The following is a 72,089-nucleotide window of genomic DNA, read 5'->3' as shown; positions in this document are numbered from 1 at the left end:
TTAAATAATTTTCTCAGTGTGTAACTCTTAAACAAATGTCTTATTATGGTAGCTCTTGCTGACCCAAGCCAACCCTACCCATACCAACATGGAGAACCAGGATTGAACCCCTAAATGTATTGTCCTATAGGGACCTATGTGATAGCCAGAGCACCATTGCCATCTGTGTGGAATAAAGGTATTTCATACTGATGACATTCACATGAAAACAGATGACAGACACAAAATTCACATTATGTGATTTGTACTATGTAATTCCTGAGTGCAGAGTCCGGGGTAGAAGTGGGGTTAAAAAAAAGAAATTAACAAAATGATGGTAGACAGACAAGGAATGCAAACAAACCATACCACTCAATAGGATAGAGTGTGCAGTGTCATGGTTGGCTAAAAAGGAAATAGATCCCTAGGCTCTGCAGAACATGGCAAGGCTCACCCACGGGCGCGGAGTCTAACGGGATAGTGGTTTTCACCTGGAACCCCCGCAAGGAGGTATGGTCTTAGCAGCACCGAACCTGCAGGTCGTGGTCCCGTGAGTGAGTGAACAGCAGAACGATGTGGAGGAGCCAGGTGATGCAGGAAGTAACACGGGTACCAGCAGGAAAGTGGTAGAGACACAGGAACAGTGGTAATATAGACTGATGGTCACTGAGGACAGAACAACATAGGAGAATAGTGGACAACAGCTGATTAGTCTCAGGAGTAGTAGCTGCTCTGCCAGAAAGCGGTGAGAGAACCGAAGCTGTCACAATGGTGTACTCAGGAGTTGGTAATAGAGATACTGGAGCAGTGATAGTTCAACACAGGCCACGAGCTGGAAGCAGACTGAAATAGCGGAGGTAACTCGGGGCAACAGCTGATGAGTCACGGTAGTAGTAGCGGCTCTGAGAGGTAGCGATGAGAGAACCGAGGCTGTCACGATGAAGTACTCTGGAGATGGTAATAGAAGTACTGGAGCAGCGATAGTTCAATACAGGCTACGAGCTGAGAGCAGACTGAAGTAGCGGAGGTAACTCAGGACAACAGATAATGAGTCACGGTAGTAGTAGCGGCTCTGAGAGGTAGCGGTGAGAGAACCGAGGCTGTCACGATGAAGTACTCTGGAGATGGTAATAGAGGTACTGGAGCAGCAATAGTTCAACACAGACCACGAGCTGAGAGCAGACTGAAGTGCACGCAATCCACAAGGAGAACAGGAACCAGAACCACAGGCTGCAGGAAGTGAGCTTGAAGAACAGGCACCAGACAGGTGAATCCAGGAGGTTTAAATAGTGCTCCAATAACACTTAGCCAATGAGAAAGAGGGAGGGGGTACTGAAGTGCAATAGACCTTGCACCTGCGCAGATCTGACAGTAGATTAATGAATGGAATGAGCTTGATGCTAGAACATGCCAGTTTCCAGATTAATGAGATGCAGGTAATGAGACAGGTACCCGTTTGCCGTACCAGAGCGTGACATGCAGACTGCCACGATAAGAAGGGACATGGTCCTACTACACAAAGGGCATTCCACCAGGTGTTTCCTTCAATTAAATTATCATTAATTAAATTAATTAAATTGCCATTTTAAATATGACCAGCAAATTCACAGGAAATCGCTGATTTATTGAAACTGGACTTTCACAGATTTTATCCTTCATATTATTGGTCTGATTTTATAGTGTGATTGCCCACATTTTTGTAAAGGTAATTTGTAGCTGCATTGTGAGACCACTTGAGAAAAATGTAATGCTGCTCACCTCTGGTCTATAGACGTGTCCTGGTGGGCTTGTGTTCTTGTTTTCTTCTTTCCACATACAGTGCTTTATTTGTATTATTTTAGTTTAATAATCCAATTTCTGATATACCTGATAGATTAATGCATCTGTTTTTATCTGCATTTTATTGATGTTTCAAGCACATCAATCAGTGTAGGACCTCAATACAATTAGGTACCCATGATGTTGAGATGCAGGCTTAAATATTTTGATCAAATAATGAACCAATACCTCATGTTTTCATTTTGCACTGTTAAGGACAAGCACTGACCACAACTTTCTTTTTATTTTCAAAACATATAAACATCTTAAAAAAAATCTGCAGTACATTATATGCACTGCAGAATGTTAGTATATATGAATCCACACAATAAATTTCCAGTAATCCTCTTAGGACAGACACTCCACTCCAGAAAACTGGTTTCCTACAATAATTTCACTTTTTTATATATACTTATGTCCTTCTTGCATGAGGATTCCTAATTTTGTGTAAAATATCCTACAGCTGTCTCACTAATTTAAATAGCTTTTGCTAACCAAATCAATAATGATCTTATTTCTGGATTTGCTGATGGATGTCATACTATTACTAATGTTGTTATTGGAAACTAATTCATATTTTGCTTATTGTATTGTTGCTAGCTTGAAGGTTGAAGATATATTGATCAAATTAACAAGGCATGTTTTCTGCTTACACAATATATTTATTTAATAGAAGGGTTTTGTGCAGGAGCAAACAAGTGTGTTGGTTGTCAAATTTTAGCCTGGAGGGTGAGCATACAGCACTGGCCCATAATGCATGAGCAACAGCCCATCTTTATGATGACAGTTTCCCTTTAAGTGCATTATGTACCTAGTAGTATTTATATGTTATATCAGGGTTACATGCATATTAGTGAAATACACGGAACGGGTTGAAGGAATAACATCATGAGTGGTATCATAATGAACCTTGTTACATATCCTACTGTTTTGTTCACTTTGCGAGGGAATCGCAGAGTGCATACACAAGTTATGAATGATAGGGAATTATGAACTACTCAAGACTAAGGAATCTTGGCGGGAAGAGCAAAGCATACCCCCTGCAGAGATGACCCCCTCCTTTGGATTCCTTAGGATGAACCAGCCAATGAGTGACAACCCCTTGGACATTCCTGAGACCTGGACCAATAGATGCAAGCTATACCATCTTCATTGTATTACTGTATTTGATTGTGTATATAAGCAGCAGCTTGTGATCCAGAGTGCAGACATCTTGTCCCCAGACTTCAGGATTGAATGACTGCACTGGATCCAGAGCGCCTGCGATAAGTAACGGCTGTATTTACTATTACTTCGCTTGAGCATATTTATTCTACTATTTGCGAATAAATCTTTGTGCTTTGGAAACACAACTCGAGGTTCGACAATCGTTATTGGTTAGCGACAATACGCACATAACATGCTTAAAACATGTTGTTCAGTTTTGGAACAATGTCTGTCCAATTCTGCAGTGTGTATGCAGAATTGGACCGACATTGCTTGAAGCAGCACTTACCTGTCACTGGAGATCATCATCATTATCATTTATTTATATAGCGCCACTAATTCCGCAGCGCTGTACAGAGAACTCACTCATATCTGTCCCTGCCCCATTGGAGCTTACAGTCTAAATTACCTAATATAGACACACACACACAGACAGATGGAGAGGTAGAGACTAGGGTCAATTTAGATGGCAGCCAATTAACCTACCAGTATGTTTTTGGAGTGTGGGAGGAAACCAGAGCACCCCGAGGAAACCCACGCAAACACAGGGAGAACATACAAACTCCACACAGATAAGGCCATGGTCGGGAATCGAACTCATGACCCCAGTGCTGTGAGGCAGAAGTGCTAACCACTAGGCCAGAGCTGTAACTAGGGCTGTGCAACTGGGGCGACCGCCCAGGGCGCAACACTGAAGGGGGGCGCAATTTAGGAATATTTTAGCTTAATTTGGCTAAAATTGAGGGCTAGGAGGGCGGCATTTGTCTTTCTCGCTCCAGGCGCTAGAATTCTAAGTTACAGGCCTGCACTAGGCCACTGTCCTGCCAGAGATGGGCGGGGCTCCACTGTCATCACTCTCTGTATCCTCCATCTTCCAGGCTGCTGCTGTTTCTGGCTTTCACTTTCAGTGAGTGAGGGCACACAGGGTTAAGGACGCAGAGGCTGCATGTAGGGGATGTGTACTGAGGGGGGTCAGTGACCTTTGTGCTGAGGGTGATCTTTGTGCAGAGTGTCCAGAAGTGCAGTGAAAGTGACAGGCCAAATGTTATGACAGATGAACAGCAGACATTTGGGGGTAAATGTATCATGCTGAGAGTTTTCCGGCGGGTTTGAAAAGTGGAGATGTTGCCTATAGCAACCAATCAGATTCTACCTATCATTTTGTAGAATGTACTAAATAAATGATAGCTAGAATCTGATTGGTTTTTCAAACCCACCAAAAAACTCTCAGCTTGATACATTTACCCACTGAAGGTAATCGCTATAGTCTGTATGCTTATATCGTATGCTGATGGGTCTTTTTTTTTTTTTTTCTGTTGTTGGTGAATCACTAATTGTTGCCTTTTCCTGCCTAACATATAGTTCTCTGGTATTTTGGAGGAACAAGGTCCAGCTTTCCCTCTGAAACGGTATTCAGTGCTTTGTAGTTCCACAATACTTAAAAGCCAGAGGGACTAATAAAATTAAAGTACCATTGATTAAATGCCCACCTGCTTGCTTTGTATCCTGGCTGCCTGCTTCTCTGGAGTGGTACAGGGGAACAGAGTTCATTTACGTGGGTAGCTTGCATTGCTATACAAAGGAAAAATGCTATTTAATCACATATCTGTTCATTTGAGGTCTCTCTTTATATCAAGAAATATCTGTTACAAGAAGTACATTTTAAAAAACTGATTTATTATTTGTTTTTTTATTAATTTTTTATTTTTATTTTGATAACACTTGCCTAAACTAGCATAATCAATATGGACAGGGAGCTTGATGAATTTTAGAGATCCAGTTCAATTATATAGGGGCTTATTTATCATTTACAGTCCCCTCACGGTGATATTTAAGATCTTTATCGCTACAATAAAAACAAATCTTTCATCACCACACTATTTATAAAATAAAGTGGAAAAAATATTTTTAAAAGAGAAAAATTTATTTAAAGAAAATGGAATGAATATTCAAAGAATAAAGCATTTTTTTTCCATGATTCTAATACATTATTGCCATCCAGAACAGGCATTTTGTTGGTACAAGTTAAGCTATAGGTCGATGTATAGGGCGAAATTAAAGAAGCTCCATCGCTGGCAAAAACTCCCATTTTCTCCGGTAATCGTGCCCTTTGATAAATCTGTCTCAGTGCATGCATCATCAATGAGGAATCCCCGACCAGCAGCTTCTCTAAAAGCTAATGGGTTTTGGAATTTGATCAATAGAACCCATAATGTATCAATAGTTTCCTATTCAGTCGCTCAGCAACAAATACTAAAATCAGAAGATTGTGCTTATCTGCCATCCTCCAGTTCATCCACGGTTTATCCACATCTCTTCTGATCAGAGCCACCAGGACAACATCGACTTTAGCAGAAGTGGAGGAGGAAGGTAGGGGGTGAAGAGGGGAGAAGTGGGAGAAGGTGATGGGTAAGAGCAAAAGTGGGATGTGACAGCAAATTGTAAAAGACGGTGGGAAGATAGATATGATAAGGGAGACAGACAGCAGACAGACGCACAAATGTGGGGGGGGGGGGGGGGAGTCATCCATCGACTATTGCAATTCTCTCCTTACTGGTCTTCCCCAAAACAGACTCAAACCCCTACAATCTATTTTGCACGCAGCTGCAAAATTGATTTTCCTTGCAAATCGTTATTCCTCTGCTGAATCACTCTGTATGTCTCTACATCGGTTGCCTGTTTTCTACAGAATCCAATATAAAATACTTTTACTAACCTACCAGGCCATCAACAAAGCTGCACCGACATACATCTCCTCTCTTGTCTCTAAATATCTCCCAACTCTGCAACTCCGTTCTGCACAAGATCTGCGTCTCTCATCCACACTCATTACATCCTCCCATTCCCGGTTACAGGACATTTTTTTGCTGCACCCACTCTATCGAATTCCCTCCCTTGCACAATAAGACTTTCCTCTGGTCTACAAACTTTCAAGCGTTCTCTGAAAACCCACCTCTTCAGACAAGCATATAATATTCTTCAACCACTCTCTTAACCTCACTACACGAAATGCAAAATGTAGATTTAACCTCGTGTATCAAACTCCCATTGTCCCATAGATTGTAAGTAAGCTTGTGAGCAGAGCTTTCTCACCTCTTTGTCTGTTTTACACAGTTTGTTTATTAGTTTACCGTTTACTGTTTACAAACTGTTTACAGTTTACTGTCCCCAATTGTAAAGCGCTATGGAATATGTTGGCGCAATATAAAAAAATTATGATGATGATGATGATGATAAGACAGAGATAGACAAACACAAACGGGGCAATGAAAGGCAGATGAAGAGAAAGAGGCACACATACAAAATTAGAGACAGAGAAACACTCACAAAGACGGGCGATAGAGATTCACTCATGGGGAGACAGAATTACACAAACAAAATTAGACACAGATTCTCTTCCAACCAGCACTAGGCTTAGCCAGCTGAGGCTTGTGGCACCATAGTAGGAGAACCCGCAGCAGGGGGGGTTCCCGCCATGATGTCAACCAACCTCTGGCTGGTCAGAACGGGACGGGATTCCCTAGAGAGTGGGGTAAGCAAAAAATGTGTGAGCCACCCCTCTAGGAATACCCAGAGGATTTTCCCACACCCTGGTCAGTGGGTGTCGAGTAACAAAGTCTGTAAAATAAGAAAAAATGTGAAAAACACTATTTTAGTTTGTGGAACTAGAAGTTGCAGTCAACCCAGGCTGCCATTAACAGCCTGGGCATGCTGGTTCTTGTAATACTACAAGCACCATCATACCCATGGTAGCCAGGGCATGCTGGCACTTGGAGAACTACAAGTGTCACCATACCCTGACATCCAGGGCCCGCTGAAATTTAAATAAACCAGACCCCTCTTTAAAACCACAAAAGTGTATTAGAAATAAAAAAAAAAATCCTACACCTGTTCTTCTTTCTTCTTAATGGTCTATTCTTGTAAGCTTTTAAACCACAGTGATAGCCGAAAAATATTCGCTCGCATTGCCACTTTAATGCCGGCAGTGTGACTGCTGGCATTTATACTGTCAGCAGTCACACTCTCTGTATTTTATCAGTGCCCGGTTTTCTTCCATTTAGGTATTTAGCATGTTGGCATTTCTTTCATGTCAGTATTTATAGGGGGAGAGTCATTGCTGTTAGTGTGGTATCATGGATTTCTGCCCGGGGAGCCGCAATCATATATCAGCATTGAAATTACCGTACTAACGGTAATAATGCGCATCAATTACCATAGTAACAGTAATGATGCACACCCCTCGTTTTTCTAAAGAATAATGCGGGAAATCGAATCTCCCAATAATGTAATGTATTTGCTTCTTGTCAGTATTTTGATTGTCTGCCTTTTCATGTCAGTCATATTTCCATTTGTATTTTCACCATCTGAAATATGACACCCACCATTGGTTCCTGGTGGGCAACAGCTTGGGATAGGTTTTACGTCCACCCAATTGGCCCACCTTGTTTTTTTGGTTCTGCTGCCTCATCATTTATGGGCCTAGGCTTGCTGCCTGGCTATAGAGTGTTGCTGGCTTCCGATTTGTCTCCTGTGGTCTTCAGTTTGGTTTTGGGTGTGTCTGCTGCTGAGCCTTACCCACCCCAATTTTGTCATCAGATCTCAGCCTCTGTTGCCCTATGTGCTCTTGATGTGACGGCTTCCCTGTTGCTGTAGCCCATTGTGCTTTGAAGTGAGGCTCCCAGTACGGTGAGCGGTTGTTCCACTTCTCCTTTTGCCGGATCCGACAGACAATTTGCATCTCAAGCTGAGGGTGATAAGCTGTGTGGGTCTGGATCGGCAGCTACGTCCAGGTCTCAGTTGCCTTAGTGGGCTGATCGACTGGATCGGGATTATCATCCTGCTTTGGGTGAGCCTTTCTTGAAGTCTGGGCAGGAGAAGAAGCTCAGTTGTCTCCACAGTGGTACTGGGAGTAAGAGTTTGAGTCCGCAGGTTACTGGGGTTGAAGATTGCGTGTGATGTACAAGGATGTTGAGGTGTGGTTGAAATCCTGGCACACCCTTGCATCCAGACGTAAGGACTCTGACTGTTGCTTTAGAAATGAATGCTTCTTCCTGGTATGGAGGGGGTCACTCAAGGAGGGATTGTACTAGATGTCTGGATCAGCCACCCACTGTGCGCTCCAGGTCTGGGGCCCTCCTCGCTAAATCATTTTCTTCTGTGGTTTTGGGAGGCTTATCTAAGTGGTTGGGCTAGTATCTTGGTACCAGAAGTGTTGCTCTGTTTAAGTATGAGGGGTTTTTGAATGGCTTCTGGCTGCCTCAGCTCGGGAGATGTCTGGGTTTGTGAAGGACAAACTTGTCCGAGAAGCCATTTGGCTAGAATGTGTGGCCCGTTCCCATCCCTTCCCATACCAGGTTTTACTATGTCACCAATCAGGGTGGTACCCAAAAAAGATGAGGAAAGTTCTGTTTAATTCAACATTTGTCCCACCCTCCTGTTCAAATGTTGAATGACGTGATTCATGGGGATGCCTGCAAGGTGGTGTATCAGTCATTTGACGATGCTTTGGTTCAAGAGTATGATTGCATTGATGGCCAAGCTGTATGTGGAATCAGCTTTCTGTCTCCTCCTCTTGCACTCGATTCATTTCAATACTTAGCCTGTGTGTTGTGCAGTGTCATGTGCATTTTTGAGTGTTTTAGTTCCTTCATTCACTGGTGAATAGTGACTGGGACAGGCTACCATGGATGATTTTTTTGTTGGTAGGTTCAGGATAGTCCAATAGTTGTCAGGTGGTTTGGTTTTCGGTGCAGGCCTTGTGTCACAGAGCCTGAGTTTGGAGTAGACCTCGAAGCCCCGCTCTAGATAGATTTACCCCCAGAGAGGTGCGGAGTCTAACTGTAGAGAGGTATTCACCAGGGATCCCCGCAAGGGAATATGGACTTAGCTGCTCTCTAGCCGCAGGTCGCAGTCCTCTAAGGAAGTTTAGAGCAGGGTAAGCTGTGGAGTGGAGCAAGACTGCTGTACAATAAATGCAGAAGTTCAGGTGAACAGCAGTGAACTGAAGCAATGAGTTCTTTAGAAAGCGAATAGTTGAGAACAGGACTGGTTATGAGGCACGAGGTACCTGCAACAATACTGCAGGTCTTGATCGTGGAACAGGTAACACAGGATACCAACTGAGAAGTTGTGAACTGCAGAGAACTGATGCACTGAGATCCATGGAAAGCGAATAGCTTGAGAACGGGACTGATGATAAGGCACGAGGCTCTTGCAATAATACCACAGGTCTTGATCGTGGAACAGGTAACACAGGATCAGGGGCGTCGAGAGGGGGGGGGGGCGGGTACTGATTAATGGGGCCCAGATATGCCAGAGGGCCTGGACCCACACTGCAAACTAGCAAGATTTTTTTTTTTTCTATTACTAATTTTATTTTTTTTCTGTCTTTTCTGTTTCCTGGGGAGGGGTGCAGGGGTGTCGGGCACGCAGTCTATGCAATCCCTGCATAGGCTGTCAAGTCACATACTATGCAGTGTGACAGTCTATGCAGGGACCGCACAGGCTGCATCCATCTCCATTAGGCAGTGGTTAGATCTCGGTCACTGTGACATCAGAAAGTCATGCAACTGCTGCAGTCACATGACACATAGTGCAAGCGGGTTTGCTGGATATCTTCATGCTCCTGTGTGCTGTGCAGTGGATAAAAAGGTAAGGGAAAGGGGTGATGTGTTGGGGAGTGGGCATGTGTTACTAAAGCTGCTGGGCAGAGGGGGAGATGTGTGATTAAAGCTGCTGGGCATAGAGGGGCATGTGTGATTAAGGCTGCTGGCATAGAGGGGCATGTGTGATTAAAGCTGCTGGGCATTTCTGTAATGACAGTGCTACAGGGCCCCGTCCCTAGACTACGGGAGTCCTGTAGCACCAAATGATTATATCCTCTATTGAGGATATATTAAATTATTCCTTGCCTTTTTACCTCCTAGGCACGCCCCCAATTAAGCACAGCCACACCTCCAATGGTATGGCCACACCCCTTTGGTGCCGCGCCGCTGCTGTGCAGCGGCACATGGGTTTCCCTTCTAGTCGACTATAGGGGGGCCCCATGAAGTTGCTGTACCGGGGCCCAGAATTTCTCTTGTAAGCCCTGCACAGGAGACCGATGTGCAGACGGGAGCCAGAGAGAACTGTGAACAGGTAAGGAGACCTGAAGAACTGGCACCTTAGTAGAGAAACAGGTGCTTTAAATAGACAGAGCTGACAGGCAATTAGCCAATCAAGAGAATGCAGGAAGTTTTGAAAAGACCAGGTGTGTGCATGCTGACTTCAGACCACCAAGTGAATGCAGGGAGTGAGAAACAAGGGAAACAGGTAAGAACAGTGACCGGAATGAAAGGTAGCTGGTGCAATGTGTAACGCCTTGTTTATGGTGCTGGGTGTGTCGGTTGCGGTAGCAAAAACTGAGGGCCAAAGGTCAAATTGTCATATTTGGGGATTGAGATTCACACATAGGTGGGTTATTTCAGGTTATAATAATACCAAAAATACTATTAATGCGCTGTCTCCTGAGTTTGGTATTGCCTGTATGGCGCTGCCTCTCTAGTTCATAAGTAAAAAAGAGAAAATGACCCCAAGACCTTCAAATGGTAGTAGTGTGAAATGTGTAGGTGAAGAATAAGTATGTTATCTGCTGCAATCTGATATTTTATTAACTGTTTCTCAGAATGCCAATGTAAAAACAATACAATCATGCACACTAATATTGCTTGGACAGCTCTAAAAAATGAGACAAAAGTTATATACAACTACTAATACCAATTCAGTTAATGTGGATCCACAATCTAGTATTGTTGCATTTAAAAATTGAGATAAACGATGTGGTCAGCTATCCAATCCTATGCCAAGTACCTGGTCTTTAATTAACTAAATAAAGGTAATTCTACTTTCCAAATAAAGAGACTGATAGGCTAGCTGTAAACAGTGCTGTGATTGTAGTCACTTAAAAATTCCTGCTGTTGATGCATTTAATACTCCTCTTTCTGAGTTGTGATATCCACTTTATATTATAAATGTCTTTAGTGTTTGCCGTTATCCACAATAAAACAATAGTTATATGCAGTGTCGGACTGGGGCATGAAGGGCCCACTGGGGGACTGCAACACTAAGGGCCCACCACAGGGGGTGTGGTCAGCCATCATAGAGGCGGGACCTGACACTAGAGGGGGAGTGGTCAGTCCACGAAGGACAGCTAGCACCTTAGTGTAGTATATATAGCATACAGTGTATGTGTAAAGAATACACAGTCTTGACCTGCCCCTTATATTGGGCAGAACAGTCACCAAAAATCAGGATTGTCCCACGAGACCAGGCTTGGCTAACCTGTGGTACTCCAGGTGTTGTGAAACTACAAGCCCCAGCATGCTTTGCCAATATATAGCAGCTTATTGCTGTAAGGGTATGCTGGGACATGTAGTTTCACAACACCTGGAGTACCACAGGTTAGCCAAGCCTGCACTAGACTCAGAACATTTGAGAGACTGTCCTACCTGTTATTGTCACATTTACCACCTGTGGCTGCTGGTTTCTTTAGTTGCATGGATCCTGGAATGTTGAGGGCCCTATTTGGAAAAAATAATGGGTACATTTAGAAAATTCCAACCAGCCCCGGTGTTAAATCAGTAGGACCCAAAATTAATACTTAGCCACCACCTACCACACACACATTACATTGCCACAAGCCAGCTGTGCCATCACACACACTAATGTGCCCCTTAATCACCATGCTGTGCCTCCTTAAGATCACACTGCGCCCACCATGCTGCTTTTGCTCCCCCCTTCTCCTGACCCCCTTTCATCACCATGTCCCATGCTGCTTTGGCCCCCCTTCACACTCTGCCATGCTGACTTGGCCCCCCTTCACACTCTGCCATGCTGACCTGGCCCCCCTTCACACTCTGCCATGCTGACCTGGCCCCCCTTCACACTCTGCCATGCTGACCTGGCCCCCCTTCACACTCTGCCATGCTGACTTGGCCCATTCTCACTCTGCCATGCTGCCTCGGCCCCTTCTCACTCTGCCATGCTCTTTTCTGTTTAAAAAAATAACAGGCTGGCTGGCTTGGGAGCGCACTGAGTCACTTACCTGTGACTGTGAAAAGCTCCGGCATCCTGCTCCTCTGGGCATCCACGGCTAAGAAGACAGCCGCAGTAGAAATTTACAGTAGATTTACTGTACAAACAAGCAGCGTTTGATAAATGCAACCATATAGTCCATATTCGAAAATAGGATAATAGCACCAGTAAATTACCGTAATGCATAAGGTATAGCTGATAGAAATTAAACGAAAGTCCAATGGGCACCCCAATAGAGAATAGGTCACAATCCAATGTTAAACAAGAGTCCAATCCTATATCACTTGGCATCATGGGTTAAAAAGGCACAGACAATTCGTGAGTCTCACGTATAAAAATACAGTTCCATAACAGCAACTGAGCTGCAGATTCCTGTTACTATAAATGCTTCCAGAAATGATCACGCGAATTGCAGTCAGTTCAATAATTCACTCCAATATTAGAGGCAACTTCCATGAGGCATAGGAAGGGAATGAAAATCACTTACCCCGCTCCCGGGGAACTCGCTTTGCAAGTGTCTTTCCCATTAACTCCTTACGTCCGTGTTGCTTCATATCCAGCTGCCAGAGTGAAAGTAAAAAGGTCCGGAGTCCGCGCATGCACATGCGGTTATTCCTGTCCGAAATTGTTTAGGTAATGTGCAGTTTATGTTACTTGTGTCCGGGCCTCTAGGCACCAATGTAGGAAACAATGTATCATAAGTAAAATGCGCTCAATTGCCTAGAACACACTTATTATGTAAATGATGTCTATAAATTGAATCAGATATATAGCATGAATATTACAGACAACGTGGTAAAACAATAAACATTTAATTAGCCAAAGATAAAACATACAAATAATAAAATTGATAAAAAAGGAATGATGCAGCAACCAACAATAATGGGATATTGGAAATCCCAATATATGAAGTATCCAGAGAGTGTTGATGTTCAACAAAGGGGGCTATGTGACCAAACAATAATTGGGTATTAAACCAAAATGACATAAGCACCAGTCCGGATATATACAATAGTAAAAGTCCCGGTGAACGATGAATCTAGATGAACCAATTAAAATGACAATAGTCCCAGGCGGGGAAACGGATATTGTCCAGATACCTGATGAATAATGCGGTCATATGGGAGATGTCATGGTTGAAGACGGGGTGAAAAGTCAATGGCCAGTGGTGGAGCTCACAGGAAACGATGAAGACTGTGTCACTAGCGGTGCTGCAGTGTTAAGATGGAAAGCCTGGCGTGCGCGCATGGACTGGATATCCTGATGACGTCACGAAGGTGGGCGTGTCCCACCGCATTTCATCTGCAGGAGCAGATTTCTTCAGGGGATGTGGTATGTAGGAAAGCCCTGTGAAAAGAAAAAGTGGTAGATGTTGGTGTTCCACGTAAGCTCCGCCCTAACAGCGGAGAGGGCGGAGCTTCAACGCGCCGGGCCTACCGGTGGATAGTCCGGCTGCCCGGCAGGCCAGTCCGAGGCTGGTTATATGGGTTCTGATTCATAAATCGTAAAAGAGAGTATGAGTCCTTACTTTTCACTGTCTCCCTTCCGTGTCTTTGAACCTTTCACCACCCCGAGATAACAGGGGGCAGCTTTCACTTCTGGTCCTGGAATCGGAATAGATTGCCGAAGCGTACACTTGTGCACTAGTTGCTTCAAGGTTTCTCCCCTTTCGTGCTCTCGGCTGTCAAGAGCTGTAGCGTAGCTGTTTCCCGGCAAATAAACAAGTACAGAAATGGTTGCGGTGATTCAAAATCGAATAAATGTAGTTGTAAATAAGTAGAAAACAATTGTTGTGATGAGAATCCTACGCGTTTCACTTTATAGTGCTTCCTCAGGGATTTGCATGTAAATAAAGACAGTCCACTCTGCTTTCTGTCTTTATGTATAGTGGCAGTGATTGTTAAACAGGTGTAGCGAGGGGATGCTAATTGAGTTTCCTCTCATTTACTACCTTTTATCTGATATTGCAGGCTTTAAATGCACATGTGTAATTGAAAATTTGGTTTTAATAAACAAGTTTCACAATGATAGTCTTTTATAGAAACATATAGCATACATAGGAATAATAGTGTATTAACTATGTGTGATTTTGTTGGAAAAACTAGTGTTGTGTTATAAATTAATTGGCTGCAAAAATGAAATAAATTATGGGTTTAAAATCATAGCCAACATAATACATTGTATTATAGATTATAGCAACATAATAATACTACATATATAGCAATCTATGAAAAACATAGTCATAAATTCCAAAATTAACAGATAGTGGGCAGCTCCTGTGCTTTTATAGTAAAACCGGTGAATGGTACATTTGTATTAGAAACCATTAAAATGTAAAAAATACTAAAAATCACCAATAAAACAACCATAAGAAACATCCATAAAAATATAGTATAAAACAGTTGTGTATTATAAAATTTTATAGTTCTTATTAAATTAGGCTAGGGTCAGCACAGTACAATAAAAGCTATCTGATTCATTTATCTGTGCCAGGCGCTGCCTGGATCCCGGACGGGCGCCCCGCTGATCCCCGCGTAACTTCCTCCCCGCTCGGCCGCCCGGCTACTGTGCAGGAAGCGTCGCCACATCTAGGAAGCACTACGGCGCTAATAATAGGATGGCGCTGCTGCGCTGAAGCTGATTGGGCACCTGTGTTATTTAAGCCTCTCTTGACCCCACCTCCAGTGCCAGAGTTTCAGGTCTACCTGTCCTCCAGCGTTTCCTCTGTACCTGTGATAACTTGTCTCCTGACCTTTGCCTGCCTCCTGATTATCTGCCATTTGCCTGTGACCCTTGTGACCCGGATTGCCTTGACTACTCTTTTGGATCTCCCTTCTGTACCACGCTGCCAGAACGCTACCGACCCGGCTTGACTCACCACCCCTTTGGATTCTCCCCGTGTACCTGCCTTGCCCGCACCATTGCTGAACCGGCCTGTCTGACATTTCTCTCGTGCTTCGCTATCTGACTCGTGGAAGGACCGCAACCTGCGTGTTCCCTGCAGCTGAGTCCATACCTCCTTGTGGGGGTCCCTGGTGAACACCAGGGGCACGTTAGACTCCGCACCTTCCTTCGAGTAGTGCCAACGATAGCAGGTACGCTATACTTAGTCATGACAATCTGGTTAAAAATTCCCCTAAATCAAAATATATGATATATTTTGAGCAAAGAGTTCCCAAATTACATATCCAGCAGGCTTCTTCTTTTGATATAAGGGCAGTAAATTTGCCCCCTCTCCATGATTTTTCTACTTATTTTAATGCCCAAAAATTTCAAGTCTTTTGGATCACTATTATGCTCTTTTAAAAAGTTGCAGGTATACTGTATGTGTCCATGTTATTCTGAATATTTCTAATGTGTTCCAGTATTCGTATTTTTAGACTCCTGCTTGTTCTACCTACATAATGTAGCCAAGAGGGGCATTCCAACATGCATATAACCCCAACTGAATCACATGTTATCTTTTATTTTATGGTGTAATTTTTATTTTATTTTTTAAATGTGACTTGAAATGGGTAATACCTTTGGTACTTCTTTGTGTTGTAATTTTACATGCTTGATATTTCATACAACAATAGGAGCCTTTTTTATCTTCACCAATCCATGTTACCTTGGCTATGTATTTGCTTTTGTTTATGTGCTTTGTGCCTATCTGTAAACAATCTTCGGTTTCTCAGGTATTATCTCTCTTAGGTTGTCATCTTGTAGCAATATAGGCCAGTGTTTTCTCAATGCATGTTCTATAGATCTAGATTGATTGTTAAATTCGGTAATAAAAAGGACTTAATTTTTCATAGCCTCTTTTGGAGATTTACAACATAGAGGTTTCTTTCTATCTAAAGTTTTTACCATCTCATGGGCCCCATTTATGTCCTAATTTTTATACTTTCTCTCTAAGAATCGCTGTTTCAAATTAGACACTTGGATTACATAGTCATTTATCTCAGAACAGTTCCATCTAATTCTATGGAACTGTCCTCCCAGAATATTGTTCAGCCAACAAGCATGATGATTACTTGAGACAGGAATACATTTATTTGTATCCTACTTTTTTATGAATGTTATTGTTTTTTAATTCATTCTCTTTCACAAATATTTCCAAATCTAAGAATTCTACCCGTTACTTAATGTAGTGGAAAATTGAAGATTAAGATTATTTGTATTTATGTAAACTAAAAACTTGTTTAATAGATCAGAAGGGCCTGTCCATATACAAAGCACATCATCTATATAGCGTTTCCATATTAAAATGTGATGACGATAGGAGTATTTGTTTCAAATGAATTCATTTTCCGACTGTGCTACAAATAGGTTCACATACATTGGCACAAATTTTGTACCCATAGCTGTTCCACGAACCTGTTTGTAACACTCACCTTCAAACTAAAAATAGGTGCGCTGTAAAATAAATAATATTGCTTGAATTAGAAATTCTATTTGTCTGTCAGGGATGTCGGAACTTGTTTTTAAAATGGTATTAATGGGTTGGGTACGGTATCCTGATGCTTGGGATACCAACAACGAGTATACCTACAAAAAAAAAACCCGAACAGTCAAATTACGACATAATTATAATATACACATAACACCGATGGATGACATTACCAGAACAAAGTTCTATGCAACGGCTACACAATCCAAAGATGATGAATGCCGGCGGTTTGACGTCAACAACTTTTGACGTAGCCTACCCCTAACCCCTAAACCTAACGTAAACATACCTCTTTAAATGTACATGTTGCTGTCTTCGGTGACATCACAACGAAGTGCGAGCATCCAGCATCTTCGGATTTTCTAGCAGTTGCATAGCAGTTCTTTTGGTAATGTCCTCCGTTCAGTGTCAAGGTAAATGTAGATTTTAATTATGTCGTGATTTGACTGTTCGGGGTTTTTCTGTACGTATAGTCAGTGTCAGTATTCCAAGCATTGGGATACAAATTACCACCAGGTATTAATATGTCTGCAACCTTGATTATGATCTATAAGCAAATATAAAGAAGTTACGTCACTTGTCAACATGACGTAGTTTTCTCACCATGCAATCTTGTTCAAGAGGTTGATCACTTGTGTGGTATCTTTTATGTAACTTAATTGTTTGATGACTACCGGCTGTAGAAACAAATCAATGTATTCAGAAAGGTTTGAGGTAATACAATTAATACCAGATATAATGGGTCTTCCCAGTGGGTTAACAAGTTGTTTGTGTATTTTGGGCAGATGATGGAATACAGATAACTTCGGATTTGATGATGTCCGTATGTCATGCCCCGATTACGTTTGGCAGATTTTGAAGCCAGCATAGGTCTTCTTGGGAATGCGTTGGCCCTGGCAACTATGAAGAAGTATAAGGAGGTGTAGACGTCATGGGACTGATTCAGTAACATGAGTTGCCTCAGAGTTAAGACGGAGGCGAAATGTTTATAAGCTTTCATATGGGAAGGTTTTTATTCTGGGAAGTCTAATGCCTCTATGGTGTCAGCCCTGGCAGATCTTTCTTTCTATAATTGTGCCAAGGATGTCTGGTCAGCAAAGATTTAAAAGGTCCATAGATTGTAAGCTTGCGAGCAGGACCCGCTTACTCCCCTTTATGTATTACCCAGTATTGTTTTATAACTGTTTGTTCCCAATTGTAAAGTGCTACGTAATGATAAAGTAAATCTGCTGGTGCTATATTAATAAATGTTGATATTGAATTAGAATTAGGTTGGGCCAAGCTTACTCCGGTAGGAGGCAGACTATTTATGGAGATCTTTTGGTGAAGCGGATGGAGACCGTAGCGCTGCCAGCGGTTGATGCATTTTGAATTTGTTTATTTCGCTTGGCTTTTCTATGGACTTTTTCTGGGCATGTCCCCGAATGATCAACTCAGTAAAGGGCATTGGATTATGTTGTTGCTTAGAAACAAAGCTGTTGTTTGCCTAGTTTTTTTTTTCTGGTAGTTATTTGGAAATGGGGTTGGCTGCTGGACGTAAATGCTTGAGACATTTTGATGGGTTAGCCCGAGTTTAAATTTGGCCGACTACTCATTCTTTCAGGATTGGTGCTGCCACAGTTGCAGCCGAGGAAGGTTGTTCTGTTCAAACCATTATGGAGCTGGGTAAATGTAAGTCTAGTTGCTCTAAGAAATCTGTTAAGCTGCGCAATAAGTGATGATTATTTTTATATATATATATATATATATATGTATCTCAAAAAGAAAACAAGTGTGGATTGATGGCAGGTTTGAGAGCAGGGCCCTCTTACCTCTTGGTCTAGATTATCCAGTATTGTTTTAGTACAGTGTTTGTTCCCAATTATAAAATGCTACAGAATATGCTAGCGCTACTTCTGAATTCACTCCTCTACACACAGCAAGAAAAACAAACAAGAAACTGAGGCAATGTTCTTAATATGCACAATGCAGTTTACTTTTATTTACGCTCTCATTTCAACTACATAAATTATAAATGCATTTTATAAGCAAGTCAAAATACATTACAATTATATATATACACGCGCCTCAGTCTCCAGAACTAGCAGTCTGGTTTCCATACTTGTGGAATGCTCCTTTACTATAGTACCTGCTAATTAGAGTATCTGGAAATACAGTACATGAGGAAAATAAAATGGTGTATTGAGTTTCTAGTGGTCCTGTACCACACATTGCCAGGGAATAGCATTTTGTTGTATTGGTTATTCACAAATAGCAATATATCTTTCAAAAAAAATAAAATAATAATATTGCATTTTGAATGGAATATACATTGTAGTTCTATCTTTTATAGCAAAATTAAATGATACAAAGTTTACCTTAGAACCCAACTTGACTTGTGGGTTTAGAAAATATTTATAAATTACAGCATTTAAAATGTTTACAAATCTCCAAATCCAATTCACACAGACTAAAATGCATATGTTTTGCATGAGGAATGTACTTGAAGTCACCAACTACCTTTCCTGAAATGTAGGGAAGTGGTTAACTCAATTTGCTGTGATACATTCTTGACAATGAGAGATGCCTCTATTACTAAGGGACCTTCTCTCTCTGCTAATGAGTAGATTATTTCCACATCCCATTGTTTTACAAAGAAAGAATATAGTTTACCTATATACTGCAGTTTGCATAATAATTGATAGAAAATGCAATCAGACAATGGTTACAATCTGCCAGTGTAAGAAGTTATTGGCTGTGTGCACTAACTAAGCCCCATAGGACTTGACAGTTCAGACTAAGGCTAGGTACACACTACAGAATTTTCCAACCCAATGTGTTAACTACAACAATTTTATGAATGACTGAAAAATAAAAAGTCCTGATCAGCATGCCAGTTCATTCGTACACACTATACATGCTTAAAAAGATTTACCCTCAGATCTGTGTTCTTCCCACTGCAGGGTTGGAAGGATGTCGTTCCATAGTTGAACATGATTTATAGTTCTGCTGAACAATAAAAACAAACGCTGGTCTGTGCTTTGTAACGACTATCATTGTCTAAGTGTACACACTAATGCAATATTGCGCTGAACAGTTGTTTATCGGGTGATTGGCCCAATAATTGGCCGAAAACACTGTAGTGTGTACAGAAGGCCTGGGCAACCTGGTGCTCGCCAGGTGTAGCAGAAATACAACTCCCAGCATCACCTGCTAGCTATTGCCAGGTATATCAGTAGAAAAAGCAGGCTTGTAGTTTCACACCTTGAGAGCCACATGTTGGCCAGGCCTGGATTAAAGGGACAATGTGATCTAGAATATGAAAGGCAAGATCTGTGTGAATTGCTACAAGATCTGGCTGGTAAGATATTGGGCTCGACAACCAGATTTCATTGTGTGTAGTCCGCCTCAAATGAACAAAGGAATATGTCTCATTGGCTGCTAGCGGTGACAGTGTTTTTGTACTTAAACCATTATATTGTAAGCCTTCACATTCTTAATGTTTCACAGCATATTAGAACCCGATTTCTTTATGCATTTTTTTCCTCCAGTCTACTGGTGGGTAAGTCACGTTTAATATACAGTGATCATTGATTCTGACAATTTTTATATTTTCTGCATCGAAATTGAGACTTTTCAGTTAGAAATATTATGTGAATTAGTAAAGAGGTTGCTGATGTTGTGCCTATATCCCAAATCCAAGATTGAAACCCTGATGTAAGAAAATTAATGCACGTCTGCTCCTCATTTCAAGACACAGAATGTCCTTCTCTGGGGAGCTCCTGAATGTATTCATGCAAAAGTAGTGGGGAGGTGTCTAATGTCTTGTCTGAACAGCTGCTAGCCAGAATATTAATTTCCCAGCAGTTTTCTCGTGTGCACAAAATGTATCTAAAATTGATTATGTAAATTCTAACAAATGTGTCTTAGAAATATATCAGCATGTCATTTCCCAGCAACTTTAGTCACTGAATTTGACATTAGTTTAGTATGTAAATCCCTTTTTGTATCAATAAACCTGTTACAGGTCTTACCACCCATCATATTTTAAAAGGGTATTTTCTGCATAGACAAAATACATAAATTGTTCATAGCTCCATCAATAAAACAGTGCGGCATCTCGATTTCTACCAGTTCTGTAAACAATGTTGTAGTATATGACCATACAAAGACACATAGTTTAATAGAATTATATACATAGGTTATATCTATATTTAGCTTTGTATATGTGTTTGTAGTGTCCTGGCTTTATGTATCAAGGTTTATCTGGTAATTAGAGGATCAGCTTCAGGATTTTCAGAGTCTTATACTGACCTTAATGATAAGGCTGATAATTCACTGTATACATGTGCCTGTAGATGCATTCCTTTTATTCTGTGATAATCCATCAATTATAATATTTAGTCCAGTTGAGTAATGATGTCATCAGTTATAGCTTATTCATTAAAAACCCACTATTGCACCTTCCACTGTGGAACCTTAGGCCTTAGCATGGCCACAAAACACCGCAAGGAGTTGAACATACTTGAAAGGTATAGTAGTGTGCGCATCATCACATTAACAAGTTTATTTTCATCTTCATTTTCACCTTTTATATACAATACATGCACAAAATAACCAGTCCATCACTGGAAGAAGTGGGATATTATGCAATTTGTTTCATGATAATTGTATACCGAAAGTATACAACAACGACCTCCAACGCTGCAACGCCTCCGCACAGCTTGATACACATTGGAAGGAAAAATACATGAGGTAAAAAAGGTCTGTTTATCCATGGAAAAGGACAGTCATATCAGAGTAAAAGGAAGACCAAAAGATAGATAAAGTAATAGGAATACAAATTAGCATTTTCAGAACACTATTCTTATTCATACTCGCATCTTTTGCAGTAAAAATAGACTTCTTACTTTAAATTACAAACATTTCTTCTTAGCAGTTAATTATCAGATATGTTGATTCATTGCCAATTATTCAAGAAATGATGCATTTCCCTCTGGTAAGATGTAAAAAAATAAATAAAATCATATTGCTGTGCCTCTACACGACATCACGATAAGCCGATATATGCTGCTGTGGTGTTGTAGACCAAAAATGGAGACCGTGATACAAAGCCTACTTATAAAAATGCAACAGTATAAAATGGAAAGTGATGAAAAATACGTTCTCTATAGTAATACACTCAGTGCACAACTTGTTCTGTACCACATTATTCTGTACAGACCTTTCTGTATTAAAAAGAGAAAAATCATAAGAACACAGGAGACAGGAAATGAAGGAAAAACAAAAACATTGTAAAACAACAAAAACAACTATAAAAAAAATGTTATTGTAAACAGCTCCAGTCCATTTACTTTGTTACATTGTTGCCTGTATTTCAGAGTTAGACTTTAGCTCTGTGATAAAGACAATTATATATTTGCAAAACTATTATTATGAATAGTTTCCAATAAGTCACATTGTTGACAGTTTACTTCCCAGCAGTAAACTAGAGATTTGAATACAAATACACTGCTCAGCGTTCCTGTGTTGGGGACCCCCGCCAGCGAGTGGTTATCAGTTCTAATTTTTATTATATTGATATTATTAATCTTCTGCTTAAAGTACTTCCTTGTGTCTACAGCGCTGAACAGAGTGACTTTTTTTTTTTTTATTATTGTGCAGGAGCAACAGCTGGGTTGGGTTGATAAGCAGGTAAAGAATCTATACGCGACTGAGGAAATATAACTCAGCATAGGGACGACTGTGAAATATCCAGTTATTATTTGTCCTAGCAGGCACCACAGTCAAGGCAGTGGAAATTCATTTAATCTTCCTGTCTGCCCTCAAGCTGTCTTGATTCACGTCTGCTGTGCTGGAAAGCTTCAGCTGCCTGCTCTGCTCCCATCACTCAAAGCCCACTCAGTGCAAAATGAGTCCATAAATAATGGTCATTTCATGGCAGGGACTTCATAGATTAGACTCTGCCCAAAAGTGCTGACCTGGAAGAAAATAAAACAAAATTTTTTAAAAAGGGACATAAACATGATGATATCTAAGCCTTAAATATGGATGTTGTTATATTACACTTTTTATCAGTGTAATAGTTTTATGCTACATAGCTCATATACTTTAAATACGTATATAAGAGGTGGCAGTCAGAAAAACTTATAGAAAAGAAATCTATTTTGGTAAGACTTGCATTCAAGAGGTCACTGATCTGCCTTTTTAATCATATAGAATAATTTGACAAAACGGATAACTAGACACTGGAGTATGAATAAAATATAATTTAATGCTTCAAATATGAAAAAATGACACAGACAATATATAAAATATATTAAAAACAGTCAAAGAGAAAAACATAAACAAGTAATAGCTAAAGCAAAGCCAACGTTCCAAATAAATAACAGATTTTTGTCATTGAAATTTGCAAATAGATTTCTGAATGTGACTATCCAGTGTTGCAGACATACACCCTTGACTGACGGGTGGCATGGCTCTTGACACGCACCTCAGAGTTTTCCATCTGTCCTTTTCAATGTGATTCTCAGGACCCTCGTTCTCATAGGAGGCCAGATAAAGACCTAGATCAAGAAGTATAGGAAACAAATGTGAATGTACTGTATCACATGGGTATAACAAATCCTTCGATCAAAGATTGGAGACACAGAATACAGGAATAAAGCTTTGTCTGTTGCATGTGTCGCTACCTTTTAGTTACATTCTTTTGCAGAATGGTCTTGACACCCAATATCAATCAGTTCAAGAGCGATCGGATCATAATTGTACATGCTGTAATATGTGGTTGGAAGGCTATGGCTATCTGTTCTCATACTCTAACCACGTCATCAGATGTCTAATGGCTATCCATGCTGGGCTAAATTGGACAGCGATCCCGTTATTTCACACACCAACAGAGTATTAGGATTGCCAGATTCAGTAAGTTGTCACACACAAAGCTGGGTGCAGGTAGCAGCATATAGAAACCACTACATTTACCATGAAGGAATAATAAGGGGATATATGGGGGTAGGTAGAAAATTTACCACTAGGCACTTCCCAAATATAGACTTCATGGGCTAAAGAATCTACTATATAAATGCCTAGTGGCGTGTGTGAAAAAAAAAAAACCAAGCTACAGCGCCACCTGCTGGGCAGAGTTATACACTGACCTATATATTTCTTGAAGGAGAAGTGACAGTTGGGAGTGGTTGGTGGTTGCCGGGGGTGACAGTGGGGAGTTTTTAACACCTTAAGTAGCTTGATGAAGGATGTGGCGATGAAGATGAAGGATGAGGTGGAGAAAAATGATGAGGTGGTGACATGTGGACAAAACCACGTTAAAAAAGGGTGCTTGCCTCGGGAAGTAACGCTCTTCCCCTGAGGAGGCCTGGGCTAGGCCCAAATGCATGACAAGAACCTTTTCAACACCTTAAGTAGCTTGATTTGACTAGAATGCATGAGTATCATGCACGGGTTAACTTGTATCCTATATAATGACAAATTCAAATATTGAAACTGCTAACATTTTTCATATTCAGAAAGGTCATAATAAACATTTATTTTTATAGTCATTTCAGGTATTTTTTTTATTTTTATTTATTTTTTTAAGTAAAGTTAAGTTAGTTAAAGCATACAGTCAGTAACACAATATGAGGATTACTGGGACACATTACACAGTCTACAGATTACTTATTTGTGAGACATAAATACAAATAGCAACTGTGATGCGAGATTACCCAAGTAATGGAGCACCATGTGTGAACTGGACCTAAACACCTAAAATACAGTTACACTAGCCATACAAAGGCAACATACATGTTTCTTCTGATGCTTTTGCTAGTTCATTATTTATTTTGGGACTTCAATCCTCTCCTATGGCATTGTGAGATCACAATTACCAGTAGTATTCCCCTTTTTTAATGGGAAAAAATTAATCTTTGTGACTCACTGGGAAATGGGCGACTACACAATTCAATAACCATAACGCTCCATGTGGGTATCTTACTAAACGGTGACGCCGGCATACTAAGAAGCATTCACAATTCTCATGTTTGAGTGGTAAACAATCATTTAATAAAATATACTCTGTAAAGTATTGCTGATCTTTGTAACTTTGTGATGCAGGTTCAACGATGGAAAATTATCTTACCATCTTCACTGAATATTGGGGCAGTAAGGACATAGTGCAGAATTTTCCGATCTTTTTCAAAGGGACACTCCACTTGCTTCCATGCCATAAATTCACTGACTTGCTTAGCCAGCTCCCAGAATTTCTGAAGATTAAGAAAACAGTGCACACATGTCAGAACAAACATAGAACTGTAGGGTAGAAGGGAATGGAGGGTTTTGGGCTCCTCGCTCTTTTAAAAGGAGACATACATGCATTTTAGTACAAACTACAGGTTTGGGGATTTTTAGTCATGGTCAGGGGCAGATTTACATAATCGCATAACAAATATTCTGTTGTCTGTCACAGACAGACCATAATGGTGTTACCCTATATAATTAATCCAATCCTCAGATAAATCATGCTCACAAATAATCATCCTCACACTAATAGAACCCAAGCTCGGTTTAAGTTTTGTATTTTACCAAGATATTTTTCTTTCTGCAAACAAAGAGCCGCAGCCCTCAGCCTCCACTGCCCCTAACCATGTTCAACGAACAGCATAAGAAGAGGACTCAGAAGTCTTTCGCCGCTGCAATGAGCTAGTGGTGGAAGCGATCTCATATGTATAGTGTATGAAAGGGACAGTCTCTTATTGGAGGTGCTGTTCTGGCATTGCTGAGAAATGCATCAACATGACATGCTAGTTTACAGGAGGAAAGTGCGAACATTAATAAATAGACCCCATAATGATAACCGGCTGACATTTCAGTGATCATATTCAGAATAGGTACTGTTTAGGTTCTCCTAGCATTCATAGGAAATACAGCAAAGAAAGATTGCTCTATAAGATACGATTTGTACAACATAGTGTAACATTATATTGTCCGGAGTAAGGAAAATTGTTAAAAGCCACTGAGCACTCCCAATGTCCTAGAGGATACTATATTCATATAACAAAGTTTATGAATCCTCCCTATATTGGCTCATCACAACAGCTCTGCCTTGAGCTTTTTAAACTGGCTGTTGTAATAGATGTTTAACCCCTGCACATCACCAGCTAGGAAACATTTAATGTTGTAACTTTAAACACAGGAATAGAACGTCTAAAGATCATGTAGATACTTACTGTGAAAAATATTTAATGCCCGTTACCTTGTTAACATGAATGTAAATCAAAGAAAGAGAGGTAGAGCAGAGCAACCCACTGAAATATAACCATATATCCGGTGTACGTACCTCAAAATTGACATGTCCATTAGGAAGACGACTGGTACAGCCCTCGTTCAGGAAGTAGATATCTTTAATCAGCAGGCTGCAGAACGGGATCACAATCTACATGAAACAAAGAACGCCATAAGCTAACAGAACCAGATTTATGTTTTCATTAAACAAAAATTGTTGTCCATCTAAAAAGGTTATAACCCAAATAAGCAAAACTAACCCAATTTTAAATATAGTCATATCAAATAAAAAGGGGTAATTTGTGATGTTAGGGGATGGCAAAAAAACAGACAAAAACACACAATCAATGAACGTCTGTTAATAGGATACAGAAATGTTCAGCTACAAGTTAAGCGCACCAAGCTATTTTAGAACTAGTTTGTAGAACCGTTAAGAATCCTTCCTAGGCAACAAAATTAGTCGCCAACTTAAATCTGAAGCGTCAGTATCAATTCGGTTTAAAGGAAACCTTTTGCCTAAACACAGCAGAAGGCAACCAGTTTGTTGCATGAACCAATAAGAATGAAAATGCAGCTTACCAAATCCCCAGAGACTAGTGTCATCACTAATTCCAAGAACAAGAGTCCTCCTACCAATTCACTTGGAGCTGGAGAAGTGCACGTGATTCATATCCCAGTGAGTGACATCACTAGTGGCTAGTGAACCAATGTGCTAATTGTGGGTTCAGACCCCATTACGTAGACAACACGTGCACTTTGATATAGGATAATACTAAACTTAAGCTGAAGTTTATTTGTCCATGCAAATAAATCAGTTTTGTTGTATGCTAGGCTGCCATTTGAATGCCCAGTAGGCTTTCAAGTGTCTTAGAAAAATATATATTTCACGTTTCTGAAGGGAAAAAAAAAAAAGAGAATTCTTAACCTCTGCTGCAGCATAAAGAAATAATTCCTTGCAAAATGGTATAGTAAATATAGTCTCTTTCATTGCGGATAAGAAAGAGCAAATTATTTACAATAGTGGAGTGTGAATATTTCATATAAGCATGCAACGCATCAACTGAAGTGATGTACAAGTAGGAAAGATCTTACAGTCACAATATCTGGTCCATGAAAAATGACAGATGTAAACATACCGAAATACTGAACAACTTCTCTCCTAAATGGGTGCTGGACAAGGAGCTACTTGGCTGCTGCCCAAAATACAGAAAGAAATTGACACAGCATTTTTCTTTTGTAATTATAATCCCCATGTACTAAAAGGTGTATATTTTATTTAGAACTATAAATCAGAAGTGCTTTCCCGACTTGCTAGTTAATTTATAGACGGTGAATCTATAAGAGGTGCAGGCTGTAGAGGTACTGCTTGTCAGCAGAAAACAGGGAGTTATGGGCTGTAAATTAGCCCAGCTTTCTAAAACCCCAGTGTTAAGTGCTTATTAAAGGATATACGTGTCTTTCTTTCAGCACACTGAAGCAATATATTGATGTATTATTAAACAACAAGAAAATGCAACCATTTTAAAAATTATGACCCAAAAGTACACGTTTGTGTCCCAATTTGTTCTTTAACATCAGCAACTTTTTTCCATTTAATTTTATTTTATCAGCGTGTTCTGATATAGTGCAGACTTCTTCCAAGGTTATCCGATTTTATTCAATCCCTTCCCCCCCATAAATAGCAAACATGGGGGGAATCCTCCAGAGAGCCTAACCTGCTATGCCTTCATGTATATTCAGTTTTCTGACAGCATTAACACAAAAACTCACATTGTACAGGTTTAAAGAAATATAAATATTGATACATGTTTAATATATCAGCATATCAGTATTTTAAAACAGAAAACTTTGCCTGTTGTGGAAAAAAAGACAGATTCTGTCAGCTGTGTATGTTTGTTTGTCACTGCTCCGGAATGCCATATAGCAGATGAATTTTAAAAGGAGCTGTCAAATAATGTAATGGACTACAAAGTAAAGAACTGACTCAAATTACCAGTTTTTGTTTTGTTTTCGAAACAAAAGGCAATGAGAGTTACCAGATTAGCAGTTCATATGTCGGAAACAACAAACGAAAGACTTTGCAGACAGCTTATTAACACCCTCAGCAATCTGATTATTTTAATTATATTTCCAGGCAAATATTGTGCCGTCCCATATCGAGCAAGATGCTGTTAAATCAATGTAGCATAACTGCTATGCTTCATTACAGCTTTTGAATAATACATGGTTTTAAATTCAAATTATTCCAGCATGTACAAGCTAGTCTAATGAGCTTGTAACCAAGGATAGTCAGGTCAAGACATTTTCATTTGGCAGGGATGCGCCTGGTTGGACAATGACGTCAATCTGCACTAGAGTGCTAGTTAAGCAGACTGCTCTGTTTCAGGAAGTAAACACTACGGGCCTGAGTCATTAAGGAAAGTAAGGCAAGAAAAAAAAAAAGGAGTAAATGTTCTCAGGGACAACCCATGTTACAATGCAAGGGGTGCAAATGAGTTTATTATTTTGCACACAAGTTAAAAAATGGCTGTTTTTTCATCTAGCGCACAAATACTTGATAGCTTTATTTGTACACTGAAATTTAAAGTTGATCTAGGATATGCCCTATCCCAAATATAAATCTGTCCCCACATTTTAAACTTACCTCCCCCTCCAATACAACATGGTTTTGCCCACGTGCAAAGTTACTCCTTTTTTATGCTTGTTCTCCTTAATAACTCAGACCCTATATGTTCTTATTGTCAGCGTTGCTTAGGTAGGTTTACTATTTACAGCTAATCACTTTAGATTCTATTAGATCACTTTAGATTCTTAATCACTAATCACTTTAGATTATTCCCTCTTCTTGCTATGCAAAAATCAAACAAACAGTCTTCCATTTTTTTATAAACTGCATAAAAAAATAAAAAAAAATTACACAGTAGGCCAAAACTTCCTGTGTGTCTGCAGCTCACACAGAAGTATCTAAAGAGGAAGCTTGAAAAGGAACAATCATATAGTCTACAAGGATTAAATATAGTAATACATGTGACATGACTAATACAAAAAGCAAAATTTGGAAGAATTTACATTAATGAAATTAACAAAAACTTCAGTCAGCTTTAAAGTGGAACGAGTTTACTCATTTACCAGTTATCATGGACTTACAAAAATAAAGCATTGTAAAACAAAAATGTATATTTGTATGGTCAACAACTTAGGAACAGTTTCATCACAATGGGGAGTTTGACACTTCAGCTGCTAATTTGTTTGTTTTTTCTCTTTTAAAAATGTCCTTGGTCTTCATATCTACTCCAACCATACAAACTAAATTGATTAGCTATTCTTACAAAAAGTTCCTCATTCCCATACATGTGCATTATGTGGAAATTCAATATACAAACAATAGTACCATCTGCATGTTCTACAAATGCCTGTTTGCTAAGCTGTTTGGATAACATACCTTCTCTCTGGTGCTATGAGCGGTTAGAGACCTTTGTGCTGCTCCTCGCAGAGCTGTTCTGTAATTGTAAAAGTTGCTAGAAGGATCCATTTGATGCTGTAAGAACACAAACATCTATACATTAGTGAACAGTGATTAACCAGAGAAGACCGCTTATACTAAACATATGTGAATCAATAATGTGTGGTGACCAAATTGTGCCAAATTAAACGATGATCCAGTCACTCTTTTCTGGGATAGAAGAGCAGAAGTGGAGCACTATAAACCACCAGTAATGTTTTCTATGACATCACCTGCGCTGACCCGTATGAATCCTTTACTCTAGTACAGGTTATATAGGAGACTAGAAAGCTAAGCACACAGACTATTATTTTCCCAGTGGGCATAATAGAGAACCACCATCCTAAACAAAGTTTAATATATTTATCAAAAATGTACATATTATTGAGAAATTACTTTGTATATATAAGGTATACTCAGCATGCCTTACCTCAAGCACATCAAACTTTGCAGTCTTGACTTTTGCCCACGTCTTCTTTAACCGAGAAACAGGGCTCATGTTCATGCCAGCTGAATTAAAGATAACATTTGTTATACATCATATATTGCCATTTTTTTTTTATACAATGCATGTGTTAACAATATGCAATATAGGTTATAGAGTTACAAAACAATCTGGTTTATTAGACTTTTATTTATATGAAGACAGCCGTCTGAAACCATTTATTAGTGCAGTCTGCTACTTTTTACATTGTTCTTAGCAGTAATGTTCAAAACTAAATATAACTAAAAAAAATAAATAAAGTACATTATAAGTACCAATAAATAAAATAAATAGTAATTGTCAACCAAATTTAGGTTACTTACAATCTAATATTTAGTATTTGAAACTCTGTTGGTAGGGTTTACATTAGTAAATGGACCCTTGTTATGCAAAGTTCTACGACTGTAATCCAAGATCCTTCTAACCAACTGTACCAAAAGATGGCACACCAAGCTGGGTTATACCATTAGGACATCCAAGTGTTAAAGTGAAAACCATTACTCTAATAACACTGTCACAAGTGAGCTATATACTAACAAGGCCCTTAAAACTAGCAATGTGTAGTCAATTAATACATAACGTGAGATTTCAGATATTCTTTGGAATTTTGCTTCTGAAGCCACACTGTAACATGATACTCTGAAAACAGTCTGACTCACTCTAGGAAACCAGGAAATATAATAGGCATTTGTGCTTTATCATCTACCAACAGGTTTAGTTAATAATTACCATATGTACTTACAAATTATTGCCATTAAAGAGTTAAAGTTTCCAATGTTGAAACATTCCCGAGCCACATCGATGAAGAACTCAATCATCCGTGCTCGGTGCTTCTTTTTAACAGGCTGCAGAACATTGAGAAGAACATTAGATTTCAATAGACATCTCAGAGTGTGAGGTAGTAACCGTGCCATCAAATGTTGCCCTCACCATGCAGATTTCTGTTGCAACAAGGTAACTAAGACGATTGAACCACTCCACATAGGCTTCCAGGTTCCGTGTCTTCTTCCTATCACCGTAACCGTTCTAAAGAGATATAAGGGGTTTCAACAAATTGTAAGGGACTGTGCGGGCATTATATATAAAAGGATGTAAGGGTTGCAAAATAAGCATGATCATAAATTTATTTATATATAGTGCCACTAACTCCGCAGCGTTGTACAGAGAATGCACTTACATCATTCCCTGTCCCAATAGAGCTTACAGTCTAAATTCTTTAACACACACACACACACACACACACACACATTACAGTCAATTTCATAGCAGCCAATTAACCTACTAGTATATTTTTGGATTGTGGGAGGAAACCGGAGCACCCGCAGGAAACCCATGCAACCATGGGGAAAAACATACAAACTCCACACAGATAAGGCCATGATCGAGAATCGAACTCATGACTCCAGTGCTGTGTGTCAGAAGTGCTAACCACTAAGACACCGTGCTGCCCACACAGCGATTATATGATTATAGAGAATATATAATTAAGTTTAGTCAATAACATTAGTGTCAGCTATACTTTCACATTCCCTGCAAAAAAAGTCATGAACAGACTTCACATATTACCTCATTATGGTCTAATGGATCCTTCTGCACAAAAGCTTGTACAAACTCTTCTGGCCCAATATAACTTAGTCTCTCCTGTAAAACAAGCAGTGATGTCGTAAGCACAGTACTTTTATAGCAAATGTCATTAAGCCATTGCATTCAGAAATATTTCACCTGCTTCTTACCAGTTCTATGTGTGTTAGCTGCTGAGCTAAGGTATAGGGATCACTGCAGACACTGATGATATCCCTCTGTATGGACTGTGGTTTGCTCTTCAGAATGGCCATACGATCAGCAGACTGGGCATTGATTTTTGCAATAAGTTCCTCGTACTGACTCAACGCAGCTAGCTTCCGGATCAAATTCTGTATGATCTGCTGAACATTTTTTCTGTACGTCTGGAATGGAAGGTGTTTTTGTCATTTAAATGTTTCTTGGGTTTACACCATGACACCACAGTATTGGGACATATAAAACAGACAATACTAAAAACATGTAGAGCAGCAATAACAAAAAGATGAAAAAGTAGGATAACCATGACTTCTGCTTAAAGGGATAAGAAAATACTTAATCCTAGGAAGAAAGTGTTTGTAAGTGTTTTTCATAAATTGACTAAATAGGGCCTATTTTCCCTTTAAAGGTTAAGAATGTGACTTTCTGTAAAGGCAACTCTTTGTACTAGCAGTAAATCTAGCCTTTTGAGTTAATCTTAATTAAATAAACATAGTAACCGCTAATGCCAATATGAATCACGCAGAAGCTATTTTGTTGTATTCCCAACACTGTCTGTCCCAGTCTAGAAACTTTAGTTCTTTGAACCCTGTACATGTCCACAGTACATAGCATGCTGTCCTGTTGTTTTGCTGCTAATCTGCACTGATGTAATCAATGGACACTTGGCAAAGAGCCTTTTGCGGTAACAGTTTAAAGTAGAAGAATTTGCCAGCGCAAACACTTTTAAAACAGATTATTCCCACAAGGGAACGCACAGTGCAGTGATCACAGGGTTAGCACTTTCTTCATACTTTCAATAAACAAAAGTCTGTTTTGATAAGTTGAATTCTGTGTGACTGGCCCTGTTCCACATTAAAAAAACACCCAAAGAATTATATGATAGAATTACTTTTAAATTGCTGGTTCCATGGTTTAGCTATTCACTGAAAACACTGAGCCGGGATAGCATTGTAAACCTAGATTAGTGCAGATGAGCCCTGCTGTGCATTTGTGGGGTAATGTAACACTTGATTCGGAATCTTCCCCCATTTTACTTTGTGTTGATTAAGGAGCCGGACAATAAACAATGTCTAATGCTATGGACCTTGATGCATTCACACTTTGCACAATAAATAGCTATAGCTGACGTTGTTTGTTCAGATAGTAAATAGGCCAGTTCTTCCTGAACTAAACAAAGGTTGAGACAGTTGGTGGTGGAAGTAGCATTTCAGGTACATTTTAAATATAGTGTAACTTTGTGTTTGCAAAACAGCGTCAGGACTAGTCAAGTGACACCAAAAGATTTGCCTTGTGCCTATATACAGGCACAGGATCTCTTTTATCCACAAAGTTTTGAAAGCCAGAAAGTAAAAAAAAAAAATAAAAAAAAAAAAAATGAAATATATATATATATATATATATATATATATATATATATATATATATATATATATATATATATATATATATATATATATATATATATATATATATATATATATTTGATGTCGATTTGTAACAAGGTCATAAACACAGACATGATCACCAAGTAGCTTCTCCTGAGAAGGAGTTATATCAGGGACAGAGTAGGGGGAAATGGGTGAGGCTTGTTTTACGCTATTGGAGCATCAAGTCCCAAGCATTCTGGGTTAATAAATACAATATATGTACTGTCAAAAATAGTATATGTAGTAAGCTTCTGACACATGTGTACATGAGTGTTTGTATCTTTTAGCAGACTGCAGATTGAGCAAGTATCTGACACATGCTTGTCACATGATATACCGAACCCACCACCTACATCAAGCCACACTGCACTCAGTCACTTGCATATGAGCAGGCATGTCACCGCTCACCGGATCATGCTATGTTAGCCAAACTCCATTTGATGAATACTTTATGAAGCCATTGTTTCTAGCTTTTGAAACATGCTATTTACTTATTATTAGTTACTACACCATACTTACCAACTTTAGAAAGTTGGTTTCCGGGAGCCTGTCTGGGGAGGTGTGGGGGGGGGGTGGGGCTCCAAAATGCACGTCATTTTGGATCAGTCCTCGTGACGTAATGATGCAAACACGTCATTTGACAGCGGGGGGCGGGGCCAAACGCCGTGATTCACCAGGAATCATTACGTTTGGGACCTAATTCTGCCCACTTCACTAGGAAGTGGGGCACTTCCTAGTGAAGTGGGCTGATCCGGGAGATTGCCACACTCTCCAGGAAGTCCGTGAGACTCGCGCAAAATGCGGGAGTCTCCTGGACATTCTGGGAGAGTTGGCAAGTATGAACTAAACATCTTGTAGATTTAAAGAACATTGGAGAAACAATCACCAATTATTGAACTTGGAAAATATGTCAGCTATGTCATTATGCGAGCTGAACCAATATTCACGAGAAGGCTGCCTGTTAAGTCACTAGAAACAATATGTTACGCATGCTCCAATGACGTCACAGGTTTGCAGTGAATAGATGAATGTTTATGTATCCATTTATTTACCTCAAAATAGACTTCTCCCTTTGTGTTTAAGTGACAAGATCGCTTTTACTAGCTTAACTATGGTTATGTTGTGTGCTCAATCACTATTTGTATGTAACCTGAAAAATATTTTTGCCATGTTGCCATGCTAAATGTATATGTAAGTATTGTGAGAAAGTTTACTTGTTGTATATAATGATGAACCAAAGTGACCTGCACAGGTCACGGAGAAAAACGCTCATGCTATTTTTTAATCACAGACTAATAAATAAAAAAAGGGAAATGTACAGAGCTATTTTCCTATCAGACAAGGAGCTTGTGTTTGCAGTCATTCCCATGTGATAAAGCAGTGCAGTATGACAGAAACAAGGTTACGGAGGTCTCCGTGAACTCAATGTAGCAATCTGTTCAGCACTATGTATTATTTATTTTATTCAGGTCTGTGCTGTGACACATGGTTGCAGTCGGCCTTTAAAAGGCATCTTGAAAGTCACAGGACACCCTGCCAAGCAATGCTCATTTGTCTGGCAGGATAATTCAGCCTAGCAGTGAAAACTGTGTTCACAGTTTGAATTAAACCATTTACGGATAGTATGCTGTCAATATGTGGCAGATATGTCTATCCATTACTTTCAGAAAAAGAACAAATATCCTTGTATGTACATAAAATGTTTCATTTTCAGTTACGATAGCTGCGGATTTGTTACTCCAAGTAAACTAGGCTAAGAAAAAGTTAATAAGGCCCAATGGCTATAGCAATGACTTAAATGGTAGCTATATAAATGGTATTCTCAGAAGCAATAGCTGCTGCAAAGCAAATAGCTATATATCCTGAAGTGCTACAATACCTCATCCCTGCGTGTGATGCAGTGAGCCGTGTCTTTTAAATTTCTCATCATCCTCTCATCCCTGAAGTCATAAGGGAAGGTCTCTGTCCATTCTGTCAGCAACTGAAGGATTTTAGGAGCAAATTTCTTCACTTGGCTCTGTGGAAGCACATATGAAAATTACCACAACAAGAACCCAACACCCTGACAAATACAGATAATGAAAATTTGAAAACTTTTTTTTCCTCTAGTTACATTCCACAAGGAGAGAAACTGCTCATCTAGACAAGCTAAGTGTTCGGTTTTTTTCGTTGTGGAGTTTGTTTACTTTTCCTTTAATCATTTCTATGATGAATACATTTGTGCATAAAGTGAAATGCCACCATTTTGCCACTCAACAAGATCAGTTGTAGAGACTATAGCAGCCCGGGCCAGCCCGTTGCCCTCCAGGTGTTGTGAAACTACAAGTCCCAGCATACCCTGCCAGCTATTGGCAGACTACTACCGGCAAAGCATGCTGGGGCTTGTAGTTTCAAAACACCTGGACGGCAAAAGTTTATCCAGACCTGCACTATACATTGGTCCAATATATAAGCAAACACCAATTAGATATTGTTGTACCATTCTGAGACCTAGGAGACATCTTACCTTATCAGTTCCAGGTTCATTTAGGCGCTGCTGTTCTATGCAAACATGACCAACTTTAGCCATTAATTCAAAAGGATGAATGAAGAGTCGAGAGCTGAGAAGGAAGGTGAAGATGTATGTTCTCTGTGGGCAAAACACAGACAAAGGGTTATTAGATATTTAACTATTAGAAGGGAAATGGCCATACACATGCCTTCAATAAACATACTGCACAGTGTGTGTCCAGACAATAAATCAGGTCTTATTTTTTCAAAGTATGGATTGCATTTGATGAGCCATGTGATTGTCATATGACCCCTTAAATTGGAATGTACCTATAAGTAGGAAAACAGAGGAAGCAGATTGAAAGAGATTAAATTAAAACCACAAATGTTCCTCCTACAATTTTACAATATTGGTTTATACCTCATTGGTATACTGAATGATGAAATTGTCAATATTTGTATTTTGCACACCAATTGTATACAAATATCTGCAGTAATGTCATCATCCTCATCTATTTATATAGCACCACTAATTCCGCAGCACTGTACAGGAAACTCACTCACATCAGTCCCTGCCTCATTGGAGCTTACAAGCTAAATTCCCTAACACACACACACACACACACACACACACACACACACACACAGACACACAGACCAAGAGAGACCAAGATCAATTTAATAGCAGTGAATTAATCTACTAGTATGTTTTTGGAGTGTGGGAGGAAACCCATGCAAACACAGGGAGAACATACAAACTCCACACAGATAAGGGATATGGGAATTAAAGTCATGATTCCAGTGCTGTGAAGCAGAAGTGCTAACCACTAAGCCACCATGCTGCACGTATGTCCTGAATGAGAAAGGTGGCCTCTCGGTGGTCACTTCAGGCAGCAGCTGCCCAAGCAAATCCCTGCTATTGTTACAGAGTTCTCACTTTCCAAAATACTTAAAGAAAATCCTAGCACTCAAAAAAAAAAAAAAAAAAAAAAATTACACATGGATAATTAAAGATCACTTTTTTTTTTTTTTTTTTTAACACTAGTCTGAAAGTGTCACCATCAGTTAGTTTTTCATGAAGCAAGCGACAGCTTTACACACACAACACACAACATGGGCACCGATTTGGTTTACGTGTCATGCAGACACACCAATTGTGTAACAATTTGATGCAGAGGATTGCGCTCTACAAACTGTTGTGTGTGATCAGCTTTATTTGTTTCTGCTATTTGTTGAATGGACAAGTCTGAACATACCCATAATGCCAGAGCCCTGTTACTTAGCTCCGCTTATCCGTCTGCCAGCCCAACCTAAGTGTTACACAGATAACTTATCTTTATGTTTCCGGTGCAGAAAAAGTTTCCTATATAAGCATCCGAAGTGTGAAGTTACAAGACTGACAACTGATTTATTTTCAGCTCTCTACAACTTACATCCGGATAGTAATCAACATTGGGCACTAAGTGTTGGATGAGTGCTTCAAGGGATCCAGACAGCAGGTTGTTATCTTGGTAATACAGGTCAGAACAGCTTTCTTCTTTGGACTCATACAAGTCTCGGTTGTAAGTACCGCTGTCAAACATGGCTACCAAACTCGGCGTTTGTGGCATTCTCTCCTGTAAATAAAAAAAAAAAATTCAGTTTACAAATCACATGTCTAGTCAATTTTGTGCTATAGCGCTCTTAGTCATTTTAGTTACAATGTCAGGGTTACACCTCCCTCTCTGGTTTAGGGTAAACACTTTACTTGATTTTAACGAACTATTTGTTTCTGACATATAAAATTTAGAAAACAGCTTGAAAAAAAACAAAAAAAACCATGGCCCCATAACCTTTCTTGTTTACATCTAAAAAGCGACAGATGCATTCCCCACCCTCTTTTACAGTGTTTTGTTGTTTTTTTTTTATCAGTGTGGATTGTGGACAATACCAGAAAGCAGACTGTGCAGACATCTGATCACAGGAACCAGAAGTGAAGCGACAGCCTGCAGTTAAGTACTTTCTTTCCATCTGTACAGCATATCTCTCAACAAAGAATGTCTGTAAGAGCGCTTGGTGGAGAAAGACTATTAAGTTATTAGCTAGATTCCTGGGGACAAAATGCACTACTCACACACTTCTAGCTCCTGGCAGCATAGCCAAACAAAGGAAGTATTCAGATCAACTCAAGAATGAGACAGCTCTGCGAGTAAACAATGAGAAAGATCCAAAGTCCAAAATACACACATATGTAGGACTGCTGGGACTTCAGCCTTCACTAACGATTCCTTTCATCTCCTACAAAAGATTATTTGCATTCAAATAAGGGGAAGGCTCATGGTCAGATGAAGAAAACACGAAGCAGTTTTATATATTTGCTTTGCTGCGGGTTGGGTATCTGATAAAAAAAAAATAAAAAAATTCAATAGTACACGTGTCACAGCTTAGCAGGCACAGACCATGATATAATGAGTCCAACTGTTTCTCGATGGCTAGACATGGATTCGGGGCCAAGTATGTAACTAAGAAATTGGGACATTCTTACAACGATTAGAGTTTGTGAAATAGGGGCAAGCAAGTCTTTGGCTGTTTATCGAAAGAGTTCTAGCTTCAAAAATAAACGAATCAAACCAGATCAATAGGTATAGAAGAACAGAGCAAACATACGCTTATTCTGCACTTTTTTCCGCATTTGATGCTATATTACACATCTTCTCTGAGTTTTAGGAAACTAAATGACCCAAGCTAAACATATGAAGTGGCAAAAGTCAGGACTGTACATAACAGTGTTCAGTTTGCAGGGAAGGTTCATTAGATCAGATTGCTAAACTTAGTCACACAACTGAAACATCTTCTATGTAGATATCAAAGTCTAGACTATCCAGGTCAGTAAAAATGCCATGTCTCATACACAGACATAAGACTTTAGGATAAAATGTTATGTCTGCTTAGAACATTTCAAAAGAGATGTAGTAAATAGGAGACTAGTTATATCAGGTATTAACAGAGTATGTACAAATACCGCAGCCTACACATCCCTCCCCCATATTTGTTGCAAGGGTAATTTTCATTAAGCTTATGAAACACAAAGCTGAAGAGCTTAGTAGATAATAGAATTAGAGCTGCTTCTTGGCACTCATCTATACTATTGATACAGTAGAGATAAAGGGTATATGCCCCACCTTGTACTTAAAATAGTGTTTAGGTCATAGTTGCCAACTTTTTACACCTCCCCTCCAGGAGATCCCAGAAGGGTGGTGAAGTATTAGGACTAAAAGGGGACAGGGTGAGGCAAATCGCATAATTTTGCCCCCACAAGGCAATGACGTGAAAGTGTCATTTTGCTGTGTGGATGGGGCCAAAATTATGCGATTCACTGCGAATCAAGACAGAGACTCCCATCCTGCTCACTTCACTAGGAACTGGGTAAGATGCGGGAAAATGGCTTGTTCTTCCGGGAGTCCAGGAGACCTACCCAGAATTTGGGTGTCTTGGCCATTCCCGGGAGAGTGGGCAAGTATGGGTTATGTTTAAGATGTAAAGTAAAGCCAGTGTTTAACCACCTGGGGATCACATGCTCATCAGCTTAATATAAGAGGACAGTCTGTAAAATTAATTAACCAAAGAGTTAGGGTATCCATTCCATTTAATTCAAAATTCAGTGCCTTTTTCTAATAAAAAAAGATCTGTAAATGTAAATAAGCGAGTAAAGGTGTAATATTTATGATCTATTTAATGAAAGCTTTGTTCATAAAGCAATCTAGTTTACTACCCTTGGTACATGGGTGCAGTACGAAGTTGAAGCCGAAGTCCAGGCATCTCCCACAGAGTTCTAAACTTTGACAGCATAAATGCTCACGTCAGGAGGAGAGGCTGGTGACTCCATGTAAGACAGAGCCAACATACCCTGTGAAACAGGAGTGCTTTCCATATGGATAAATGTAAATCATTGCTACTATATTTAAAGTTAAATTATTTTTCTAAATACATTTTGTACCTCAAATGAAATCCTGAGCTATATGACACATTTCCTTGAAACAGAGCAATTATGACAACAGTTTCAATAGAAAAACAAACATGTATGAACACTATATATTAGCCAATAATGGTTATTTGCAGTTAATTTCCTTTGCATTGTGAAATATGCAAATATACAACATCTACTGTATACACAAGAATAACACCCACAAAAATATGTGAGGTAGAACAAATACATTGGGAATTTATGGTGCAAATAGGCTTCCATGTTATATCACGCTTTTCATCTTTAAATTACAAAAACATCTGAATTGCTACATTCAGATAAGTAATTTACACTAGAAAGAGAAATTTCTGTGTATCCATACCCATTGGTGTTCATACTTGCATTTCTGCTGCAGTGTGGGTTTTTGAATGCTTTATGCTCCATATCAGTGCATTCAAAACATGTCTCTACACTTTAATAAGTCCAATTATTTTTGTGGGAGAGTATCTTGTACATACCCACTATGGGTTAGCAAGAGCAGTTACACCAGTGTTTTGCTGTATTTTCCAATTTCTTCCTACAGCCCATTCATTGTAATGTAGCTGCGCCATTTCATTGGTAATACCCCCCCACATGGAGATTAAAATTAGTCTTAGTCTCTATTAACGAGCAACCTGCAAATCACATCATGGCTCGCATGGGAAACCACTTGTCTTTGGTTGAGAGAGCTATTGGCACTCTTGGCCAGCTAATGGTCTCATTGTAGGGAAGGGCATCAAGCAGATCAGCGTCTTTACTTCCAGTGGATTAAAAGATGAAAATGCTCCCACATATCATAATAAAAAATAAAATATAATATGTATACATTATATATCAATGTATTAACTTATTCCATGGTTCCTTAGAATATTTAGCCAGCTCCTGGATTCTACATTATTTTGCAATCAATGTTACAAACAAAAGAGTTATATAAAAGAACGAGGAAACTGAACATTTTTATGAAAAACGTGACTGTTACATTTTGCAATAGGCACATTTGTGTATTACAAAAGCAAGAATGACAGATGAACACACCTGCATAGACACTTGCAATTGAATGGCAAAGACCTCACTCATGTAGGGTCACGTGTGAACAGATCAGTACAACGTACAGCATAAATGAACAGGGTGTACCAAGAAATATTGATTTATTTATTTTTTTTGCTGTGGTAAGCGGTTTAACCACCTTCACCAACAAACTCCTGTCTAGACAGGACAAGAATCATTGTGACAGCATTCAGAAACCATTTTCATTTGTCAGCTAGACTCTGGCTGACAGGAGAACACAATGGGACTTTGGTGTCAAAGCAATATAAAAAAAATGTGGTTTGACAAAAAGCACGGAAATAAAAAATGGCTTCAATAAAGAGTAGTGTTAATGTATTCTGAAGTGCTTGGTGTTCAGAGACAGCCATAATAGACAAATATAGAAGGGAAATTAGATTAGAAAAATCATAACTGACTGTACTTTGCAGCAGCAACTTGTCTTTAGCACACACAATTGAAGTCAATGTATTTTTATAAAGCCAAGATATTGAGTGCATTAAGCTCTACCGTGAAATTATGTACATAATACCAAGTCAGCTTTGCAGGGCCTCATTCTACATAGCAATTGTTAAAAAAAACAACCTATAAACCACATGGCATATGTCATTGTGCACACCAGAATTCTGAGATCAACCCACATATAAACAAAAAACCTTCTGCATAGTTGCCAACATTGGCAGCTTGTGTCCCAGGAGGACCGGGGCAGGTGTGTGTGTGGGGGCGGGGCTCGAAGAATCGTGTCTTTAGCCCCGAACCCAAAGCGGTCACCACCCTTTCCGACCAATAAAACTAGGGGGCGGGGCCAAACATGGCGCATCCATTATGCAAAAAAGCCACACCCCCTCCATTTACTTTCCAGCGCTGGCCGGGAATCGGGAAAATTGCCCTCTGTCTCGGGAGGCCGGGAGACTGACCCAGATTCCGGGAGAGTTGGCAAGTATGACCTTATATGCCTCAGTAATGTTACTAGTTTTTAGCAAATGAATAAGCTGCATCCTCATTGGTTAGGGGCACATTTATGAGTATGTGGCAATATTTATTAAAAACACACACACACACACACACACACACACACACACATATATATCCTACCGCAATTGATCAATTAAATATCACCAGGGCAGCTGAACATGTCCTCGAGAGTGGGAAATTTTCCCGCAAAGGTCCCTTTCCCTGAGAGCAAGGGACAGGCAGAGATTTGCGGAATCCAATCACAGCCACTTCAGTAATCACCGCGTAGGAAGGGGCATGATGTTGCAAGTAGCATCACCATACATATTGCTATGCCTACCTGATGATGCGAAATGCATCACCAAGTCACGTCCATATCTTATTCTCATGTGTGCCCTCCACATCTCTCAGAGGGCAGGCATGAAACGTAGGCAAGTCTGATTCATATTTGTTGACAAAAAAAAAAAAAGTCTGCCTCTGCTATATATAGGCAAAAGGATATGCTTTAAAAATAATGTTTCTGTAAAATATTGCTATAAGTGTATATCCTCCTTGCTGCTAACCATAAGGAAAGCATATTATTATATTTGACATCTAGAGACCAAGTAGGTTAATGATATGTAAATTGGTGAATAGATGGGAGCTCTCAGGATACTATAGTGAATGTGCTGGTTCACATCAAAAAGAGATAGATTTTTATGAATATAAACATGTATACGTCATTACATATCCTTTATAGGAGCTAGATTTTTCTCAAAATGCTAAAAACACATTTAAGAACTCCCCTATTTCATACAGAGGCCTTAGTTAGTTTACCATACTGAAGGGGCAACCATTCATCCTTGAACATGGTCTTATGGAACTGCTATTGTTAATATTAAGAGGTAAATATTTGACTTAAGCAATATTCAAGACAAACAATTGAGGTCTGCAATGTTTCAAAAATGGCTGTTTTCTGCAGCATTACATTATAATAGTAAAGATGCTAGAAAATCTTTGATGACCGCAAATATGTTTACAGCACAATTACTAGCTGACACTAATTCAAATCTGTGGTTTGAAACTTGTGTTTAAATATTTTTTTTAAAAAAAACAAACTGTTTAAATAATATGTCTAACATAAAAAAAAAGTGTTAAGAATAAATATTATTTGTTATTTTATATTTATCAATTTAAGATTACACAGGCTTACCCTTTGTGTAAACGGATTTGATTTTTGCCAATCGTTCAAAAAGTTTAGAAATTCCAGCAAATATTTTACATTTTTGGTCCAATTCAACAATTCGGTTACGAGACACTATATGTGGCTGATTTCAGTATCTCCAATAAGCATCAAAAACTGATAGATACAATAGAAAAGAGCACACATTTAAAAGTTATCAAGACTAATTTATATGAAAAGCTAATAGTAACCACTTAACTCATGACAGCATTCAGTACTGTGAGGCCTTTCATTGCAAAACACTACCAGTGCCATTGATGAGTAAATGGAACAGCCTATTTGTCCCTAAACAGTGACACCTGTTAAAATAGCATGCGAGTACTTGTGGTATTCACAGCAAAGTCTGTAAAAATAGCATCTTTAAATAGCTGCAAGAGACAGACGTCAAAATGTTACACCTAGCTAGTGTTTGTGAAGGAGCCTTTATACGTCTAACTCTTGAACAATATACATGTCATCTGTGGTGTATAAGGGAAAAACTGGTTCTCCCCTGTTAACAACCCGGCCCATAATACTGATTTAAGAGAGAATTAACTAAAAACTCAGTAGAATAACCGTTGAAAATATGGTTAGAACAGCCTCAAGTTCATCCGCTATAGATCACTGCATAACATGATTTGCCCATGCATGAGGCAATAATAAGCTTTGTTGGGTATTTACCATGCTGCAGCATATAAAAAGTTTTGTATATTTCAAATACCCAGCACCATTTGTTTTCCCACCCCAGGGAGGTAATTTAAAAAGTTCAAAACTTCTGTTGTGCAGTGCAAAAGACATGGTGCCCTCCACAATTGGAGCCTAGCAAATGCGAGTAGATTTCCAGCAAAGTGCATGGGGGCTTAAATAGCAAGATGGTGGAATTTACAGAGGAGCAGAAAGGAGTGCAGAGGAGTCAGGTGGAGTAAAGTACAGAGTAGATGCACCACTCAACCTAGATCTGCAGAGCAGCACAGACATGAGAATACATTTAGGATTGTTGAGTTATTGCACAGTTGCCTACTCTCCTGGAATTTCTGGGAGTCCTTCTGGACTCCTGGTAGAGCAGAGCAACCTTCCGGTTCCCGGCCATTTGATAAGTTAAGCGGCCTGCTGTACTAGGCCAGAACATGTTATGTCAATTTAGAGGGCAGACCCAAATAAAGCGGTTCATTGACTCCCTCCCCCACCTCACACCCGATCTCCCAAAGCCAATCTTGGCAAATATGAGTTATTGAAATGAGAAAGGGGGACGGAAAAGGCACACTTTATAAAGAGGCCTAGCACAACACAAAGCTCAGAGCTAGCAGTCTTTGGGTCTCATCCTATGCTTTTAATGGGCCAATTTTGCACATCCATGGTTCACCGCAGAACAACATTTCCAGGCTCACTAAGAGCACTATACTAAAAGTTTGACACACATTTGTCACATGTAATAAAGACAGTCTCCATCTTCTTTCATGTATGATTCATTTAAGCTATGAGACTACAATAAGCATTTTTATTTTAGGAGAAAAACAGACATTTTGTTTTACTAAAAGGCGTGGTACTAACGTGGTTGGACTTACATATGATGAGTCCATCTTTGCACTATGCGCCAACCCGCACACCTTTAGTAAAAGGGAACCACCTCTCAAGTGCAGACCGTGATGTGCACTGAGCAGAGCATCCAGTAGAATATATTATATATACACACTCACACATATACAAACAGTCAATACAACTACTATGACTAATTTATAATGCCAATGTTATCAGATGTTTCATGTGTCATTTTCTGGGGGGGGGGGGGGGGGGTCATAACTACACAAAATCTCACATACAGACTGACAGCAGATATATTTAATAGGACTCAGTGCCTGCGAGAGGCGGCCAGTTGCTCCTTCCACTCTCACAGACACTTTCCTTATTAATTAGGCACATGCTGGCAGATGGGTCATAAAACATTGAAGTCCCTATTCTGCACTACAAAACTGGTCAGCTGTTGCCAGCATAGCTGAACAGCTTTTGATCATATTCGCCATCAGAGCACAGCAAGGAGCTAGCAATGCGCAAAACACAAGCATTTGCTGGGGTTGGCATTTTAAAGTGTCCTCAGATGTGGTAACTTAATGTCTCTTTTGCCATATATTCCTGTGCAAACACAAGCTCTTTCCAATTTAATAAAAGTTAATTTAACTAGATTAAGATGTAAAAAATGTTAAATAAAAGAAAAAAAAAAAAAAAGTATTTATTTAGTCACATAAAAAAAAACAAATGGGACTGAAAAGAATCAGAAGACATGGACATGTCAAATACATGCTTAAAAGTCGGAAGGTGCTTTTCAAATAAAAGAAAAAAAAAAAAAAAAAAAAAAAAAAAGTAGTTTTACACTTAAAATGATATACTGCCAATTAAAGAATGTGTTCACGGTGCACTTTGGACAGGATTCATGCAGTAAATGTGATAAACATTGTTTACTGTTAAATATATCTATTATTATGGGAACAAAGTTATTTTTTTTTATATATTAGGGCTCTTACGTTTGCCATGCAAATGCATGAAAACCAGCTAGGTGGGTATGGATCTTTAGACCCACTGGCTTAAATGCATTACAGTGTGATGTTTAGCTACCCTACAGACTTGTATCCACACAGCCCACTCTATGGGCCAGTGATGGCTAACCTGTGACACTCCAGGTGTTGTGACACTACAAGTCCCAGCATGCTTTGCCAGCCATCAGCTAGTTATCTACTGGCAAAGCATGCTGGGGCTTGTAGTTTCACAACACCTGGAGTGTCACAGGTTAGCCATCACTGCTATAGTCCACACTTTTTTGTCAGCTGTTACAGGACTGTGCGGCGGGGAAGGGGGGTTCTGATGCATACATTGGCATATGGATTCCCTCTGTGGATTTAGGAGTCTTCACAGATTGTTATCATCAGACTACCAGTAGGTCAGGCATGCTCTTTATGCAATAATTACTGGCAATTTTGTAATACTGCCTTAAGAAAATCAATGGACGTTGAAAAACCAATGGACGTCCCTCACAGTACTATATAATATGACAAGCACAGGGTTAGTGAGCACAGAACCATAGATTTATTCCCCACTAGCCCATTTGCAGCTTTTGCAAAGTGCAATACTAAAGGATTTAGTCTTGATTATGTTTGCATTGGATTAGTTTCATGTCTCATGATGTATCCAAGAATAGCTGCTACTGTAACATCATTGTTTATCCCGTGCTGAATTAATCCTTTGCTAGAGAAACATGAGCAGTGGTAACAAGATTCCTCCAGGAACGTAACATGAGGGTAGAGTTTGCAACGCAGCAGCAAGTACCACTCACATTTGCTATTATAAACACACATAATTGCCACTCATTACTTAAACCTCAGTTATTGTGAGTGTTGATTTGATTACAGAGTGCTTATTTGTAGACACATTGATTTCCCTCCCCCTACACATAAACCACATCTTTCTAAAGCATATACTTCTCTGTAATTGTCCAGAAATCTGACTATTTTAGTATTTGACACAACATTCAGTGGCATTCTAACGTTCATTACTCATTGGTGTTACATTTGACACGCAGTGGGTAACAAGCTTGCACTTACGGTCAGGGTGGGGGGATGAGGAAGTCAATGGAGGTCACTCCATTGACCAGAATACATTCACATGTGGTGAATACACGTAAACAGAGAGTACAGCGCCCAACAGGGGAGGGCTGGCAAACTTTATCCTGTGGGGGCGAGACTCAGCTCAGGAGCCTTTTAGGAACATTTTAAAGGAAAATAAAAGCAGGTAGACCCATCCCATGGTAGCCCACTATGGAACTGGCCGGGGTGGGGGAATGCCCACTGCCCTCTAGTCAAGCCTGCCCCTGGTGCCAAACAAACGGCACTGCGGCACAAACACTCCCAGCCACAAGTACTAGTGGAAATTGGGTCACTGGGTTCCATTTTCATGCCTTAGCACTGCCAGATTAGTACTTATCCAAAACGGTCACATTATTCTTTAAAAAAAAAATCAAGGTTGGTGCACACAGATGCTTTTCACGCTCACACTTTTCCACCAGCGGATGTGCTTGTGCCCATTTTTTTAGTTTTCTATTCCAGCAATTCTCGCAGCTCATAACATGTGCTTAAAATGCTCTGTGCGGTCCAATATAGTGCATTTCAATAATAAAGTGATGACAACCCTAAGGCTTTCTAAAACAATAAATCTTGAAGAAAACGGTTTCTTCCCGATTGGTACATAAGGATACACCCATGCCAGAGAAACCCTTTGTACCAAACTGATATCATGGGGATGCCAAGCAAGCATTCCGCTAATTACCTTGGCAATATGATCACTGGGTATCATTGTTCAATTTCCACCTTTTAATACTGAACTTAATTTTACATCAGCAGAGCAAATAATATGAAATCATTCTCATATTAATACAAATAGATGAAATGCATGTAAAGAATAATGTATGTCCATGTTTTAATGAACATTGCTGGAAAATTTAAAAATGTACTTAAGATTATAATTACTTATTAAAAATAGCCTTATAATTTAAGGCAATTATGACAAGGTTACATACGAACTAATTTCATTGGGGTTGGGGGGCGGACTACAGTTACATCACTATTTCTCACTATAAATTACCTAACTGCATATAAAAACCCTCCATAGGGCATTAATAAACATGTTTTCAAAGAGGTCTCCAAATATACTGCTTCTAATCTATGCTCATCCTTAGGGGATACAAGCTCTAATGTAGATTTACTGTATGGGAGGAATGAAAGTCCTTCTGCTTCATGTAAGATGCCAGCTGGAACAAGAGATGCAATTACAAAGACCATTTTCCTATCTAGAAGTGTCCAGAGCTTACTTCAAAAGATCTGACCATCTTCTGTAAAGTCCTGTCATTCAGGAGTCATTCATTAACAGAGATTACAGTCTCACAAAACAAAGATCAAACAATATTTTACATCTTGTGAAACACCACAGTCAAAATAGAACAACAGTAGTGCATGGTTAGAACCAAAGGTTGGTAACCAACCTGTAGAATACATTTATTCAATAACATTTATTTGTCTGTAGATTTTGCCTGAATCAATTTAATAGTTGAAAGTCTGCCAAAGTTATTCTTCAAAATGGAGTCTTCATGGCTTTAATGCATGAAAACCAGACCAATAAAATCTCACATTATTACTGGTACAAAACATACATTGTAAATTTAAATAAGGCTGATTACATTTCTACCATTCCATAGCCATTACAATTTGAATGCAGGGTATCCACATTTTGAGCCATCTAAATGTAATTAGAGAAATAACCAAATAGATTATATATTCATGACAAATTTAAAAGATATATATTCTTTATTATTTTAGTGTTCAAAGTTGAAATTTAGAAGTGGCGGTATGGAATACATAAGTGAATTGGATAGTTTTACAATGAAAGCAGTAGAGGTAGCAGTAGGGCATACCACCATATACCTGTCCATTTCAACCGCAATGTACATATTATTTTACAAAACAAACAATAAAAACGTTCAGGATTCCAATTGCCATGCACTCTAGTTCCCCAGTGACATGACTGGTTCTCATAACAGAGATGCGGATACATATCCTAAATATAGAATAGAACAAATAAACTCCAGCTGAGTGTCCTACTATTAGGGGCTGGAGGCAACTTGGACAGCATTCAGTACATAAAGTACAAGCTGGTCTACGTGAAACGGTCATTATTTCCACAACAACCCATCATCTCCATTAATAGCAGTTAGTGGAAACACACTGTGCTGATTATTGTCACGACCAAGCGGGTCACACACACTGAGTCATTGCATGAGCCTGTGAGCTCACAAAGTCCTGCATTCCCATTACAGCTGATGTCACTTTAATTATCATAAAACTGGACTAAGTCAAAGCTATTTTTATATTGTTGTCTACAAGCTGTCATTTCAACGCAAGGTATTAATCAGCACAGAGAGAATTCAATAAGGAAATTAAAACAACATTCGTGTTACATTTACATCAGGTTGCTAATATGCAATACAGGATAAACAGGCTTTTACAAGCTGACCTCAATCAGTCTATATGAACTGTATAAGTAAATATATATATTCTAGTTACCTGAATGTAAATAAAACATGCCATGAAGACGTATTGTTATACACACATATTTTATATATCCCTATACATTCAAGTGTCCACGGACCCCACACTAATGCAGTAGTCTGCGGACCCCACACCACGAACACTGGAGCCGTAGACCGAAAGCAATAGACAGATCTCATTGACATAAATGGGTCAAGTCAGTAATCATATAAACACATATGCTCTATTGCATTTATGTACAATATTATATTACCTGGGAATGCAGCTCGGTTCGCTATCAGTCACTAATGACGTCTATGTCCTAAGGTTACGAGTCTATCAAGTGCTGTGATTAGGAGAACACGCATCCGATAATCTTGCAGCTCAGCTGAATATATTTTGTATAGAAATAGGAACAACTCGGAAATCCTTCAGCAGCCCAGTTATTACCGTGACATCGAGGTCACCATCCACCTCGCACCCAAGCCGCTGGACTGGCAGTGTGTGTGGAGCAGAATACACACAGACAACTTACACACACAGCTTTGCTTTCTGCCTTCATGTGCACTTGTTCCTTGCTTTCAAATCACATTCAAAGTTCACTCCTCCCGTTTCTCCTCCCACGGACATCTTTCCTGTTCTCCAGATTCCCTTCTATCCCTCCCACTGTGCATCTCCTCCCACTGTATTCATTACTTTTCTATTTTCCCTTCCATCAACACCTCCCACCTTACACACATCGTAGTCCCCCAGATCACTCAGCGCCCTCCCACCCCTTCCCCAGTCATCTGAAATTCACATTCTGAATCATTCCTTCCCTAGAGCTCCCACTTTCAGTCAGTCAAAGACAGACAGCTGCAGGGCCAGCAAGCTCCCACCTCCCTTCCAATTGTAGCCTCAGGGCCACTGGGGAGACTGGTAAATGTATAAATAGTGAGAAAGTGTTAATAGGGACAGAAGAGAAAAAAATAGAGGTCAAAGAAAAACAGACTTCTGACTCACCAGGCTGGTTTGGTTTAGGGAATTTCATTAATTCTCTTTAAATTCTCCCAACATGCACCAAAACTGGACTGCTAAATAGAGGCTACTAATTTCCTTCCTTTGTGATTTTGCATGCAACAGACATGCTTTACAAATACCTCTGCCACAATGGTACCTTTATTGCAGATCACTTATGAATACATATTTCTGCAGAATAAAATGGCATGCCTTGAACTATGTGGATTAGCATACAAGAGATTTACTTAATTTAAAATGCCTTTTTGAATAACCTGGCCTTATTCTTATTCTAGAATTATAAAATACAAAATGAATGAAACATGTTAATACTTTCATTTAGGGCAGATAATCAATAAATTACATTCATACACTCTGAAGGGCAGATTCAATTTAGAGAGAGGTGCAGCTTAACTTCGGCTAGATGTTCAGACGCACATATTGCCAGCTTCCCTGCATCTCTATGGGACGCGAGTAAAAATGAGCGTAAATCTCTGTAAAAACTCTGACATGATGTGTCTGCGTGGACTGTTCTTGAGACACATTGCGTGACCTTCCACCTAATTGAATCTGCCCCCAAGAATACTTCATACTCTGCATGAGCACTCATGAGACATGAAATCAGAACACACGTTGAGTACTGATTACATTGATTATTGATTACATTAATTACACATTTGTTGTCAGCCATCAATACATTTACTGACAGTCACTAACTTATAAAGACATTTTCATCAGTCAGTAACGAAAAAAAATAGGTCAGTGCAAATTTACTTCTTTGGGGAATTTAATTCCCCCCAAAGTACCGCCGCATTAAACGTATTACCATTATTACAGTAATATTAACCCGGCTTTCTGCTAAAAAGCCGGCGTTAAAACTACTGTAATAACTGTATTTACGCGCACTATTACCGTAATGACAGCAATAGTGCGCAGGTAACGCGGCCAATTGAATTCCCCTGTTGACTGCAAGTGCATCCACAGGGCTGTGACTTGACTTACATACGTTTGTACCCTGTGCACACGGCAAGCGTAGTGCAAGGTGTAAAGTTATCTGAGAAAAATAATTATTTTACATAATGGGGCCTATGGGGGTGATTTTGAGTTGAATACAAATTTTGGCCATATATGCACACTGTATTTTACATTACATGCTTCTTAATATATGTGCAACTTTAAATCTTGCGTCTGGAGCATATATGTGACAATAATCATCATCAGCGCCCAATTTACTGTTAGTGAGGGATATATTGTATTTCAAAGAACTACATAAATATGATGAATTTCAAAGGAACATGGTTCAACTGGCCTCTGCACACACTTACTGTTACAATGCTTGCACATAAAAACTCCAGTTCTAAGCGCAATGGGCCACAAGTGTTAGATACATTAGTTCACAATACTGGCACAAGTTGTGAGCATGCACAGCGCAACAAGTTTTAAGGGTAAAATAATGAAGCACAAATGCACTTGTGGACAACTGTATATCACACCCTATGAGGTATATTTATTAAAAAGCAGGTTTGAAAAAGTGGAGAAGTGGAGAAGTGGAGATGTTGCTTATAGCAACCAATCAGATTCTAGCTGTCATTTTGTATAACTGACACATAGTTGAACAGGACAGTAGGCATATTATGAAGTTTATGACCTTAAGAAATACTATATAAGTGGCAAAACTGTGGGTGGTGAATATAGTACTAATTTAAGCAAAGGTATCTGAAAAATACTGCTGCTATCTATAGTGTAGACAGAAGTGTGTGAGAGAGATCTGTACAAACAAAGGAACGTAGATGCTTATTCCTCAGTTTTGACATTTTAAAGAGCAATGAAAGACGCAAAGCAAACACAACATTTCTCATTTATGACTATGATGGAAAAAAAATCTCAATAAAAATATTACACATACATAGCAAACAAGTCATATGGTTATATTGGTATTAACAAACGTAGAACATCTTAAAATTGTTGCTCGTAAAAAACAACCAGACCTGAAGTAATACCAGTTTAAAAAATATCAGTATTAAGTATGCCCTGTAGCACAACTGAAGTTATTGTTGCTTGGACAAATGTTTCAGATTGGACGTAGACGGATGACAGGTTTACCTTTTACTCCCCCAGGCCAGGATTTCCACCTTACAGTGTTTGTTTGGGCCTACAGCTTCCACTTTACATAGATCACAATTCCCAGAAACTATTGTGTGGTCTTAAAAGGCTTTTCCAAATTCTGATATTGAGGCATTGTGTTTGTTAACAAGATAGTATTATTGAAATTAAAAGAGGAAGTATAACCTAAATGTATAAGTTCTGTGGGACAGGTATACCATCATTTGTATTAGACTGTGTTGGTGATTTACTACCATTGTTATCCTATATGTACAAAAAAAACAGAAAATATTGCATTTTTAAGGGTATATTTGACAATAACTGCATTCTTTACACAATCTTTTTTATTCCTTATCGCAATGATAAGGAATGAAAGATAATGACCATTTCTGAAAGTGTTCTCCCGGAACAACAGTCATGATAAATGTTTTTTCCGGTGAACACACAGGTTACCTAGAAGCATAGAATTTGTCGGAAGATAAGAACCACTTGGTTCATCTAGTCTGCCCAATTTTTAACCTATGGTAACCTCAAACTGCGTTTGATCCTTTAATCTTTGTAAGAATATCTGTATGCCTATCCCACGTATGTTTAAATTGCTCTACTGTATTAGGCTCTACCACCTCTAAAAGGAGGCTGTCCCACTTATCCACTACCCTTTCTGTGAAACACAGAAAAACAACGGTAAATATAACAAATTTATTACAAACAATTATCACATATAAAAACAATATAAAATATTATATATAATAGCATAGATCTGGGTGTATATTAAACTTTGCACACCCTACATATATAAATTGGCTATAGAAGGAGCTACAAGTTGAAACACATAGTTGAACTGGTGCCTAGGGCTGAGTGAATAAAAATAAACCAAAATTGGGTGTATAGACAATCACCCTAAATACATCTGTATAATCTGACCAATAAATGAGATCTGTGCAGTTACTGGTGTGTTGTTGGTAAATAATCCACGTGTGGCCAAACCATGTATTGAATAAATAGCTAGCATGCATAGAAAAAAATATGAAAAAAATCACAGTTCCTAATTCCGTTATTACTGAACATCAATGTAAGCCACATCTGATTCTGTGCAGGAAACTCTTACTAGAGATGCAGTAGGCAAAGAGCCAGAGTTCTTTTGCAGAGAATCTGGATAGGAGCAAACTAACGTGTGCATTGATAGGTTGGAGTACCCTTTCTATGAAGTAGTTTTTCCTCAAATTCCCTCTTACCCTACTTCCCTCCAGTTTCAGTGCATGTCCCTGTGTTCTAATACTTCTTTTCCTTTGAAGAATGTTTCCCTACTGTACCTTGTTAAAACCCTTGAAATGCCCTATCTTTTATCTCCTCTATGGTCTCTATTACAAAGTGGCCACCTTTGTGATAGTAAACGGAGATGAGAGCAGGTAAGCCTCGGTGAGGGATCCTAAGATCCCTCTACCGCAATGCTGTCCCCATAGACTTCAATGGCTATCACCATCGTCAGATGGTGTTAGCCATCGAGCCAAAGTCCCAAAAATCTTTGAATTTTGGAACTTGGTAAATTACGTTAAATAGCAGTTCCCTATGGGGACTGCTTTTGTATACGAAAACAGTGGCAACGCAGCAGATATCGGAGATAACTGCAACTTCCATCAAGATCTGAGCTAGTGAAAATTCAAGTCCTTTGTGGAGCGGGAAAAACCATGCACATCAAGCCAACGCCACTGAAAATCTACACCCCTGTATTTCATTTATCAATCTAATTATATCTAATTCAATCTAGTTAATTAATTAACTTGTATTTATAAAGCAAGAACACACTATGCCAAGCTTCACAAGAAGTTCAATCATCTTGCTTTGCAAAATAAATTCTTATTTCAGCACTGCACCGCAAAACAAGGCACACAGCTGCTCCTAGTCCATACTTGAATAGGAACGTCTTCCCTGCACTCAACTCTTCTGCATGTGCAAACTTCTACTCAGCCACAAATTCAGCCTTCTTGCTCTGCAAATCTATGCGCCCAAAGCGAGATGCGTGGCAGGTCCAAAGTTGCATTTGTACTACCAAGCAGTTGCTAATAAATGACCTCCTATAACTGTAAAATTTCATCCCTGTCATAAACACATAAACATAAAAAATATGCATCTTTAAGATTAAGGGCATGCGTTGGCCTTTCAGATCCAAATGAGGCTCCAATGCGCTTATACAATCCCAAGAGCATTCTAGGTAGAGCAGATCCAGAGCCCTTGGAGCGTTGAGTAGATACACATCGCTGCCATCCCCCCCAAAAAATTGGTGTGGGTGTGGTGACTAATAGATACCGTATGCACCTCACCTGGGAATAAATTCTCTTTCTTAGATATTTTCTGAACAATATAATTAAAATTGACAGTGGATCATCATAACTTCCGGAAAGAGGAACAAGCATTGTTTTTCCTTACTTGATATAAAATACTTTTGATGCAAAATGTTAACCTTGTCCTCAGTAGAATGTATAAAACTGAGTAGCATTAAATAACCATGTTCTATTGAATAATATTGCCCTTGATAAAGTATAAATATTATACTATATATACAATATTGTTCTTAATGAAGTGACATACCTTGGCTAGGAGAAACCCGTGCCATTGTTGTACATATCTTCCAGAAGGGACAATGCATGCTATAAGGCTGGGATCTAACTATAAACTAATCTAACTGCATTATATTGTACTGATGTACATATTATATATTGCATACATTACAAATATGGTTATTAACTTCACCCTTTGATTTACAAATATATAAACCTCATACTCCTAATAGATAATTGAGGCTTCTCCGCACAACTAGTGGAAGCAGAATATAAAATGACCTTGACTCTCAGCACATAACAATAAATCAAAATTTCCTATAAGAACTATAATTATTATTTCATTAAACTGGATCTTATTGCATACTGAAGGCTTTTACGGCCTCACTGTTTGCATAAACATACTTGTGAAATTTGGCAAGAGGCAAGACACTGACTTGTAACTACATAACTTACTCTCTTTATGATAATTAAAGGGAAAACTGTATAGCAAGGATTCCATCAGCTAGACTTAAGTTTTACTGAATTGTTTAGCCAGGATCACATCCTCATTCAAAATTTTCTTTAATTAACCTGTGACCTTATGTTGGCAGAGGTCAATACAACAACACCAAAAACAAATATGGACATTGGTTGCTGCATTCCAGAGTGACAGTTTGACAAATATTGCAGATGAGTTGGTATCAAGCACTGTGAATCTGTGTAGGTTTTGTAAACAAGGAATAATAAATATTTTCCTAATAGCCCTGATTTACTGATACAGGGTTTCATTTGTACTGCATTGTCTGATAATGTTGATTCATAATCATGTCATATTTTAGATGCTGAATTTCAGACATAGGCCTACAATATCACAGTTGTCAATTGACAAGTATCAGGCTTCTAACTTATTCCCCGGAACATTTAACAAATATGTTTCTAGAACAACAGTATATATGTAATGTACGATAAACAGGTAAAGAAAATGAGGGTGTGGATACAGAAAAAAGAGAGGGGACATATGGGGCGGGGAGAAAAAAAAAAATGAAACAAAGGCAGCACTGTGCGCCTTCATAGAATATATGTAACAAGGTACATTTGCATCATACAAAGTACAATGGGGGCAGAATCTTGGAGAGCAAAAATCAAAATATAGAGGAGAGGTGTATTGAGATGTGTAGGAAAAACAAGGAAAGAAAAGGGACACGAAAGTCACGGTCTGACATTTTAATCCTATAAATGGGGGATAGCTCTGAAGTTTTCATTCCAAGGCTCCAGGCGTAAGCAAATTTATGAAGAGTATGATGAAGAATACTATGAATACATTTCATACGATAAACTTGCCAGGTCCGATAAATTATGGAGATTATGGAAGTTGGTTCCAGATTCTTCTGGGGCAATTTAACATTTTGTGGCACTGAGAAAATGAGTAATCAATGTTTGCGTATGTTTAGAGACGTCCGGAATAATAATAAAGAATAGGATAAAGAATCACGAATGATAACGTCAGTAATATTAAGTATTGTATTACCCTCCATAGAGGGACTAATTTGGGGCAGTGCTACCAAACATAAGATTATCCACGCCACCACAGACTCCAATAAAGAGGAGAGCAGTCTGGAAATATAAGATGAAGCTTATGTGGATCAAAGTACCAGCAGTAGTAAAGCATACGAGCGTTCTCTCTACCTTAACGCAAATTGTGGTTTTAGAGAGCTGAAGTCTGATTGCCTACCAGTCCTAAAAACCCTTAGACAGGTACCTTTACATGCAAAAACATACCTGTGAGGAGGATTTGTGGATGTCAGGGTTGAAGTGAAGAGCAGTATCACATAGATGTCAGATTTGTAGGTACTGGTAAAAACAAGAGGAGGGGATACAGAGTTTTGTCTGAAGATCAGCAAATGTTGTGAAAAATTGAGTGAGAGCCAAATCATTGAGGAATTTAATGTCATGTCGTGTCCACTCTGGGAACTGAGTTGGTGTAAGTTCCAGTGGAAATTGTGGGTCGACTCACAAGGATCTTAGATGTCATGAGTTGGGGGCGAGATCATAGTAACAGGTTGTGTGGTTCTAAGTTGCCAAGGAAAATGCCAGGTTGGGGGATAAAGTGGACATAGATGGTCTATGTTGCAGTTTAAGCCATAGGAGAGTCGGGGGCGAATAAAAGTTGTAAATACTAGCTTCGATTTCAACCCAAATTCTCATATTGGGAGGCGAATGTATGAGGATGCATTGAGTGAAATGAGTGGCTAGATAATACTGGAGAAAATGAGGGGCACCAAGGCCACCCTCTTGTTCATGAAGTACGCTCATTTAGATTCTAGGTTTTCTTGCTGACCAGCTAAATTTGGTGGCCAGTTGTTGGAGCTTTATGAAAATGTTTGTGGCACCTTAAGGGGGAGGGTCTGAAAGAGATACAAAAGACATGGTAAAATGTCCATCTTAAGAGATGTGATTCTGTCCGGCCAACATATTGTGACTCTGTCCCATTTAGTAAGGTTCGATTTAATAGTGTCCAAAACGGGGCTGTTTATATGTTCTAATGAGATAGATTTCCAGGTGTTTGAGTTTTTGTAGTTGCCATTTTAAAAACAAAGGATGTCTTAAAATGCTGTAAAAGTCATGGTGGGTGGTTAAAATCTAAAATTGCATTAATTTTATAATTAGACAGGTCACTGAACGGGGGTACATTAAGTAGGTTTGGAAGAGAGACAAGGGGGTTGGTGACAGACATAAGTGACGTCGTCCACATACAATGATATTTTATGTCTGAGGGGCCCACTTGGATACCAAAAATATCAGGGTTTTGTTGGAGTTTAATGGCAAAAGCCTCAATCATAAGTGCAAAAATTAAAGACAAGAGCGGGCTGCCTTGACAAGTTCCATTTTTATCTTAAAAGAAGAGGATTTAAAGCCATTTGCTAAATTAGAGGCCATAGGGTTAAAGTAAAGAGATGCTAAGCCTCTAAAAAAAGTGCCCCCTCATTCCCTTCGCTGCCAGGGTCTGTAGCAAATAAGGCCCCCATCCTAGATGGTAGCTACGTGCCAGTATTTGCACTACTAGCTAGGAGGCGTGGAGTCTAACGCACCCCTGGTGTTCACCAGGGATCCCTTCATGGACTTCTCTGCAAGGGATGTACAGGTCACGGTTCTCAATCAGTTGCTAGCGAAGTAGGTGGGAGAACAGAGAGTGGTCAGATGGTCCGAGTTCAAAGCCACCTGAGAGAGGAGTACCAAATTGTGTTCCAAAGAGTGGTCAGGGAAAGCCAGAGGTCAGAAGCCAGACAGAAGCTGCAGGACAGAATCAGGATCCAAGAAGGTAGTCAAGCCAAGTCTTGAGCCAAGGAGCTAGCCATATGCTGTGAAAACGGAGCAAGAGCCGGAGCTGGATACAGGAACAGGGGAGTACGCTGGAGCAGGATCAGTGCCAGAGTCTCCTTTGTATAGAGGATCTAATTACTATCTCCAGTGGTCGGTGAGATCACACACCAACACCAGAGCATGAGTAGTAGAGCAAGATGGATTGCCAAGGAAGCATCCCTGGCTTCAATCAAGACAGAAGCATGTAACCAGAGATATCTCCGAATGATTTTGTGTAGTCAATGATCAAAACAATGAAATCAATACGGGTGTGAAGGTTGTGTGGGCCAGAGAAATGTATAAACTGTTTACTGGAAGGATTTAGCATGCGCCAAGCATTATAAAGGTCATGAGATTTAGGCAACAAAGTAAGGCATTTAGAATTATGAGACTGGGGAAGAAGGGGAGGAGGAAATAAAGGAGCAGTCAACCCTGGAATTTAATGTTGTATTAAAGTCCCCACCCACACTAATGTGACTTTGAGCCAGCAGGGATAGTTGATGAAGAAGACATATATATATATATTTAAACTGAACAAACTGAACTGTCGTTAATGCTTTCCCTGGTACTCTGATCCTCTCTTTGAATGTTAGTGGCCTCAATTCTCCCATGAAACGTATATATTATATATTCCAGTGGGATCTATAGGACTAGTGAAGCTCACAATTTGCTTGGTCTATATATATATTAGAAGTTTTAATAAAAACGCAAAAGGGGCATTTGCCTTGTTGCACCATTACAGAGATCCAAATCAGAGCTAGATCACCCACTTGGCAACCTATTCTCCATCTGGTGCCTCTAGACACTGAGGGGCCCAGATTTTCATTCTCCATTGGTCTCGCACTCTTGCGGCTTCATATTTGCTTTCAAATCCTGCTGCTTCCATGGCTCTGCTTTACTGCCTCGTGGACTATCCAGTGAAACTAGCAACATCCTGGGTGCTGTGATTGGTAGTTCAGCAATTTCCTGCTGCTGAACTATCAATCATAGCTGCGCAACCTTCTAAAAGGAGAAAGTCTGAAAGGAAAAGATACAGCTTTGCATCATGGTTTCTGCTGGCACTGAGGCTACAAAAAAATGTAAAGATCATAAACGGCAAGTAAGTAAAGTTGTTTGGTGGAAAGGAGCAAGGAAGTGCCATGGAAAACGCTTTTTCTCAGGGAAGATTGGAGGATGGCGGGCCAAAACCAGTGACTTACTAAGATTAATATAGCTTTGGATCCTACCATCACGCTTCCTAATAATGAGTTTGGTACTAAGGGCCCGAAGGTCCCTTTCTCACTGGTGTCAAAAATCATGCCTTTACTAGCGTTCTGTAATTCTAATTAAAGCATGTAAATGGGTAGACCACCTTTCCGATTGCATTCTCTGGTTAACCACTGCATGTCATGCGTTTTTTTCAGGAGTTCTACTTCAGCTTATCGGTATCATAGGAAAACCAAAGACCATCAATTTCAAAGAGGAAAAACTCGAAGCTGACTCTTACATTTCTATATTAAATTAATAAAATTGTAAGTTACCCCTTGTCCTTTCCAAAAAGGTTATGAACTTCTATTGACGTAATCTTTCCAAGTCCCAATACTGTGTCAAAGTGACCCTGACATTAAACACAGTAGGTTGTCTATCTAGATAGAAATGATTGAGAAATGTGTTGCATTATTTTAAAAATGAGTTTAGCAGAATGCATGAAGGCATATGAATCATGTGGTTTGTATTGTTTCTGTTTTGTACATCATTTTGTTTCTGTCTTTGCAATAACACTATATATCTCTGAAATATTAATAACCTAACATGGGCAACATTTTCAAAACTGTCCAGCAAAATATTTGCATCATTGTGCCTTTGGTACCATAATTTCATACGTTTTGCTGGCAGAATTTAAATGAATTTGGCAGGATTGTCCCAGTTCTATTTGTAAACTAAAACACTCATTGAAACACGTATGAACGCCTGTTCCTCCTCGATACTCAATTCATGGAAAATTTTGCAGGATTTCACTCATCTTTACCTTATTTTGTCTATTTTATACTTGTTTACTTTAACTGTGGGCAATATATTAAAAAATGCACCAGTTATGACTTTCTTTCTTAGCCTAGACAAATCTTTTCCCCTACTTCATTTAGGCCTGACATCTTAAAGGCTGCCTGACAGTCTGCAGTAATTACCATGTAAATGGTAAATCATTTTCCTGTTGACAGATTCTCATTTATTATGACAGCTGCCAGATTTTCACGACACTTGAATATGCATTAACACATTAAAAAGCATGGTTGACTTTTAAAGAATACAACATAATGCAGTGCAAGCAAAGTTTAAGCGGACATGATCAAAATTCAGACAGCAGACCATTTCTGTGAGAAATTTGCATGAGGATGAAGGTAAATGGATTTAAATATGATTTAAATATGATTGCAAACACTGACAATGAGGATCAAAAAGACTCGAAATGTGGCATTGGATATTTAGATATTTCATTTTTAATTAAGACTACATTTTAGCACTTCTACCTCACAGCACTGGGGTCATGAGTTCAATTCCCAACCATAGCCTTATCTGTCTGGAGTTTGTATGTTTTGCCCATGTTTGTGTGGGTTTCCTCCGGGTGCTCCAGTGTTCTCTCACACTCCAAAATCATACTAGTAGGTTAATTGGCTGTTATTACATTGACCTTAGTCTCTCTCGGTCTGTGTGTGTGTGTGTTAGGGAATTTAGATTATAAGCTCCAATGGAACAGGGACTGATGTGAGTGAGTTCTCTGTGCAGCGCTGCGGAATTAGTGGCGCTATATAAGTAGCTTATGATGATGATGACCCCTAACAGCTTACATTTATAGGGCCTCATTTAGAGTTAACAGCAAACTAAGCTATAGGGTGAACATTTGCACCTGGAAAAACATATATTTTGTGGGGGAGGGGGGTTAAATTGCACCGTTCTAACTGGATTTACTCCAAACTATAAATGAAGCCCAAATCTGCAAACAATTAGGTTGGTAAACTACCTGTCACATACCCACATGACTATGGAGAAGGCAGATGTCTAAATGTTACATTTGCCAGATCTGTTCCTGTGTAATTTCGTCAACCAGAAGGTTCCCTTTAGCCATAATCAACATTAATCCTGTTTCTAACCCATTAGGCTAGTGTGAGTTATTTTAAGATGGAATTCTTTAAATTGAAAAAAAGAGATTGAAAGCAAGACTTCTTGTAATAACATTTTGGAGAGCTGAGAACTTTTGTAAGTGGACTAATACCTGACTATAGTAAAGGCAAATCAGAAATTATTTAAAATGGCAACCACCACAAATAAAACATTTGTCATTTTTATATAATAATAAATAAACTTTCCAAGTCAAAAACTCAGGTCAGGTACCAATACAAAACAAAATCAGCAGGCAGAATAGTAGGTCAATAACAAGTCAGGAAACAGGACCTTTAATGGGGACCAGGCCTGGATCTATGTAGATGAAAGGTACTAATTAAGGCACACGTCACTATAGAGTTTCAGGGCACATGTGTGCCCACAAGACTATGACTGTCCAAGTGCACATTCCTACAGGGACTATGAGAAGCAATCTTTCAGACATAAGTACACCAAAGCACCAGCCAGGTAAGTTCCCTCCCTAATCTTTATTTTGTAATAGGAAATTGTATTATGGAAACTCTTTTTTTAAGCATTCGTTGTGTTCATGTCTAGAGGACACCCATGATCTGCTCAGGAACATATCTTTTTCACTGGTACTGCAGACTACTGTGAACTTTTCTTGAATCTTTTAACTCCTCCACAAGCAGACTGTCCACCAGAATAGGAGAGGATGAAGAAGAGATATTTCAGACTTTAGCAGAGAAGCATGAAAGGTGTAAGGGATTCTAAGAATAGAACATTTTGTAAGACTATTAAACCTAGGCTTTAACTTAGCTGATACGAAATTAAGTGTATTCTTTTTTCCCTAGTTCACACGGACAATTCCTTTTCTCATCTGAAACAATAATCTACCAGCCCGGATGGATTTATAGACAGTTTCATTTTATAACAGTTTCTCGCTGCAGCCCCCTGGTTGGCAGACACTCACTGGATCATCTTAGGCACTGGGACTGCTACCAATCATTCACCTCTGAAGAAGGTCTAGCCATACTGCTCTTTCCAACTGTCCCCACTCCAGCCATACTGCTCTGCTTTGGAATGCTCCTGCACTTTTGCTCCTCCTCTTTCTCTTCCCATTCTCTCATTATCCTTGAGGTGGGTTTCTTCTCCTCTTCCTTCCTCAGTGCCAACATGCCAGGGGATGTAGTTTACACAGTACAGGGTTTGCCAGCACTGGTCCAGATATCCAACCCCTCATCTTCCAGCTTCCTTCCCCTGCACACAGAACCCCTGTCCTTGTAAGTGGCGGGAGTTACATACAGAACTGACTTAATAGTACTTCAGAAAAGAGAACAAAATTAACAACATTTAGAATGCTTACAACGCACACAAAAATGATAAAGTTCCAGTAGAAGTATGGCATAAATAATTAGCAAATTCTGGCCATGTTATGTATTTGGCCCAAACAGACCGATGATCAGATATGTACCTAAAAATGTTCTGAGGATTGATTGCTCCTTTCAGACCTGGAATTGCTTTCTGGATGATAAGAGGAAGAAATAAAAAACATGAATCCAAATACATTGAGAAATGTTTTCAAAATTTGGGATCCATCAGATACGATATTGATGGGACCTCTGTGACAGGATGGACCACCTATGCCACCCTGTCTGTTGGTCCTGGGAACCGACTGAGCTTACTTTGCCACCGTTCTCTTTTGTTATTCCAAATGCGCCCTTTTGCCGCAGTAGAAGGGGCTTACAAATGCTGCCACCACTGGACTCCTTACCGGCATCCAGTACCGGGTTTCTTCTGGGTAACTGATGCTGCGAGTGTACCCCGTTGCTGGTGTACCTGGGCTGGTACTCCTGACTTCTTCCTATATATCAGGGTTGCTGTGGATAGATCCTCCCCTGGCCCTGGTACTGGATGCTGTATCCAAACCTCAAAAACAGCCGGGAACGGATTCGATTTTGGGTCTAATCTGTAGGTCACAGGATTTTCAGCATGGAAGATATTCTCAAGCACGTCTTTGAAGCAAGTGATGTTTATTTACAGTCACACTGATTGAAGGTATCAGTGTTCAGGTCAGATGGAATCAGAAGAACAATTTCCAAAAGAAGACAGGGCTTCTTATACAGATTTGGACACAGCCTCACAGGCTATTTTTCAAATCAGGATGCAATTTGTTTACCCAAAACATGGATTTACCTGCAATGCAAAGCTAACAATATGTACACTTCTCCTGTGTTGCCCCCCTTCACTGGAACCGCCTCACTTGCTCCATCCGTCTCTCTCCCAATCTGTGCTCCTTCAAATGAGCACTCAAAACTCACCTGTTCCTCAAAGCCTACCAACCTTCTACCTAAACCCACATCTTCTCCTAACATTCTACCCTCTCTCCTCCCGGTCCTTCTCCCCATACTTCAACTTCCTCCCATTGTGTCTGTTTAGTTTCACCCACCCTTAGGATATAAGCTCATATGAGCAGGGCCTTCTTCCCTCTTGTCTCCACACCTGTTCTTCTACTCCGCCTCTACTGCATTAATCTGCCTGGAGTTTCTGAAGCTTTGGTATTTTTGTTTATTATTATGTACTGTCTCACCCTGTATAGTCTACTGTTTGCTCTGTGTACGGCGCTGCGGAAATCTTGTGGTGTCTAACAAATAGATGATAATAATAATAATAATAATAATAATAATAATAATAATAATAATATTTACACTTCTCTGTTATGTGCTAAAACTTGATGCTTGCATTATCTAAGATGCAGTCACGCTAGACAGCGGCCTCCTGCTGGGTATACAGGCTAAACAGGTGTTTGTCACTTCACATAAAAACTTACTTAACATTTCCTGCTATCAGCAAACAGACTTCCTCTAGTGATGTTACAAACCCAAACAATGACACTTGCATACAAAACACATCCCAATGTAACACAATAAGTGCATTTCAAATTATACATTGGTGCCTGCACCTCTGATTGAAATACATTTCTACAATAAATTATTTCTACATGATCCAGCCCCAAATAATCTATTTATAAGTGATCCAGTCACACCCTCCATAGTACTTGATTACAGGATCTACAAATATCATGACTAACCCAAAAAATTGTGAATTCTTTGGATAAAGGAAAATCAACAATAACATTTATTCATATATGAGCCCATGGATGGACAAATATTGAAGCAGGCCAAAGGGAGCGGAGCAAGAAGATATTTTTTTATAGCGTACACATACATCTTTAGGATCTGTATATGCCATTACAGGATGTACAGCTTCTTACCAATAATGTCATTCTACAAATGCCCATTTTACTGCTAACAAATCTCAATTACCTATGTCCAGTTATCTAATGTTCCTAATTTCTTTCAGCAGGTGAACAATTCCTGGAGAAATAAGAATTCCAAATATTGTCAAAGAACAGCCCACCACCAACTTCAGAAGCATCTTTCTCTGCAATTAAAGATTGCAGAATATAAGGGTTCACAACACTGGGGCTGAAATAGATGCATGTTTAAGTTTATGGAAGGGCGAATCTGCTCATGAAGGCCAATCATCTGTATTAGTGGACTTAAGTTTTATGAAGGCAATAATGGGTTCAACTACAAACCCTGAAAAATACCCCAGTTTAAGAAACAAAACCCATAATGGGCGCATAATTGATACCAGGCCTTCAATTCATATAGATACACAGCACCGGTTCAGACACTTCATTCTAGAGCATAGGGGTACATGCTCCAGTTGGGTACAAACACACTTAAGAAGACTCTGGCCAAATAAGTAAAATACACAGATTTAATACATAGTACTCAACCACTGCTGACAAGTGCAACCCACTGCTGAAGATAAACCTTTCCAGTTGGTTGAATCAGCTTAGTCAATAAGACTAAGTACACACTACAGTGTTTTCAGTTGATTATTGGGTCAATTGGATGATAAACGACCGTTCGGGCCGATATCGCACTAGTGCATACACTGAAACGATAAATGATTGTCGTCTCAAAGCACATGAAATCGTTGATCGAGATTTTAAAGTAATGGAACGATGTTTACAGAGTCTCAATCTTTTCAGCAGATGGCTATGACAGATGAAGGGCACAGATCTGAAGGTAAGTCTTGTGTACACATGAATGCTGATCAGGACTTTTTTTCTTATCAGTCATTTGTAAAATCGTTATAGATAACACATAAGGAAAAAATTTGTAGTGTGTATCAAGCCTTAAGCTAGGTACACACTACAGAATTTTCCACCAACTTTTTATGCCGATCGATTTTACATGCGATCAATGGTCCGATTGCTCGGTCCATGGACTGCATACACACTAGCCTTGTTTAGGACGATAAAGGAAAGAGCGGACGTCCCTTTAGTGACTTTTTACAGCCATGTTGTCGTGAGCAATGACTGTAATTTCGTACTCACTGTTGTGGATCGGTCGGAAGTTTATACACACTACACAACCGAAACGAGATTGGAACAAAAATATTAAACGGTACGACCAACCAAATGAGGCGATAATCGTCCATTTGGGCAGACTTTCGACCATCGTGTCACTGCACACACTGACCCGACTTTTAAACGAGTGGTCGTATGTTGGCTGCTTTAGCCGATTATTGGATGAAAACTGTGTAGTGTGTACCTAGCTTTAGCAAGCGCACTGAGATGTCCCTCTCTTAACACCAGACATAGCGCAGTAAGTTAAGAATACATTATACTCTGTGTCATGTGCGATATGGCCAAGATAGGCTATGTTTGGGGATAGAAGGGCAGAAAAGGAATGTTACCTGTGGCTGCACATGAGCAGGAACAGCCATTGAGGAAACATATGCATGTTGTAACAGGCGCAGAGTACAATGCTTGTGTAAAGAAATTGCAATCAAACACTCAGATATTCACACATTTTTGTCATGCAGTGCCTATAAAAAAATTACCCTAATAGTTTTTAAGATAGTACTTCTTAAGAAGCTGTGAAGGAGAATAAAAGATTATTGGTCCTATTAAAAAATATTAAAAAACAAATGACTGTTATTGACCTATCTAGCGCACTTATACAAGATTGCACTAATGTAGGGGTTATAATATATGCTTAAAAAGTACTTAACTTGGTATTTGCAGAAAAAATAAACCTATGTTGGAATGCCATATTAAATTGTTTTCAGATATTAATTACTTATTATTAGAAAGCATAAACAAAGACATATACAGGTTAATTTACTTTAGATGCTTCAACAATAATGGACAGGTATTGTTCTCAACACACACAGACAAACAAATATACTTACCCAGTTCAATACATTGCATTGTTTGCCTGATACTTTCTATGTTTGTGAAAGATGTTTTATTAACACCATCTAATGGTTCTAAAGCTCCTTCAAAGTTTTAAATTAACTTGTCTTCACACATTTCCTAACACTTTATTAAATACCATCAACCACCAAAAAGAGGTTATCTGTTTTATTTTAATCACTGTAATACAAAGGGTTTCATTGCTCGATTGGTTTAGAGTGTCATTCAGTGTATTCTTAATCTATCATTGTCATGTATTTTTTAAAATTTTATATTTTTTTAAACTTGTTCTCACCAGGTGGGTTATGTAGCATAATTTATTGTTGTTATTTACTTTGTATGTTTTTTTTTAATTTATCCAATATATTAAAATATAATGTTTTCTTATTATATTAGCTAATTGAAATTTTTCTTTGCATATATATCTCACTTGGGTTGTTGAAATATATAGATATACAGGGGCTGATTCAGAGTGGATAACTTGCAATTGAAAGAGTTACATGCAAGTGTATGCGTATGTACGACTTATTCAGTTGAAGATATTACCAGGGGGTAAATGTATTAAACAGTGGTTTCTTCAAGTCGCCAATATTCTGTGTGTTTGACACCTAAATTTAAAATGGCAAAGTCTTTAAGGGCAAAAACTTTTTATTTTATATGTTACTCTCACAATTGCTATGAAGCATTCTTTTATCTTATCTATAACTTGATCAGCAAATCCTAATTTATAGCCAAGCAGCTACTAAAACATCTAATTATAAGCAGTTTGCTAGTTCGGATGTTTGTTATCATAATTATCAACTACTTACACCTGCCCCTGGTCACTGGCAAATAAAACCACATTTTCAGCTGCATCTGCTACTACATCCAAGTCTGAATTTGTGTACAAGTACTCAAATTTGTCCTTACTGTACATTCCCTACGTAAGAACACCTCTTCTCTCCCCCGTCACTCCTCATCAGGTGTAAGAGTCTTAATTGACAAAAAGTTGCAGACCTGAATACCTGTAGTTGTATACATTCAGTTTCTGATCATGCGCAATGTGAAAGAATGCAAACATACACTACGCAAACGGTAGTATATGCTAATATGAATCAGGTCCTCAGTAACTACTTGATATAAATATTTCTATAAGATAAATACATAAATAATTTTGTGTTTCCTGCATTACCGATCCCTCAGGGACGGGGTGGTGATCCTATAAAGGAGCCTTGATGTCCCCCATCATGGCTCCTACAAAATTAAGTTACCCTTGTTTGAAAGAGGGGCGTCCCCTGTTTCAACAGTGGTTGTTAGTCAGGGCCAGATCAACTAATAGGCTGGTGGGGGTGCAGCGCTGGTAGCATTTAAGATTTTTTTTTACATTTTTTAAAATCTTTTTTTTTACTATTGATTACTTGCACTTGGAGCCGCCACCCCCCCCTCCACTACGCTGTCACTCCCTCCCCTCCCCTTCCCTCCTTTTCCCTCCCCACCTCCTTACTGGCTGTAGGGCATGATGTCATCATCATGTCCTGGTAGTGTCAGTGAGGAGCCCGGCGGAAAAGAGCAGCAGTCTGAAGATAAGTGTCAGGTAAGGAAAGCATGGTGTACAGGGGAGAGGGGTGGTGTGCTGAGCGGGGGGAGGGACATTGTGATTCGGGGGGCAGTGTAATGTAAAGGGGGGCAGTGTAATGTAGAGGAGGGCAGTGTAATGCAGAGGGGGCAGTGTAATGCAGAGGGGGCAGTGTAATGTAGCTGAAGGGGAGTGGTGTAATGCAGAGGGGGCAGTGGTGTGATACAGAGGGGGGGCAGTGATGTGATGCAGAAGGGGGTAGGATGTAATGCAGAGGGGTGCAGTGATGTGATACACAGTAGGGGAGCAGTGGTGTGAAGCACAGGGGAGGGCAGTGGTGTGATGCACAGGGGGGTCAGAGTGTGCTGCAATGGGGGCAGTGTGTGCTGCAAGGGGCAGAGTGTGCTGCAAGGGGGATGGTGTGCTGCAATGTGTGCTACAGTGGGGGGCAATGTGTGCTGATAGGGGACAGCAGAGTGGGTTGTAAGGGAGAAAGTATGATGGAGGGGGACTGAGTGTGCTGCAAGGGGGACATTGTGCTGAGGGGCAGAGTATGATGGAGGGGCAGGGGCGGATCCAGACTATTGCTATACCCCGGGCGATTTTAGGGGGGGGCGATTTAGGCCCCGCCCCCTTTCTAATTTCTAAGGCTGCCGGCGGCTGCACAGTATGTGCAGGTCCGCTCGGCAGTGACAGTGTGCTGCCCCGCTGCTCTGATTGTGTTTAAAACACAATCAGAGCAGCCGGGCAGCACACTGTCACTGCTGAACGAAGCTGCACAGTGTGCAGCCGCCGACAGCAAGCCCCTGCTAGGGGGGGGACGATCGCCCCGATCGCCCCCCCCCTGGATCCGCCACTGTGGAGGGGTACAATGTGCTGCAAGTGGGACAGTGTACTGAGAGGCATAGTGTGATGGAGGGGCAGAGTGTGATAAATGGCACAGTGTATTGAGGGGGCCGTGTGATAAGGGGCACATTGATTTGATGGCTGGGGGGAAGAGGGTCATGAATTGGCCACTGGGTGTTAAGAGACATTTATGCATAAATCCTTTTCACTAATGTTATAAATTGGCAAGAGGAAGGTATGTGAGGGGAGCTAAGGTGGATGATGAATTGGCTGTGAGGTAGGTGATGAATTAACTTGGGAAGCGGGTGAGGAAATTGCCAGGGGCATCATGAATTGGCCACTGGGGTATGATGAAATGATGAAATTATCTTAACAGTGACAACAAAGCTGCAAGAACAAGCAAGAAAGAACAGCAAGAACAGGTAAGAGAATATGTCTACATTTGTTTGCTGGATAATAATCCTGAATATTGATTTGAGGGGGGGGGCCGGGGTGCGCTACGGGGTTTATTAGCGGGCAGAACCCTTAAGCAGGCCCTGTTGTTAGTGATCACTGATGATCACAGATAATATAGTAACTTCACTGCAGAAAATTAAAAAAGAGCCAGAATACATAAACATGTGCATGTAAAAATGATAATAAAAAAGGTTTCATTCTTTTCAAAAGGCCTATTCAGCATATGAAAACATTATTTTCAGCTATTTTGCCACCATCTTGCATCTACGTGGCATCCCAGTCTTGAATTATAAAAAAAAAAAGCAATGGTAGTTTAGAAAAATACAAATCTGGTCATATAGAGCCTGATTCCTGTTTGGACGTAAGTCTGTTTGCGTGCCGTATCTTGTATAAAATAGCTCTTCGTATGCTCAGATACAGACCTTACGACAGTGAACGACTTGAAGGAAAGAATGCGAGTGGGAGGGTTGGACGAATGTAAGCAATGTACAGTAAGGGCATGCCGACACATATGTGGCCGATTCAAGTCCTGGGTTTCTCTTCAGTATGCTTGGTTTCAGACGTATCATTTGCACCAGCTTGTGGGCAGGTATGAATGCAGACTGATAGTGATGACTGGCACGTCATAGTCTTTGTTTTAAAAAGTACACTTATGCATGCAGAACATGTGTATGTAAGTAAGATAGACCATAAAAACGCATGTTGGTACAGTATGCATTAAGAAGATCTTGATTTATATATTTAATGTAAAAATGAAAATATATATATTATTTTTTAAACCAACTATAATTTTATTAATGATTATACTGTTTAGTATTGTTCTTTCATTTTATAATATAAATGTTTTGTATGCGCCCTGATGTGACCTTATATTCCACATACGGTTGTGCATATACTGCAATCTGTTCTGTCTGTAACATACAACCAGTACTGTGTAGGCAGTACACACCCAGATTGAAATCGAAACATATCTTGAGATCTGCTTGGATTTGAATACAGTCAGAACTAGGCTCAAGTTCCGTGCTCTTTTTTAAACCGCAATCTGAATCAGACCCATAATGTGTATGTTAAATTAACTTGATCACAATGTTTTACATTATGTGATGAATACACAGTCAATTTATGGCTCAGTCTCATTAAAGTAACGTCCCACCACTGGATTTTATTGGAAAAATAGTAATCTTATTTGCCCTACACACATGGTGCTTTCAGGCTACTTTGTTCTATAAATGTGGCCCCTTAATATCACAGAGTCTTTCTGTACAATTATGAATAACTTAATAAATAGGCAGGTACACCAATGTTTATACATGCAACTAACATTGGTATTCACAGGAAGTAACAGCCTGTCTTGTACTTATGCCATGTAGTTCTTGCTCTCACTTTGAAATTAAAAACATAAAAACAATTTGCAAAAAGTTTGTGGAACCAGTGATTCCTCTGCAAATCAAGGACAAATGGACTGAAGGTTCAGTATTTTTAGAAATTCCATTCGGCATATACTGAAATGGAAACAAGGAGTTTACCTAGTGCAGGGGTGTCCAACCTTTTAGCTTCCCTGGGCCACATTGAAAGACGACGAGTTGGTTTGGGCCGCACATAAGATACACTAACAATAACGATAGCTGATCATCCAAAAAACCATAGAAAACATAGTTAACATATATATATATATGAGAAAAAAGTGATATATATATATATATATATATATATATATATATATATATATATCACTTTTTTTTCAAATCCCCCTATACTTAACTTTCAATCGCCCTGTTCAAAAAATCCTCACTAGTTATTATACTATAATCCCTTTTTGTATTGTTTCGATGCAATATCAATAAAGTGCATTTAAGCCAGGCATTGTATATCAGGGTGCCCTGACCAGGCCTGCGGTACCTGACATATAAATCACTGTGACCCCAAATTGTGACCTGTTTTGCTAATTACACCACTATGTTAGCTAAGGGATAACAACTTATAATGGACCAAAGAGAATAATATATAATGCCCCATTAGTAATACAAGTAGAAGTATGTAGCAGGGAGAAAAGGTCCATGATGCTCCAGGACCAGGTGACTTTTATTTACTGGTCAGCGTCCCTTGAAATAATAAAAAAAATCCCCCTTAATTTACATTTTAATCGGCTTGTTCTCCTGTCCTTTTCTCTTCTTTTCTCCAATTCTGTGCTGCTGATTGTTCTTCTCGCGCGGGTGACTCCTCTGTGCTGCGCTCCGCAATGGATGTTGGGCGTGATGACATCACGCCCGACATTCACTGCGAGCACCGCACGGAGGAGGAGAAAAGGGAGGGAGCCGGAGTACTAGCTGACATGACCACGTGACCGCAAGGTAAGTATTTTCTTTTCTTTTTTTTGCAGGATTTTTTTTTTCCATTAACAGTGCTGCCCCCTTACCACAACCAAAACGCCTTCTGGGCCACATTTGCAGGCATGCTGGGCCGCAACCCTGACCTAGTGTATGATGTTGGCTATAGAGACTAATGATCCCAATATCCAACTCATTTTCCAAAAGTATTAAGGGATTGATGGAAATGGAATTGCATAGCAAATAAACAAACAAAATATGTGGCAAAGCCTTTAGGACAAGGGGTCTTGTAAGCAAGGTAGTCTCTTCACAAGCTCTTACCAATAAAAACATATAATCTATTACAGTTCCTATAATCTAGTACAGTTCCCCTGTTCACTTATGTGTGCTAAAAAGCTAGAAATGAAAAAATCAATTGCACTTATGGATTTAAGACATTACATTATATAAATTAAACAGTCTAATAGGATAACTTTGCAATTAATCCTTTCTTTCTTTTTAAATTAATAACATTTTCATATATCAATGCCATTCAAGTAGAATTATATTGGTGACACACAAGGGAAATCCATTCAGACTTGAATATATATTTTGTATCTGCTAAGCATATAGGAAATAAATTATATGTTTTGTACAAGTTACTGGAAGAGTCTTTTACTGTAATTCCTCAACTTAGTCAGAAAACATTTAGCTAAGATATAAACTATGAAGTCTGCTGTCCAAACTCCCACGCTGCATAAAAAAAGAATCATTTATAGACATATAAATATGACCATTTGTTCCCTGTCCTAGACTTCTGGAGCCTAAAACAAAGTACCATGAAACTGATCATGAACAGA

At 39.4% G+C, this 72,089-nt stretch overlaps 1 protein-coding gene across 2 annotated transcripts; it reads right to left on the bottom strand.

The window, feature by feature from the left end:
• Positions 1-21,038: 21,038 nt before the first annotated feature.
• On the bottom strand, positions 21,039-49,290 carry RASGEF1B (RasGEF domain family member 1B). Of its 2 annotated transcripts, XM_075204551.1 has the most exons (14): positions 48,971-49,289; positions 36,881-37,063; positions 35,464-35,586; positions 34,837-34,974; positions 31,482-31,694; positions 31,315-31,389; positions 30,679-30,774; positions 30,491-30,593; positions 29,695-29,774; positions 29,205-29,300; positions 25,818-25,913; positions 24,621-24,744; positions 22,980-23,052; positions 21,039-22,467 (listed from the first exon to the last, which is right to left on the bottom strand). In XM_075204551.1, exons 2-14 carry the CDS (start codon positions 37,055-37,057, stop codon positions 22,443-22,445), a joined length of 1,419 nt encoding a protein of 472 aa, XP_075060652.1. In that variant the 5' UTR covers positions 37,058-37,063; positions 48,971-49,289; the 3' UTR covers positions 21,039-22,442. The 2 variants fall into 2 exon arrangements, with proteins under 2 accessions (XP_075060652.1, XP_075060651.1); XM_075204550.1 differs by lacking the exon at positions 21,039-22,467 and having other exon boundaries at positions 22,741-23,052; positions 48,971-49,290.
• Positions 49,291-72,089: the final 22,799 nt, after the last annotated feature.

This window comes from Mixophyes fleayi, chromosome 1 (assembly GCF_038048845.1).
Source record: "Mixophyes fleayi isolate aMixFle1 chromosome 1, aMixFle1.hap1, whole genome shotgun sequence".
In the NCBI taxonomy this organism is placed as follows: domain Eukaryota; kingdom Metazoa; phylum Chordata; class Amphibia; order Anura; family Limnodynastidae; genus Mixophyes; species Mixophyes fleayi.
The sequence above is the reverse complement of the archived record's forward strand: the minus strand, read 5'-3'. Positions and strand labels throughout refer to the sequence as shown.

Excerpts from the sequence above, each read along its gene's own strand:
- RASGEF1B (XM_075204550.1), bottom strand. The coding sequence starts at position 37,057 with ATGCCACAAACGCCGAGTTTGGTAGCCATGTTTGACAGCGGTACTTAC. Across the intron at positions 30,775-31,314 it reads ATCCATTAGACCATAATGAG|AACGGTTACGGTGATAGGAA; the intron begins GTAATATGTGAA and ends ATATCTCTTTAG. Across the intron at positions 30,594-30,678 it reads TTGCAACAGAAATCTGCATG|CCTGTTAAAAAGAAGCACCG; the intron begins GTGAGGGCAACA and ends AATGTTCTGCAG.